We start from the raw sequence: 72,089 nt of genomic DNA on the forward strand, positions 1-72,089 counted from the left end.
TTTCAAATATTCAGTACTAGATGCTCAGATAGCAGGGTACTACTACACTCAGCAACCCAATGTTTGGTACTAAGCACTCTAGCGAGTATATTTCGAAATATGAGAAGCAATGGAAACAATTATGAGGTATTCCATGTTTTGAGGTATTGCCTAGCATTCATAATGCGCTTTTTGGGAAGACAATAGCCAAAACAGTGGTTGTCTGGTCATTTGTGAATTCTGGTTCTCCAGAATGTCTGGGCAGTATATTACGTTGACTCATCTGTTTCGGTGTTGCATGAAAGAATTCCGACAGAAGTAGAATTATTTTTGCAGACATATGTGTCCCGCTTGGAAGTCATGTTGGTATTGGATTTTTTTCTACCGTGACAGGAAGAGTAATTAGAAAACCAGTGTATATTCCTGTCAGATCTCATAGTTCATAAAGTGAGAATGCGTAAGGTTCATTTTATTTCCAACCACTGACCAGGAAACTTAAAATTACTATACTGAAGCCGTCCTCATGGCCTCATCACAGAAGACAAAATTGTTTGTCGAAAGGCGAACACGTACTTTTCATGATGCCACACTAGACAACAGTACGTAATAGACGGAAACCCAGGATATAAAATTCAATTATGAATCAAATCGGAAATTTATGTGAAAAGAAAGGCCAATCGAAACAGACTACTCCAGATGTCATTTTGAGACTTCAGAAGAGTCTGGATGGCTGGATAATTAGTTAGTTAGTCGCATGCTTCGCGGGAGATTTGCACGATTTTTCTCTAAGTGATGCGGAGCGAGGTAATTTACGCAATACCCGTGCATTTAGTTTGTTTTGAAGTAGGGCTTTATGTTAGCAATTTATTGTTTAGTAAACAGTAGATCGGTTAAAGTTTAATAAGAATGTGCATGTTAATGTTTCGTACTACTCATGTAGCAAGTGACACACATAAATTTAATTTGTTTACGTAATATTAACAGATTTTCATTAAAAAAACTGTGTGTGTTATAGAAAGAATCAGCCAGAAGAAATTATTTTTGCTCGGGTTTAAATTTTGCTTCTCTGCTTTTTGGACAGCTTGTATTGTTGAGAACACTATGAAAAAATTTTGGATTGTATTCTGAACTCGTCTTCGGGGACACTGCCACCCTTATTAATCAGTTCCATCGGAAATCACAAAACAGGTACATAAGCGCCCAGTACCTCTAGAGGAGGGGGAAAGCCAGCTTCCTTAAGGAAGACAACCTCGACAGACTATCAGCCATATCGTGGTAGCTAGAGGTAGCAACCCCATCAAGTTACTTAACCTGCGCAGCGCTCGTAACGCAGCCAGGGGATTATAAAATTACTGGAAAACTCACAAACAGCCTCATAATGTAATAGATATGTGTATAACATTTAATTATTCATCACACAGTGATAACAAGAGGGCAACGATTCATTTGTAGTTCCCTGCCTCTCAGTCTTCACATTCCCCCCCCCCTCCACCCTCCCCCCCCCCCCCACATATATCAGCCCCTGCCACCTCTTTCGCCTTTGTGTTTATCACTCTTTGCTTAATGTTGTGTTCTGGAACCTTAGATATTTTGAGTCTTAACATTATAAGATAGAAATATATGCCAGATTATTTATGAATATCTAGGAATAAACCCAATGAGTATTCTTAACTTTTCACGTATAATTTTAGGATTAACCGGCAATGTTTGCCATTATTGTTGTTGTTGTGCTTTTGCCGGGATCGTCCGCCGCAATTCTCATTGTGACTGTCTTTCCTGAATCAGTGTTCACCGAGGCTACTTGTCCTAATATAGACAAAGCCCGATACACGTTGACTCCAAATGAAATAACTTAAATTGCAGGGACCTGTTCACCATTTCTAGGATAAAATATGAACTTCATAATTCTAGACACATCTGACGATGCAAGAACTAGCAAGAATACGTATGTCCTACTGCTGCTTGGCGTGTCGCAGTACACAGTTTCCTACAAGACCACAGGAACCGAAGCCAGGACTCCCATCACGAAACATAGTTGGTAAACTTTGATCCTTCTAGTAAACAACTGGCGTCCCTCGAAGTCAGTGTTACTCGTTTCTTCGTTCGAAGCCCTTTCCTGACAAAAAATTTGATGAATACAGAAAACTGAAGTAGTAAAGAGATACGACGCACGCCACAGACGACATCGCGATACGAGAAAGGAATACGGAAGATCGATGATGTTGTAAAAATAAGCCTCAGAATTTATGGAAATGTAGATGAAAAAAAAGCAACTAAAATGTAATGAAAATAACGATACACTATCGGAAACATGTGTTTTGCTCCAATGAATAGGAGTCGGTAACTATAGGTACACATTTAAAGTATGCTGCATGCAGTTTGTTGCATAAAATTAATTCAATTACAGACAGAAAAAATAACACACACAATGAGAAAAATTGGGCTTGAAAAGTACCTTGGTCTGGGGAAATTACATTGCACTTTACGTATGTTACAAAAGCTGTATCTGGAAGTGAACTGGTTTCCGTTTACATATACACTGTTTCCAAACCTACTTCTTAATAAGATGCAGGCACGTTGCGTAATACGTAAATTATTGATACGTTCGTGACAACATGTAGCCAGATTTGGTAGTTTCCTTAGATTTTCAATAAAATTGTGTTTTTTTTTCGCATCCATCAATACATTATTTGTTCCGTGATAATAATGTTCAAACTGTATCTAACAAAAGCTGTACACTAGAAATCTCTGCAGTAAATCATTCCTACATCATACTCACACACACACACACACACACACACACACACACACACTCACACAAAGCACATATCCATACACAAGAGGGCGCAAGCTCACGAATGTGTACCTAGAAGTACATCTATCACCAGTTGTCAGCACCTCGTGGTCGTTCGGTAGCGTTCTCACTTCCCAAGCCCGGATTCGCGGGTTCAATTCCCGGCGGAGTCAGGGATTTTCTCTGCCTCGTGATGACTGGGTGTTGTGTGCTGTCCTTCGGTTAGTTAGGTTTAAGTAGTTCTAAGTTATAGGGGACTGATGACCACGGATGGTAAGTCCAATAGTGCTCAGAGCCATTTGAACCATTTTATCATCAGTTATTGTAAGCTGTTGCTAGGGCGAAGAGTCACTCGCTTACGCTCCTGTGGTCACCGATTTTGCCGCTGCTTAAGTCAACGGGGTTTCGGCGGAGAGGTCAGCTGACGCGACTCTTGTGAGAGGAGCAGTGACCGCACGACACGTGGCACGTTGACGCAATTGCTGACACGGCCTGACGGTCATACGGTTTGATATAATTTCCATTTCATTGGCTAATCGACTTAAGTTTGCCTCTCTCAGCAAGCGTGCACAGTACCGTTTCAGTTATCGGAATTCGTGCTCTTTATGTGTCATGACTTTCTGATAAGAAGATCTAAAAGTAGGTCTTAACATGTAGACATTTTTCTTCAGTGTAAACAATTTTCGTGATTTTCTGCGAATTTAGACTTTCCCGGCGAATGTCGATGGTGAAGTCTTCTCGGCTTATCAGCCGAGTCAAGGCGCCGCTCTGCGGTAACGATTTATCAAGTTTCTTACTTGTCATCTTCAGGCGAAGGGTCGGTTCGTGTCCTGTCCGGTTCTCTATAGCCTCCTGCACCGCAGGTACCTCTGCCTCGTCAGTACCAATGTGTGTTCCGGAAGGGGTGTGATTTCCTAATAGTTTTGTGCTTTAAGGATGCATGATATGTACCGCAAATAGTGAGGGTTTTACATTTTAAGCAAAGGATGTGAATTGCTTACCACTGTAGTCAATAGGGGACAGATATCTTATTCAAAGAAATAGCTGGTAGAAAAGCCAACTACTTTTAGATCTGAAAGATGATGTCTTCGATCTCCAACAAATTGTTGAAATATGTAGCGAACATAAGGCGAAAACATATTTACCCTCTACAAACTTTGTGTAATTATTTGAGAATGTTTATAGGTGGGAAATGCAGTAGAAATTCAAAGAAAACGAGGTTCAAAGCATTTAAGACATTCAGTAACTGGACTAATATTATTATCAAGATAAACTCTTTTGGTGTTAATGGGACCGCTACTTATCTGTCCACCATTGATGCAACCTTTCCTGATCTGCAAAAGAGGGACTGGCTTGGGAGGTTACTATTTACTTTTATTTGCAGCCTACGAATCAAGTTAATAACAAAGCAGAAACGACCCCATTATTCTGTCTTTGTAGTGTATAATATTTGTAGAGGTATTTGTTGAGCTATTTCAAGTGAAATGTCCATTGATATCAAAAGCTCTTCTTAGTGGCTTCCTTGAATAAGTATTTAAATATTCCATTGATATCAAAAGCTCTTCTTAGTGGCTTCCTTGAATAAGTATTTAAATATTGTTATTTATGTTGCTAAACATGATGTTTTATGTGACTAACAAACATATATGGGACCTAAGAGGCAACAACGAAGAAAAGGAAGTAAGAACAGGAAATATAAGATCCACGAAATCAATGCTTTGCCGACAAGTACATCAGGAGGTGTACTGATTTGTAAGGATTACAATAGTGTGAACTGTGTAAGTCTGTACCTAATGCTCAGTACTACACTTAGTCACGTTTAATCTTACAACCGATAACTATACAGTGCGTCATTATGTTACAGTAGGGGTTCAATGCCACGTAGACTGTATTCGCTTTAAAATTTAGAACATTCATTACCTCTCTTCCCAACTGATTCAGCGAAACTTTTTTCAACTGTTGCGTCACTACATTACTATTTTTAGTTTTCTTCACTTTCACTGCAGCTAACAGACGCCGTTTGGTACAAAGTCTTTCACTCTGTGAACTCTCACAAGTTACAAAATTATTTTAGACTTATTGAACAGTTTGGGCATGTAATACCGATATCCACGGTGCGAATAATGCCCTGCATCAGGAGAATGTATGTAGACGTATTTAGAAGGAAGTTAAACCAATTTGAAAGTCATAAATACTTACTTAATATCTCATTGTAGTTTTGAAACGAAGCTACGTCGTCGTCGTGTTCTTCAGTCCAGATCCAGATGCTGCTTTGATGCAGCTCTCCATGCTACTCTATCCTGTACGAGCTTCTTCATCTCCCAGTACCTACTGCAACCTACATCCTTCTGAATCTACTTAGTGTATTCATCTCTTGGTCTCCCTCTACGATTTTTACTCTCCACACTGCCCTTCAATACTAAGTTGGTGATCCCTTGATGCCTCAAGACATGTACTACCAACCGATCCCTTCTTGTAGTCAAGTTGTGCCACAAATTTCTCTTCTTCCCAATTCTATTGAGTACCTCCTCATTAGTTATGTGATCTTTCCATCTAATCTTCAGCATTCTTCTGTAGCACTAAATTTCGAAAGCTTCTATTCTCTTCTTGTCCAAACAATTTATCGTCCATGTTTCACTTCCATACATGGCTACACTCCATACAAATATTTTCAGAAACGATTTCTTACATTTAAATCTAGACTCGATGTTAACAAATTTCTCTTCTTCAGAAATGCTTTCCTTGCCATTGCCAGTCTACATTTTATATCCTCTCTACTTCGACCATCATCAGTTATTTTGCTCCCCACATAGCAAAACTCATTTACTACTTTAAGTTTCTCATTTCGTAATCTAATTACCTCAGCATCACTCGACTTAATACATTCCATTGTCCTCGTTTTGCTTTTGTTGATGTTCATCTTATATCATCCTTTAAAGACGCTCAACTGCTCTTCCAAGTCCTTTGCTGTCTCTAACAGAATTACAATGTCAACGGCGAACCTTACAGTTTTTATTTCTTCTCCATGGATTTTAATACCTACTCCGAATCTTTCTTTTGTATCCTTTACTGCTTGCTCAATATGCAGATTGAATAACATCGGGGATAGGCTAGAACCTTGTCTCACTCCCTTCCCTACCACTTCTTCCCTTTCATGCCCCTCGACTCTTATAACTGCCATCTGGTTTCTGTACAAATTATAAATATACTTTACTCCCTGTATTTTATCCCTGCCACCTTCAGATTTTGAAAGAGAGTATTCCACTCAACATTGTCAAAAGATTTATCTAAGTCTATAAATGATAGAAACGTAGGTTGCCTTTCCTTAATCTGAGATAAGTCGTAGGATCAGTATTGCTTCACGCGTTCCAATGTTTCTACGGATTCCAAACTGGTGTTCCCCGTGGTCGGCTTCTACTAGTTTTTTTTCCATTCGTCTGTAAAGAATTCGCGTTACTATTTTGCAGCCGTGACTTATTAGTCCGGTAATTTACACATCTGTCAACACCTTCTTTCTTTGGGATTGGAATTATTATATTCTTCTTGATGTCTGAGGGTGTTTCGCCTGTTCTACCATGCTGTCCCTTCTTCTTCTTAGTGATTTGCATTCGTTCCTTTCTTCACCGATTCTGTGGACAAACTTCTCATTTATTACCGTAGCAATTCACTTGATTTCTTTTGCAGCACCACATCTCCGTTCTTTTCTTTCCCTGTATCCCCAGAGTCACTAATTTACTGCCACACAATGCTGTGCTCCAAACGTAAGTTCTCAGAAATTTCTTCCTCAGATTAAGAAACATGTTTGATACCAGTTTTCTTCCTTTGACCAAGAACACCCACTTTGCCTGCGGTAGTCTACGTTTTATGTTCTCTGCTTCCAAGGCAGTAGAATACCTTCGTCTGCTCCATGATCAACATTTAAGAAAAAATTTCGGAGTTTCTTTCACGCTACATCTCATTGCTTTGGTCTTGTTCCGGTTTACTCTGAATTACTTTGCTGTACTCAATAGACTGTTGATTCTGATCGACAGATCCTGTAATTCTTCTTTACTTTTTGCAAGGATAGAAAAATATCAGTGAATGTTTTGACATCCTTGTACCCTGAATTCTAAACCCATCCTTGAACTGTCTTTTTGCTTTCCTTATTGCTTCTTCGACATATGGAGTGAACGACTTCATCCCTGTCTTAGAACCTTTGTAATCCGAGCTATTCGCTCTTGGTCATCTAACCTTATTTTCCTTCTTGGGTGTGAAAGGCTTCGCCCCTGTCTTACATCTTTATAATGCGAGCTCTTCGCTCTTGATCATCCAACCTTATTTTCTTTCATGGTTCTCATAAATATTGTAAATTATCCCTCTTTACCTAAAGCTTTCTCATACTTTTCTATGAATTCCCACCTTGTTGCACAATTTTACGTTCCCGAACGCTTTTATTGGCCGGGAAATTCAAGGAACGAGCCATGACATTTCTTCAGCATAGCTTCAAATTAGAAACGCTACGTCTCAACAGCCTCTCTAGTGCCTTTGACTTCTAACGTACCCAACAGAATCGATAGAAAGCCAACACCGGAACAATCGTTCAAGTTTACATGCCGACACTGCAGATGATGAAGAGATACAGAAAGTAAATGTGACTACTGAACGGGTAGTTAAATACGCAAGGGGAGACGGAAACATAATCGTCCTAGGAGACTGGACTGCGACTGTACGGTATGAGAAAGGGTTACGGGAGAATATGGTTTTAGCAGCTGGAACGAGAGAGTAGTAACGATTAATGGAGCTCTGCATTAAATTTAAGATAGTAATAGCAAATACGCTGCTCAAGAATCACGAAAGGAGGAGGTAAACATGTAATTTCAATACTTCAATTACACTAATGGCCATTAAAAATGGTACACCAAGAAGACATGCAGATGACAAACGGGTATTCATTAGACAAATATATTATACTAGAACTGACATATGATTACATTTTCACGCAATTTGGGTGCATAGATCCTGCGAAATCAGTACCCATAACTACCACCTCTGTGCCGTAATAACGGTCTTGATACGCCTGGGCAGAGCTTGGATGGCATGTACAGGTACAGCTGCCCATGCAGCTTCAGCATGATACCACAGTTCATCAAGAGCAGTGACTGGCGTATTGCGACGAGCCAGTTGCTCGGCCACCCTTCACCAGATGCTTTCAGTTGGTGAGAGATGTGGAGAATGTGCTGGCCAGAGCAGCAGTCGAACATTATCTGTATCCAGAAAGGCCCGCGCAGGACCTGCAACATGCGGTCGTGTATTATCCTGCTGAAATGTAGGTTTTCGCAGGGATCGAATGAAGGGTAGACCCATGGGTCGTAACACATGTGAAATGTGACGTCCACTATTCAAAGTGCTGTCAATGCGAACAAGTGGTGACCGAGACATGGAACCAATCACACGCCATACCATCACGCCGGGTGATACACCAGTATGGCGATGACGAATACACGCTTCCAATGTGCGTCCACCGCGATGTCCCCAACACGGATGCCACTATCTGTAAACAGAACCTGGATTCATCTGAAAAAATGACGTTTTGCCATTCGTGCACCCAGGTTCGTCGTTGAGTACACCGTCACACCCGCTCCTGTCCGTGACGAAGCGTCTAGGGCATCCGCTGCCATGGTCTCCTAGATGACAATCCATACTGCTGCAAACGTCGTCGAACTGTTCGTGAAGATGGTTGTTGTCTTCCAAACGTCCCCATCTGTTGACTCAGGGATCGAGATGTGGCTGCACGTTCCGACACAGCCATGCGGATAAGATGCCTGTCATCTCGACTGCTAGTGATACGAGGCTGTTGGGATCCAGCACTGCGTTCCGTACTACCCTCCTGAACTCACCAACTCCATATTCTGCTAACATTCATTGGATCTCGACCAACGCGAGCAGCAATGTCGCGATACGATAAATCGCAATCGCGATAGGTTACAATCCGACCTTTATCAAAGTCGGAAACTTGATGGTTCGCATTTATCCTCCTTACACGAGGAATCACAACAGCGTTGCACAAGGCAACACCGGTCAATTGCTGTTTGTGTATGAGATATCGGTTGGAAACTTTCCTCATGTCAGCACGTTGCAGGTGTCGGCACCGGTGCCAACTTTGTGTATATGCTCTGAAAAGCTAATCATTTTCATATCACAGTATCTTCTTCCTGTCGGTTAAATTTCGCGTCTGTAGCACGTTATCATCGTGGTGTAGCAATTTTAATGGCCAGTAGTGTAGAACACATTATCGTCGTGGTTGCAGCCCACAATGTCCTTTGGGGCTGAAGTGAATCCTGCAGGGATGTAAGTAGAGTCAAGCACATCGTACTGTTGCTCATCGCACTTCGAACTGTCGTTTTTGACTGTGAAATACGTGGGAATCAATGGCACAGGTGAAGGGGTGCTTTCTTTTACTCCCTTTACACCATGTCACAAGGGGGGTTCGTGTCGATTCCGAGAGAAATATTTTCTTGGGCCACCCGGTAGAAAAATGCGAGTTTCCAAACGTAGGTAACGTGGTTAGGACCTCCATCTCAGGAAAAAAGAAGGGATGAAAGTGGATAACAGTGAGTGTGACGACCTTCCAATCATGTGATACGTCCAGATGGCGTTCTGCAAAAGTTTGGTGATATGTGGCTCCATTGTGACAGCGTTAGCCTATCTTACACCTCATATGAATTTCAGAGCTGCGGTCTTTCTTTCGCACATGTCGACACCTTATTGTTTGAAGCGTCACCAACCACGAGGATGGCGTCGCAGGGCGCCACGCTTTTGCACCATTAAAAAAGAAGTTTTTAGGCACTTTCTAACTGAATTCCAAACATATGCTTCGCAGTGCGAGACAATAAGAGGGTTTCGAAAAAGTGACACCCATTTTTGCGCCTTGTAATATTTCCACCATTTGGTTTAGATTTTCACAAGTATGCTTATTTCACGTTTTCGCGTCGTATTTCTTTCTTATCTAAATACGTAATGAAATACAATGAGTACCTCCTGTAACTCTTCACGCCATCACGTCGAATTTTCGTAACCAGATCTAATGCTCAGTTTATTCTTTACCTAAACAGCATTATAGAGATACTATTTCATTCCAGCCGTAGAATTTGGTCTTGAAGGATCCTACTATTTCGTTTTGTTTATTTGCATGACTAAGGGAGCTCCTACGATTCGTCTCACAGAATTAAGAACTTCTTATTCTTCCTCTTTCTCCCTCGATATTCCTTCAAAAACATAGCTCTCGTACCTTAATGCATTGCTACGTTATTACGTATACCTCAAAGTTACTTTTCCTATGACTGGCCACTGTAAGAAGCATCTCTTAAGCATTAAGTTTAATGAAGTGGAAAACATAAGTGTTAAAAACTATACTGTAGAAAATGTTCTCAGAAAAGACGTCATGTATCGCCGTCAAATCCCCACATCGTCACAAATGACCAACATCTTCAGATGCATCAAAAAACTGCTGAACTATGACGAAAGCCTCTTTTTTATGCCAGTATAAGCAGGATACACACAGGCGCGAAAGCAAGAGATTCGGTGGCTGACTGCTACGCCACTTGTCGGAAGATGTACTAAGACTTGGACGCATGCGCAATGGATGTTGTTGCTACCTTGCGTCGCTCCAGCGCCCTCTATTGGAAACGGCCTGCCAAAATACCCATCTATGTGACCATCCTCGCCGTTGTAGTCCCAAAATTTAAGACTCCACCGAAGAGTTATTCATTATATAATCAGCCGCTTGACTTTAGTATTGTCAGCACCAGATCCCAGACAGTGGTAAGTTGGACCCCTATGCCTCTGTTCACAAGTTTTACGAGCTACAAATATACACCGTCTCTAATAACGTTATGTACTATGAAATCAACGAGAGAATTATGGTATTTTTGAGACTCACATTGTGATCTATTCTGAGAGAAACCTCGGCCAATGCTAAATTCTCAGGTTGGTCCAGACGCGTCTGTCATCGATTCTCGACTCATCTGTCCAACGTCTTGATTAGTAGGCCTACTTTTTAGCTGATCTGGGTACTGCAGGATTCATTATGGCCACATCGAGATTCTAAGAGAACCAAACGCACATCATCATCAAGCAGTATATCACTTATTTCAGCCTTGGTTCTACCTGACAATTCCTTTAAACTCCAGTCTACTCTTCGTCATTTCTCTATTGTAGACTGAGTCTATATCTGCTAGTGGGCACGATTGCTAGAGCACTGGGGCTCAATGGACCATCCGCCACACACTATAAGGTGACTTGCGGAGAACATATATAGATCTTAAATATTATGAGAACTAATTCCTATCTATCACTCTATAATATATGTAAAATCCTTTACTGAACTGACGATCCCAGTTCTTGTTACTGTTCTATAGAAGACCTTAAATTTCGCAAATGTTGAGCAGCGGCGTCTGCTGAATCAACCAGTTTCGTATTCTCCTGACAATCCCAGTAACTAATATCGATTGCCCTGCTACATGTGGCAGAGATTTTCTGGAAATCGCTTTTGTGCTTTGACGATAACAAAGGCTTCTTCTTCGCGGTATTATTCTAAGTGAATTGATCAACAAGACATGGCATGTAGCCTATGAGGGAAACAGAAGCCGATAGTCTAAGGGGCCTGAAACATGTTTACGGGTGATGGAGGTAACGAGAGTGGATGCTTCTGACGATGAAGTACAGCTGGTGTCCACAGAGAAATTCGTCACAAAGCAGATACATGCGGTTTGGGTAGATGTCCAGAATTTTTTTTATAGGAGAAACTTCTTCGAAACGAAAAAGACAAATAAAAGACATTTATGTGACTACAGAGACTCCACCACCTACCGTACATCTTTAATTACATACAGTTCTTTTATTTGATGTTAACATTTCATCTTCATGAAAAAACACGATTACATAATCGAAAAGTTTGATTTTACGTTTAAAGGCGTTGGGTAGAAATCTTGCTCTGAAATCCTCTCCACTGTTAATTAATAAAGGGAACATTAATACGGCCATCAGGCATAGGTTATCATAGTAGGCCACTCCTCTGATTACAAATGTTAACCGTTTCGATGGTAAGTTCATTAGATTACAATCGTCTCCTAAACAACTACTTACATTGTCAACGCGCTAAGTGATTTAGATGGCGAATATTTGTGAGTAGTCGAACATCCGTCATGTGAATGCTACCTTTTATTAATATTTTTGTATGTTGCTTAATTTTTAGTATTGCATCTTCTTATTTCTTCACATGTATTTTGCGTTTTCATACAGCATTTGCGATTACAGTTCTGCTAACAATTCACACTTTTATTTAAAATGCACGGTGAATTACTGCCGTTAAATGTCAGTTTCGTAGGACACGGCTGATTTTGCTCCCCGTACCTGTAGAATCGGAGAATAGGCTGCATCTCCAATGACAATGTTGACAGAGGGACTAAACGTCATGATCAGAAACGGTTTGGAAAGCTTGTAAGGATGTTGATGGTTATGTAGTGATGAGAAATAATTGTTGAGAAAAAACTTCGATACATTTCGGCGTTTCCGAATTAATTATCATTCGAGTAAGCCAATCAGCACTTGGTGAGCGCAAATTCAAATGACCCGACAAAGGTGTTGTCGCTATAGCTGTTACTTTAACTAACGAAGTTTATCAAGATGTAATGTCTCAAGTTTGATTTCTCCTTTATTATTATCTCATGCTCTATTCCGAGAGGAGGTTGCGAATAATGTCCTGATATTCATCCAGGGAGCGTGACTGTAATTTACAGAATGAATTTTCACTCTGTAGCGGAATGTATACTGATCTGAATCTTCGTGACAGATTAAAACGGGAAACCTTGCTCTACAGGCTGAGCTATCCATCGCGAATCATGACCCCGCCCCCCTCCCCCTCACTGCTGTGCTTCCGCCAGTACGTAATCACCTACCTTACAAACTTCACAAAATTTCTAGTGCGAAATCTGGAAGACTAGCATTTCTAGAAGAAAGCGCATAGGGGAGACATGCCTCAGCCAAAGGCGCCTGTTTTCCAGAAAGAATTTTCATTCTGCAGTCGAATGTGCGCTAATATGGAACTTCCTGGCAGATGAAAACTATCTGCCTGCCCGAGACATTTGCCTTTGACAGGTAAGCGCTCTACGGCCTTTTTGTTTATTTATTTGGTCTTTCGGTCTATTTCTCCCTCATGACGTTGGTACCTTCAACCCCCACAGATTAACCAACCAAACCATCGCATGACGTCTTTCACATTTTATCGATGAGAACGTCACTTATTATTTTTTACTGTTATTATTACAGATAGAGCCTAGTTCCCGGACCGAGCAGTGTGAGCTACCATGCCTGCTAAATTTTAAACTGTAACTAGATTAGACTCCAGAGCCGACTGTCGGCTAAACTATTCAACTACGACTCAAGAGCCGGCCTCGCAGCTTTCCTTGCCTCAGTACATTCTTCTGTAAACTTCACGGAAGTAGCACTCCTTGTAGAAAGTATTTAGTGACGACATGGCTTGGCCGAGGAGTACTAGTCTCGAACGGTTTTCAGAAGAACTTCTGCGAAATATCGTACTGGACAGTTCAGTCTGTACAGCACTTTTCCGCGAAATGAAAAGTTCCCAAGTTCGAGTGTCGGTCAGTCACACAAATTTAATCTGCCAAGAAGTTCGATTATCGTAATTTGTTTGAAAAATATTTAACATTGAGACTGATGATTGCGGAAGACGTATTAAATTGAAATGAAGAACCGACAGTAGGATATTGTAATTTAATTGCATAAACGACGAACGAAGGTGGAAGGAGTGAGAAAGCGATGGACTATGTAGATTGGAGTCTGAGATTTTAATTAGGGTTTTCATGGTTTGCAAAACTACGATGGTGAAATTTTTTAGTTGATGGACCGACAGCATAGTGGAAATGTGAAGAAAACAAAAAGAAAGCGAGAGCCTTGACGTGAAATTATATAAAAAAATAAACCTATGTATCGTGACCAGGGAGAGAAAGGCGGATAAACGGTCTAGACAAAGAGATAGGGAAAGAAACAATTATCGGAAAACAGAAAGTCTGTGTGTATTTTTGGATAAAAAGGGAGAGGAAGGAAATTGATTAACTTCAGAATATGTTATACCTACATGTACTGTAAATAATCTACTCTGCAGAGCGCTTTGCTCAGTACAACGCCTATTTTTATTTGTCGACGAGCTAAGTTCACTAATGTGATTGTATCACTGCTACGACACGAACTGTAAAAAATACTTAGAAGTCACTGGTTATGTCGTGACTACTTTCTTTAATACCGTATTCCGATTTATACATCATGAGATTAATCTGCAAAATTGCTTAAAAAGCCACGAATAATACGAAGTAGATAATAATAACTCTTCAGGCTTGCCCGGCGAGATCTTGACATGTGGAATAATCGGGTCTACTGCCGGATGTTTGTGTCGCTCTGGCACAATATTTCGGCCATGTAACTCGTTGCCTTCTACCTGAGACTGCCGTGTTGGAGGATCTTGTCTCAGGTAGCATCTGACGAAGGCAACGAGTTACGTGGCCGAAATATTGTGCCAGAGCGACACAAATATCCGGCTGTAGACCCAATTATTCCACACGTACATAATAGTACTTATATAACCACTAAGAAGAAACAGGATATAAATCAAAGTATAATGTGAAACATACAAAGGTTGAGGGGGAAACGTTTTACATAGGTATGGTATCAAATATATTATACATAAGGCAGTCCGAAACTGAATCATTAGGGTGGTTGCGCCGTTCAGGTTGCAGTACTGGTGAACATTAATACATAAGACTTAAATATGATTATTATAGTCCAATGAAGAATGTCTAAGATACAGTTACAAAACAAATCCATACAAAGTAAAAACGATGAAATAACGACTGTCTGAAACACAAGATCAAATCTCATGTTGCAAGGGAGGGGAGCCAACAGGAGATCGCCATGGGAGCAGCAAAATGCCGATCGGTTCGTGGAATAAGCCTTTTACTACGGAACACTGAAGATTAAGTTAGATATATATACATTTACCGCTTACACATAGTATCAGGCACGGGAAATACATTTATAATTTTTTATACTTTCACAACGTCGATTCTCAAGTAACACTGGTCATTCGTGTAAAATGGCATCAATGAAAGGCAGGAATAGCAACATTCAATAACAATGAATCGTGCATTACTCAAGACATCCATGTGTGGGTAGCTAGGTTGGAGAATGGGCGGAGAGCTTTGTAGTGGGAGCTGTCGGGAAGGAAAATGACAATTGACATACAAAATTAAACCTAAAGGAACTAACATACACAGAGAGAAACACACAAACATGACCATAGGATATATATATATATATATATATATATATATATATATATATATATATATATCAACAAAATTGCGTAATGGAATTGTGTTTGAGATGACTTGATAATAATTGCCAAAACACGACAATTTACTTTCGAAAGCAGTCATTCTGAGGTTAGGGAGTATGTCTAAAATAGCATATCAAAACAAAATGAAATCCATAATCATCCACAGCTGAAATTACAGTTAACATATAAGATGTTTCAGAATTAACAGAATTTCAAGTCTTTCAATCTGATCACTACAGCATTAGCTACATTGAAAGCATCGGCCAAAGACGTTATGTCGACGAGTCGCACCTGAACGGGTGGTATTAAATCTTCAAATGCTTCGCATGGTATAAAAAGAAAATTGTGAGTAGGCATTTCAGTGTTCCACGACCTGGAGACACCAGACGCATATTGATGATGGTCTCTCCAGAGGGGTCGAAGTGTCAAGCATTCTAGAAGTTTAAAGAGGAATTAGACGTAATGTTACAAGTCAGGAAGTCTTACTACGAGTATCTATTTTTGGTTTGGTTTCTAACTCAAATGGTTCAAATGGCCCTGAGAAGTATGGGACTTAACATCTGAGGTCATCAGTCCCCTAGAAATACTTCAAACTAACTAACCTAAGAACATCACAAACATCCTTGCCCGAGGCAGTAGCGGTTGCACGGTTCCAGACTGTAGCGCCTAGAACCGGTTGGCCACAACGGCCAGCTAAAAGCTGCAGAAAGCATTATATTTGACAGTAAGTGTTATGATAATAATCAGGTGTATGAATGGTATGTGTAATGAAAATGAAAGTAATTGTCAAATACCGATTTGCTTACGCTTTCTTGTGTTGTCCGTGTGTTGATGAAGAGTGTTGTTTGAATTGTGCCGAATTGTAACAACACAGAATGTGGTCCCAGCAATTTGGAATTGTTCCTTGCGATGATTAACTGAATGCGAAATTCTCATCATAATTAGCTACTTGGATTAGATACGTTCTGCAGCTCGGGTATCCGCAATTGTTAACCTGGGTCCAGTTAATTAAATCGTTTGTCCTCTATAAATAGAGACTAGCTACCAAGTCATTACCTCGGCACTACCAGAATTTTGAGCACATTGTAACTAAAAGCCTGCAAACCAGCGACGGAGTCAACAAACCATTTTATTACTCGCTATTATTAATAGGTACTTAGTTCAAAAATGTTTGTGACTATCTAAGGGACCAAACTGCTGAGACCAACGGTCCCTAGACTTTCACACTACTTAAACTGACTTATGCTAAGAACTACACACACACACACACACACACACACACACACACACACACACACACACACACGACCGAGGGAGACTCGAACCTCCGACGGGAGGGGCAGCGCAGTCCGTGACATGGCTCCTCTAACAGCGCGGCGGGACTCCGTTTATCGCTCCGTCACAGGTCGTTTGATTTCAAAGGCAGTTCTACTGAAACATTGTGTAGTACTTGGATTAATTTCTACGTCTGCACTTGTGTTTGACGGCACGAGACAGTCAGCTTGTACTGAAATGAATCAGTGATACTGGAAGGTTATCTACAACCCACGTGCTGAAACGACATCGCATATCAGCGACGCGGCAACGCTATAAAAGCCAATAGCGCCATCTAGCCGCCGTGCGGAAAGTTAATATTGACTTCCAGGCGCCATGAAGCTCGGCCTACTGCTCGTCGCAAGTAAGTTCCGGTGAGAAAGTGCCGCTCTCTCCTATAACCAGCCGTCTAGTAACCAGATAAGGCAGCAATTTTGTGGGTACTGTACGAAGTATCAGTACACATCGCAACATAATAATTGGTAACCGATAAACAGTAATTTTAGGATCAATTTTTTAAAATCGGAATCAGTTTATGATAACATTTGCTTAAATGAGAAATTATTTTGAAAAATATTTTGGGAGACCATATCTCACAAAGGAAAATAACTTTTGCGAGAAATGACTTGTACCAAAATTGAGGTGTTAAGTATAAAACAGTACGTCTTCGACAACCGAGTACTTCGTTTGAAGACTTATAATCTGGCGAGCAATACAGTATACCGATTAGAGGTGACAATTTATATTCTTCTCTGTCGAGTATTAAAAGGAAAGTAAGTGCATCTCGAGTTTCAGAAATAACATGGTAATCTAGAAACACTGACACTTTGCTCAGCACCTCTTTAAGGCCATATTCGTTTTGAAAAAGGAAAGATATTAAAGTATACCAGAGCTCTGTCGTGTCAACGTCCTACGCAAGAGTATACCCAGATAAAGATATCTTACAAAACAATACTTAAACCAAATGAAAAACCGGTTTTATTTTTCATCTGATTTCTTAATATGTACTTATTACCTAAAATTTATTTTACTTCGATTTTTACACACTTTTGCTGTCATGCAGGTAAGGGTCAGTTACATGTCAATACTTTCTGTTTTCGCATTTTGAGTAGTTTTTGACAGCGGATAATAACACGAGAAAAGGCTTTACGAATTAACGGTGTAATACTATTGGAGACTTTAAGAAACTCATGTTATAGGACATTTTCATCTATAAATACTTTTGAGATTCCTCGACAGATACACCAGATATAGGACAAAATCATTTACATGTTGTGCCTTTTTTCAAAGTGATACTACGTTCATTATGACCTCTATATGATGAAGTAGGATGCCTTTTCGCCTTACGAATATTGTAAATGAGGATTAATTGGTGACCAATGCCTGATAAGCGCCCTACAGTAATGGCTGGTTAAGTAGGATTTCGAAACCGGAGCACGTATTTTCCGACAACTCCTCAGTTACCCTCATAAGATTGAGAGGGTCCATTCTTGGAACTAACAGAAATCGCTAAGGGTCCTTAAGTGGTTGGCGGGAGTGGTATCGGGTTCGATGATCGCGCGCACATTCTCTTTTCGAAATAACATACGCATCAATTGAGTACGTTATTAATAACATCGTAAAATTAAAAGACGAAAACAATAACCAGATGTACACATTGTGCTTGAAGTTTTTCGGATAAACTGAGGAATCGAAATTCATCGCATGTTTTGTCAGTCTCACCAGAAGGCAGGAGGCAGTTCTTTTTCTTTCTTTCTTTCTTTACTGATTGTAAATGCAGCTCTTCTTAATGAACATTATTCACACCATAAAATAAATATTTTCCAAATACTTACTATGCCGTCGTCAGGTACTACATACTAATAATATCTCATTACCAAAGGTCCCTATTCTATTTTAAAGTTAATAATTACATAAGAGCGTATGGCGATGAGAAAAATCCATTAATAGGACAACATAAGTTCTCCACACAACAAACATAGTTCTAAATCCTTTCTATTCATATCAACCAACCATAGAGGCAATGACACCTCATGATATAAACTCATCTCTACCACAAAGCTGTTAGTGCTACCTTTTCAAAGCCCATTTATAAAAGTTTGAGAGAAACCTGAACGAATTGGATCCTGAAAGGGCAGCATGCAAAATCCACTACAGGGCAGTGACGCAATGGGATCGAATAGTCAATCAGTTGGAGACTACCCTTCTCTCTCTCTCTCTCTCTCTCTCTCTCTCTCTCTCTCTCTCTTTCTCTCTCCCTCTCTCCCTCTCACCCTCTCTTTTTCATCTCCCTCTGTCTCTCTCGCTCTCCCTCTCCATCTCTTCCTTCCATATAGATAGGCCCGTCTGATGCACACGAAACTGCTAAGTCATCACTACCTATAAATTTTCAACAACTCCCGGTGGGCACAGAAATGATCGTAATTTTTCTGATCAGAACTGGCAGAGGGTAACAGGTGCAGATGTGTTGAAATAAATATCCTGGTCACTACATTGGTGCCAAAATCATATCTTAAATTCCAAACGTCCTCTTGGCGTATCACGAAGAAGTATATTTTAGAGGAAGCACAAGTTAGCAACCACTCCTTTCAATCGCAACGCCATTGACAGCACAGACAAAACATTACGCTTTACATTCACTTCTTCCAAACAACAACTAAAAAGTCTTCCATACGACCGTCAAGACACAAAATAATAATATGAGTGAGAAAATTACGACTGGTCATTTAGCCAGGGATAAAATTCCTACAATACCGGAATGTGTTAGACTGAGGGTTGGAAAAGTGTTCCTTCTCAGAGAACGAACGCTATATAGACACTTCTTGTACATGCTCATCAAAACCAATACAGAGTGTTGCATTTCAAATAAGTGATTGAAGGTGTATATTTCCACCTCCGACGTATAATAACAGTCTGAATAAAAGAAGGACCCATTGCTTCCAAAGTAAGTGATATCGGTGAGAATGCACAGTGGGATTTCCACTGCTGTCTTTCCCTCTTCTATATTCACTAATGCTGGCACATGACAAAAATCGACAAGCCCTTATATTAGCTTTTTTGTATAACAGCGATGTCAGTTCAAAATTTTTGTCTTTGTTCTTATAACACATTCGTGGAGAAGCAACTTATACCCAACAGTGCTTCCGTTAGTATAAAATCAGCCTCCATCTCGTACTATAAACGTACTTATTGCACCTGACGCCCTTGATACTCCCTTTAGCGTACTGAATTATGAAACGAAGAAGGATGACGCCTTCCCACCGGAAGACTGAATGCCTTGAGGTGGTTTTGTGGGTATGTTGTGTGTAAGGAAAGTACGCAGGTTGGTCAGGAACACTCTGAAATCTCGTTAAGAAAAAACTCGATACGTTACGCCGTTTACGATTTATTTAACACTGAACGCGAAAAAATACAAGCACTTGCATGAGCTAAAATGGTGACTAACCACATTTTCAAACCATCACTACCATTTAAAAGTTGCCTTTTTAGGAAGAGATAAATTTAAGTCACGTGAGAAAGAGCTACGTTTGATATGTCTGAGAAAACCAAACGCAGCACATGTTTGGCGACAGTATCCCTGGCGGGTTGCTTGAATATGGGTGCGCGAAGACCTGATTAGCTAACGTCAATGTTAAATAATTTGAAATGGCGCACGTAGCAATTTTTTTTTCTTAGAAGTCATTTCTCAACATAACGTCCCCTGCACAGCCTTACAAGCTCATAAGACGTTTCTCACAAAGCTTTATAAGCGGAGCAGAGACAAGTAATTATTAGAGTGATGATAATAGCCGCAAATCGCATATCCACTAACGGAAGCGACTTTAGCAGAGGGCATAGTGTCGTGACTCGCAACGTGGGTACGAGAATCTCGGAGATAGCGAAACTGGTCGGCTGTCGTGAACATGGAAAGTGAGCGAGAGATGGCAAAACTACGATCAGGCGACAAGGAGCGGGACGCCCTCGCCTCAGTGCAGAATGCGCACTGACTTGTCCCACATCACGTCGGTAAAATAATCGTGAAAACAATCTGCCGAACATGACAAAACTAAACCAAACTTATAATTGACGTACTTCCGTACTGGATTTTAACTCTACTCCTGTACCTGTCCATTAATTTCATCCTTGCTTCTTCAATAAATAGATTGAATAGGTAGGGCGAAATCTACAACCCCGCCTTACAATTTTTTAATCCGATCACTTCGTTCGTGGTACTCCACACTTGGCTTTTGCACACGTTGTGTATTACCCGTCTCTCCCAAAAGCTCATCCCTTCTTTCTTTAGAATTTCGAACATCTTGCGTCATTTTACCTTGTCGAACGCTTTTCTCAGGTCAACAGATCCTATGAACGTATGTTGATTTTTCTTTAGTCTTGCTTCCGTAATCAACAGCACCATCAGAGTTGCCACTCTCGTACCTTTACCTTTTCTAAAGCCAAACTGATCGTCATCTACCTCATCCTCAATTTTCTTTTCCGTTCTTCTGTGTATTATGCTTGTCAGCAACTTGGATGCATGAGCTGTTAAGCTGATTGCGCGACAATTCTTGCACTCGTCAGCTCTCACAGTGTTTTGAATTGTGTGAAATATATTATTCCGAGAGTCAGATGGTGTGCCCCCAAACTCACACATTTTGCACAGCAACGTAAATATTTTGTTGCCAATTTCCCCAATGATTTTAGAAATTCTGATGGGATTTTATCTATCCCTCCTTCCTCATTTGGTCTTATGTCCTCCAAAGTTCGCTTATATTCTGATTCTAATACTGGATTTCCTATTTCTTAGAAATCAGTATCTGTTTCTTCTTCTATCATCTCAGGGAAATCTTTTCCCTCGTAGAGGCTTTCACTGCATTCTATCCACCTATCCGCGCTATCTTTTGCAGTATCTATAGCACCATAGATGCTCAGGCGTATCTCTTCAGTCCTTAGTACTTCCGTATCTTTGCTTATTAATTCTTCCTAACCCTTCACCACTAATACATTGCGATTCGTGACTATATCTCTTGCTAGGTATGCCCTATAATCCAGTACATGATTTCTGAATCCTTATCTAACCGTAACATAATGTAACTGTAATCTTCCAGCCTCTCTCGATCTCTTCCAAGTATACGTCCTCCTCTTATGATTCTTGAACAGAGTATCTGATATTACTAGCTGAAATGCATTATAGAACTCAGCTAGTCTTGCTCCTCTCTCTTTCCTAGCGTGAAGCTGACATTCTCCGGTAACCCTTTCTCCTACTACTTCCCCTACAACCACATGCCGGTCACTCATGACTGTTAGATTTTCATCTCGCTTCAAGTTTTGCGTTACCCGTTCAGTTTCCTCAGATACTTTCTCTGTCTCTTCATCTTCAGCTTTCGACGTTTTCCTGAACTATTGTCGTCCGTGCTCGTTTGATGTCGATTGTGATGAGAGCAACCCTATCAACGAATTTTTCACAGTAATTCACTCACTGACTTGCCATCCTATTCAAAACGAATCATCCTCCGGTTGTCCCATTTTACTGTTGATATTACCCTATAGTCGTCTGACAAGAACTCACTGTCTTCCTTTCATAACACTTCACTGACCCCTACTGTACCTAGATCGAGCTTTTGTATTTCCCTTTTCCGAATTTTTAGCTTCCTTATCACGTTGAAGCTTCTGATATTCCACGCCCCTACTCGTAGAACGTTAGTGTTTCGTTTGTTATTCATTTTCGCATAGTCTCCTCCCGTGGGTCCGAATGGAGGACTATTTCCGAATGTATTGTCACTGGAGAGATTAAAATGACCCATTTTTTTTAATTACGGGCCATATGTCTTGTGGATACACATTGCGTGCCTTTAATGCAGTGGTTTAGATTGCCTTCTGCATCCTCATACCGTTGATCATTACTGATTTTTCTTTCGAATACTGCGTGAACATTATTGCGGACCATCTGCAACCTTTCTTACTTGATGTCTTCCCCGACGATGACGGCAAGATAAGTGCCTGTGTCAAACTACCATGCCATAAGCAAACTATAAGGATCTGAGGAGCATGGTAGTGGATGTTGATACAACCACCAAATACGTCTCATATGAACCTGGTGAAACACATCTGGAATGCTACCGTACGCCAACTCGGTACCCACAGTCCATCGGCTCGTAATAAAATGAACTTGCGTGAGCTTTATGTGAACATATTGTGCCTCGTGACTCCGGAAAGCTATCAACTACTTCCGAAATCCATGTTAGGTGGAGCCTCTACTGTAATGCGTTCCAGAGAAAGACCAATGCACTACTAATCAGGCAGCCGTAATTATTTGGTTATGGGGAATGTGTTTACACCCAACTTTTAGCTTTTGTTTCCCCTTCCCACAAATTTCATTTGTTATTATTTCTAGCTTATGTTGAGTCCATTTGTTTTTATTTCCCTTTTTAAAAACTCTCCCATTTACCTTATTTTTACAGTCAACTGTGGCAGCCGGTAGGGGAAATTCTGAAACCTCTAACGTATTTCTATATTTGCATCTCCTCCTATGCTTAAGATTGATACTTTCCTGCGAAAACCTGATTTTCAGGCCACTGTTGCTTGGAAAAGAAGAAATGATGGTTTCGGTTTAACGTATCTTTACTGACAAGGCCGTTACAGATGGAGCAAAAGCTTGGACTGAGGAATAATGGGGAAGGAAACAAGCCCGAGAATATCGAGGGTATCATGGTTTCATTCGCCCTATGCATCTCAGGAAAATCACGGGAAACCTAAATCTGAATGGCCGCATGGTGATTTAAACCAATGTCCACCTACGTGCAAGTCCACCAGAGCTCTTCACATGGTCACTACTTGAATATAATCTCTCCTGCTGGGCGTAGACTTCTTTCACTTTATTTACTGTGTTTGTATGTTCTTCATCTTTACCCGTCTTCGAGCTTCCGCCTTATTCCTAATAGCTTCGTTGTCCATGGTATGTTAACTCTAATCCTCCTTTATTCTCCTACTTCATACATGAGTTATTCGACTTGCTGCTGCACCACTGACATGTGCTGGAATATCAAGTTTTATAAGTTACTATAATCCTTTCCAACTATTTCTGAACTCTGCTTGATGTCTCGACAGAATCTTATAATGATCATCTGTTGACTGTTATTTTCTGTTTCATTGAGACAGGAGGTAGAGATTCATGGAAAAACATAGAAAGTATTATAATTTTTACAAAAATTGCTTTCATATGTTACCATTTTTTAAAATATAATTGCAAATGAATATTAGATTTAGTACGTTCTTACAACAGCTTCGACGTACGCTGCAAAGACAATTTTCATGTCATTTCTACTTTTCTGTTACATATAGTGAATCTTCTACAACACACATGGCGTTCTATGTACAATAAATTGCTGTTCCTTACATTGCAACACTGTAAAAGTAACCATTCGGAAACAAGAAAAATTAACTCACATGACTTACACTAATAAAAAACACAATTGAGGGTAATCGGTTTCTATAAACAGATTATTAATGTGAGTCATAATCATATCATTAACTGACAAAGTGTCATATATAACGAGTGGGTAGTTTTCCATGTGAATGGACAAGCATTATTCCACAGACCTGCCTCGTCAGTTTCAGCTTCCTGTACTCTGATTTGTTATGTTCTCCATGTTCTTCAGAACGATCGTAAAGCACTAAATGCGTGTCAGTAGTGCCGCCGGAGCACATTTAGTGGGGACTGCTTCGATCCGACTTCCGCTGGAACTCCATTACTTGATGACTATTCCGTAATGAACCATTTACAAAAGTATGCCTCTAGCGGGACATCTAATTACCACCAAATGACAGATCAAACAAAACTGCCGATCTGTTACAGCGGAAAGTGGTGATTAATGCCTATCAAGTGAAAGCAAGATGAAATGACAAGTTTTTTTATCAGGATAATATTAAGGCATCAGTTGCAAAAGCCGGCCCTTGCGGCCGAGCGGTTCTAGGCGCTTCAGTCAGGAGCCGCGCGACTGCTGCTGTCGCAGGTTCGAATCCTGCCTCGGGCATGGATGTGCGTGATTTACTTAGGTTAGTTAGGTTTAGGTAGTTCTAAGTTATATGGGACTGATGACCACAGCAGTTAAGTCCCATAGTGCTCAGAGCCATTTGAACCATTTTCAGTTGCAAAGAAAATTATTATAGAATTCCAAATGAAATATATTTAAGCCGTATACTTTCAGGGCTCCTGACCAACTTGTAGGAAAATTCCAACCTCGATTCCAGTCAAAATAGGGGCCAGCATTCAAAGACTGGTATCTGAAGATTTCTGATTGGTACAGTGATCACTTAAAACATCCTCTGTTGGTGGATGCTGGACCTTATTTTGACCGGAACTGAGGTTGGATCTTCATACATGTCGGTCAGTGGCCCTGAATATGGCGTAATATATCGCCGAAACTGATAGCCCAATAAAATAATAGCCTGGAAATTAAACGGTTGAAAAATGATTGATTTGACAATCTGTGCCGAACAGCCGAGACCCTTACCATCTATTGAAAGATGGTATACAGAAACTTTGTTATGCTTTGTCGGTTTTGATAAATTAAATTTTCGTCTTCAGAAACCTACAAAATTAGCGATAATATAAATCCTTGGACCTTGGCTATACATTTACGTGAAGCATAAAAGGCGTATTGCGGAAACTCACATAGCATTGGTTCAGCAGTTGTCAATATCTCCTTCGTTGGAGTATAATGCCATGGTATCTCTAGAAATGTATAAATTTTATCTGATTATTTTAAACAATGATTGACAATTTACAGTAGCTGAATCACATACAATATGTACATTTCTGGACATACCATCGCAATATACGTCTGTGAATATGATACTAACCTCTGATAAACCAATACTATGTAAATTTCTGTTGTATACTTTTTATACTTTACACAAATGTAGAGCTAACGACTAAAAATTTGTAATATCCCTAATTTGTAGGCTTTCGAAGATGATAAATTATCGAAACCAGTAAAACATAATAAAATTTACTTGCAACTAATGACTGAGTTTTATAATGAAAAATAATACTATATTTACTGAAAAGTACACCCAAGACTAAAATAATGAAATAATTTAACTAAGAGTAGTGAGGAAGTGTCATCACAGTGGCAGATACAATGTAAAATTTCTTCTTTCTGGGCCCATGATCCACTCATCACAAAAGTCGCATTGACACACGTCTCATTTCAACAGAACGCGGAAGCACTTAGCATAACATAAACAACTGAAACAACGTACAAGACATAGTCTAATGTTGTTTTGGTGGTCTTCAGTCCAGAGACTGGTTTTATGCAACTCCATCCTGTGCAAGCTTCTTCATCTCCCAGTGCGTACTATAACCTACGTCCTTCCGAATCTGTTTAGTGTAATCATCTCTTGGTCTCCCTCTACGATTTTTACCCTTCACAGTGCCCTCCAATACTAAATTGGTGATCCCTTGATGCCACAGAACATGTCGTACCAACCGATCCCTTCTCCAAGTCAAGTTGTGCCACAAATTTCTCTTCTCCCCAATTCTGTTCAATACCTCCTCATTAGTTATGTTATCTACCCTTCTAATCTTCAGCATCCTTTTGTATCACCACATTTCGAAAGCATCTATTCTCCTTTTGTCTAAACTATTTATCGTCCATGATTCTTTTCCATACATGGCTACACTCCATATACTTTCAGATATGACTTCCTGACAACTTTAATCTATACTCGATGTTAGCAAATTGCGCATCTTCAGAAACGCTTTCCTTGCCATTTTATATCCCCTCTAATCCGACCATCCTCAGTTATTTTGCTCCCCAAATATCAAAACACACTTACTGCTTTAAGCGTTTCAATTCCTAATCATTACATTAGGGAGAGGCTACAACCCTGTCTCACTCCCTTCCCAACCACTGCTTCACTATCATGTCCCTCGACTCTTATAACTCATATCTGGTTTCTGTACAAATTGTAAATAGCCTCTCGCTCCCTGTATTTTACCGCTGCCACCTTCAGAATTTGAAAAAAGGTATTCCAGTCAATATTGTCAAAGACTTTCTCTAAGTGTGCAAATGATAGAAACGTAGGTTTGCCTTCCCTTATTCTTTCTTCTAAGATAAGTTGTAGGGTCAGTTTTGCTCACGTGTTGCAACATTTCTACGGAGTCCAAACTGATCTTCCCCGAGGTCGGCTTCTACCAGTTCTTCCATTCGTCTGTAAAGAATTTGTCTTAGTATTTTGCAGCCATCGCTTATTAAAGTGATAGTACAGCAATTTTCACATCTGTCAACACCTGCTTTCTTTGGGATTGGAATTATTATATTCTTCTTGAAGCCTGAGGGTATTTCGCCTGGCTCATACATCTTGCTTACCTTATGATAGAGTTTTGTCTGGACTGGCTCTCCAAAGGCTGTCAGTAGTTCTAATGGAATGCTGTCTACTCCTGGGGCCTTGTTTCGACATAGATCTTTCAGTGCTCTGTCAAACTCTTCAAGCAGTATCATATCTCCCATTTCATCTTCATCTACATTTCGATTTCCATAATATTGTCCTCAAGAACATCGCCCTAGTGTAGACTCTCTATATACTCCTTCCACCTTTCTGCTTTCTCTTCTTTGCTTGTAACTGGATTTCCATCTGAGCTCTTGATATTCATAGAAGTGGTTCTCTTTTCTCCAAAGGTCTTTTTAATTTTCCTGTAGGCAGTATTTATCTTACCCCTAGAGATATACGCCTCAACATCCTTACTTTTGACCTCTAGCCATCCCTGCTTAGCCATTTTGCATTTCCTGTAGATATCATTTTTGAGACGTTTGTATTCCTTTTTGCCTGCTTCATTTACTGCATTTATATAGTTCCTCCTTTCTTCAATTGAATTCAGTATTTTTTCTGTTACCTAAGGATTCCTATTAGCCCTCACCTTTTTACCTACTTGACCCTCAGCTGCCTACACTACTTCATCCCTCAGAGCTACCCATTCTTCTTCTACTGTATTTCTTTCCCTCATTCTTGTCAATTTTTCCCTAATGCTCTCCCTGAAACTCTGTACAACCTCTGGTTTAGTCAGTTTATACAGGTCCCATCTCCTTAAAGTACCACCTTCTTGACGTTTCTTTAGTTCTAATCTACAGTTCATAACCAATAGATTGAGGTCAGGGTCCACACCTGCCCCTGGAAATGTTTTACAATTTAAAACGTGGTTGCCAAATCTCTATCTTACCTGTCAGTTTCTCCAGGCTTTTTCCATGTATGTAATCTTCTTTTATGATTCTTGAGCCAAGTTTTAGCTATGATTAAGTGTGCTCTGTGCAAAATTCTACCAGGTGGCTTCCTCTTTCATTCCTTACTCCCATTCCACATTCACCTACTACGTTTCCTTCCCTTCCTTTCCCTACTATCGAATTCCAGTCACCCATAACTATTAAATTTTCGTCTCTTTTCACTTTCGGGATAATTTCTTTTATCTCATCATACATTTCATCAATCTCTTCGTCATCTGCGGAGCTAGTTTGCATGTAAACTTGTACTATTGTGGTAGTCGTGGGCTTCGTATCTATCTTGGCAACAATAATGCATTCACTATGCTGTTTGTAGTAGCTTGTCCGCATTCATATTTTTTTTATTCATTATTAAACCTTCTCCTGCAATACCCCTATTTGATTTTGTATTTATAACCCTCTATTCACCTGACCAGAAGGGTTGCTCGTTCTGCCACCGAACTTCACTAATTCGCACTATATCTAACTTTAACCTACCAATTTCCCTTTTTAAACTTTCTAACCTACCTGCCGAATTAAGGGATCTGACATTCCACGCTCCGACCCGCAGAGCGCCAGTTTTTTCTCCCGATAATAACGTCCTCCTGAGTAGTCCCTGCCCGGAGATCCGAATGGGGGCTATTTTACCTGCGGAATATTTGACCCAAGAGGACGCTATCATCATTTAACAATACAGTAAAGGTGCATGGCCTCGGGAAAAACTACGGCTGTAATTTCCCCTTGCTCTCAGCCGTTCGCAGTACCAGCACAGCAAGGAAGTTTAGGTTAGTCTCACAAGGGCAGATCAGTGAATCATCCAGACTGTAGCCCTTGCAAATACTGAAATGCTGCTGCCCCTCTTCGTCTGGCGTTTCAACACATACCCCTCCGTTGTGGTTGCACCTACGGCACGGGTATCTGTATCGTTGAGGCACGCAAGCTTCCCCACGAACGGCAAGGTCAATGGTTCATGGGGGGCTGCCTCCAACACAAATTTTTAAAAGTACAAAGAAGCATTAAATGGATCGTTCCACTGAAATAAGTCGTAAAGAAAAAGTGGTCGATAAATTGCCGCTTCTTCTAAAGAGCCTTAACTTCATCTTATTTTAGCGATGCTTGAAATTTTCCGCTGATTAGAGATTGATCACAAAAATCACAGAAGATATGACTGAACTCGCATGAAGACTCTTTGATTAGCTTGGTTGATATGTTATCATAACCATGACAATACGTTATTTCTAAGGGTTTTATGGTGGGTGCTCCTTCTTTGGGTTTTACTGAAATCATTTTTAGAGACTGGTCTCAGATATTCCGTACCACTCTTTTCTGAAACACGCAGCCTCAGGCAGCCAGTAACAGACACAAAGTTCTTTTTTAAGAGGTACTTACAGTTGTTACCAATGTCTCATTTATTTTTGGAGCTATGAGTCGGCTTCCTTTATGGCCCCATCTGGCTCTGTCGTCACGGAATCCCATATAGTTTATTTTGTTTCCTGATGTAATTATCTTTCTCTCACAATAATGCTGCTTAGATTTCTGGGTTACTTGCTCCAATGTTTTGCATTATTCTTTGAAACGCATTGTATACAATGCTAACATCAGAGCTGTTCCTAGATAGTAAATACAGTTTCCTCTTCGTTCCACATGATATCATTATTATTTGTGTAATCCATTGTTTATATTTAGACTTCTGGTTCATCTGAGTTACCTTTAGGGGTAATCAATTTTCAAATGAGGAAGTATCTTTATTAATGAATGCTTTGTATTTTTCATTTGAGTCAGAAGTATTGTAGACATCTATCCAGTTCACGTCATCGGGTAAAGGCCTAAAATTCTGAATTTTGAACTGATTTATCACTCTCCTATACTCATATATATTAGATTTTGTGTCCTGATGATTTCCCACATTTAACATAAGGTGCTGCATGAGATGATCAGGGAGTCCATTTACTATTGGTTTTGCTATTGGTTTCATCCCTAGAGTTGCCTACAAAAAATACCGTCAATGGGAGCCTCAGAGCATTTACCTACCATAGTTGGAAAGTTCGCTATAGGAATTAAATTAAGCTGCAGTGTTACTGACTGCAGTAACTGTCTACTGACAAAGCTTTCCAATACGGCGGAAGACTCAGTCAACAGTGATCAGTGGAAGGAGCATGCGGAAAGCAGTGTAAACCACGGAATTAATGACAAGCTACGTGTATCGACAAGATATGTAGTCAGTAAGCGGGTGTAAGACAAAGTCTCCAGACAGAATGAAATTCAAGGTGAAGGGATATCGATAACGTGGTTCGCTGGTGACATTGCTACCCTCAGTGAAAACCAAGAGCTGCAAGATCTATTAAATACGGTGAACCGCGTAGTGAGTATGACACACTTATTAAGAAAGAATCAATGAAGAAAATAATGAAGAGTAAAGGAAATGAGAGGAACCATGAATTGGTGACCACGAAATAGACGAAGTTAAGGAATTCTGCGAGCTTGCAAATAAAGTAACACGTGACAGACAAAGCAAGAAGGACATAACAAGTAGGCTAGCACACGCGAAAGAGGTATCCTGGACGAAAAGGAGTCCACTAGTATTCAACATAAGGCGTAATTTCAGATATGCGTTTCGTCACAGAATTGCATGGAACTGGATTTTTAACTGCGAAACCAGAAAGAGAATAGAATCGAAGTGTTTGAGAAGCGGTGGTACTGGAGGATGCTGAAGTTAGATTTACTGATTAGATAAGAAATGAAGAGGTTCTGCGCAGTGTTGGCAGTGAAAGTGTTATATGGAGAACACTGACAAGAATAAAGGACAGGATGCCAGAATATATCATAAAACGTCAGGGAGTAACATCGATGGTACCAGAGGGAACTGTAGGCTCTACAAACTGTAGGAAAGGACGGAGATTGATATACATACATGAAATAACAGCATAATTAGGCCTCAAGGAGGCGAAGGCCCTGACACAAGAGAAGATTTCGTGGTTCGTAGCAGGACGCATCAAATTAATCAGAATACCAAGAACACACACTCATACACAAACTTGATGTGTTCTGTTTGGCAGAAAATCGTTCCGTTAACATAATGATTAGAACGATATACGTGACTTGCAAATGAGATGCCGTGATAAAAAGAATAGATTTCATACATTAAATATCAAGGCCAAGGCATTTTTAAAAAGTTCCGACTTGTTTCTTAAGCGTCATTTTCAGACATTGGGAATGTGGAGACAAGTTTTCCACAGCTCACGAGAACTGTGCCCGACCTGTTGCAGCGCTGGCGGCAGTCGTGTGCTCGGCAGCGCGGGCAGGACACCTACCGACGACTACGGAGACGCCCTGTCCCAGGAGGTGCATCGCTGGCCAGCCGTCCGTCTGCGCTGAGGTCTCTCCCGGAAGGTACATCACGTACTCCGGCGCATGCATGAAGAGCATGTGCGAGTGTATGCTCAATAGAAGTGAGTATTACCACTTAATGGGACCCTGTCAAGTTTCAGATTTTCACAGTGAATTCTGCCACAATGTGACATGATATCTTAGTACTTATTGTTCACCTTATGACAGACAAAAAAAAAAGTCACAGGTCTTCCTCCTATTGAACCGATCGTTGAACAGCAGTCATTTTTGTAAAACAGTTGGCCCGACATCATCCTATCCGTAAACAGTAAAAGATCCCAGCATAATCCTTCATTGGAAATTACAGCGTGCTAAAAATCTCTGTCTTGCGAACATTAGATGCAAAAATTTTGACATTAACATTTACAATTACAAAGATGGTTGTGAGCCATCAGCCATAAAAGAATATGATTTGTCTTATACGGCCAGCCTTTTGCTACAACTTTCAACTTCGCCTGGTTTCGACAACGACTATGGGCGACTTAATCAGATTAAACTAAATGCAATTGCCTGTGAAAGATTACAAAACCGTTAGTGTAGCAGAGAAACGAAGATGATTATTGCACTGAACAAATTTATGAGGTACATGTAGTAGCAGTTCAGAAGAGGTTTACGAGGAATACACTTTCGCCACATATAATAAAATTTTACTGTCATGTTTAAAACCATATAAAATTACAGGAATTGGAACTGACATAACAAGTGTACCCCCTAGTAAAAATGAAAGCTACATCACGTAGAAATTTTGCTATCACCTAGTGTTAACGCTACACCCGAATAAGTTAAATGACGAAATTCGTTTTCGAGCTCAAGTGTGAAAGTGATTTCTTTCTAAAGTTCGTTAAATATTTTGATGATCAATGGCGTTACTATGCCCTCTATCAATAATCAAAATACCATCTACATATCAAGATTATGAAAGAATGGCTAGAGTGATATAATGAAAAAAGAAAAATTTGTAAGAAATTTGTGAATATGTCTGTAAGAATACCAGCTGGTTGATTACCCATTGTAAGACGATCGGATTGATGATACCAATTTTCACTGAACACTAAATTGCTGTATCTGACTACATTCGTGAAGTAAGTAGTCTAGTCATCAGAAATCACTTTCTTATGCACCCATTTTTTTTCTTTTGTGTGTAAAGTTATTTGCACAGTTACATTCGTGTAAAGATTTTGACAGTCGAACCCACATCAGCCTGATATTTTGATCTTAATATAAGTAATTTAGTTAACAAGCGAGATACTGACTGTTGGGAACTGAATAATTATTTTGAAAAACATAAGATATTTAAACTAGCCATGAAGAAACTTCGCAAGGTCGTGAAAAGTACTATTTTTACTATTCGCAGTCGCGCTAATCGGAGGATCTGTTTTCAAGTCAATAAACTAGTCTTCAAACTGAGAACATAACTCTCTTGGTAATTATTTCTTCTATCCTTTATAGATGGCGTGACATGGTTTGTGCTCATGGTGTGGCAACCTCGGCCTGTGAGCCGCCTAATCTGATGACATTTCCAGTGCCTTTTTCTCTGCACGGCCCTTACACCCGTACAACGTGCTGTGTGTTGAAGATTTCATTTGTACTGGGAAGTATAGGACCACCTTCATTGAACTACATAAAATAAAATCGTCATAACTTCTGAACAGTTTGCGTTAGACATCAAAACTGCATGTTTTTTGCCGCGGGGTATGTTTGGAATTAGTATGCTCATCCATGGTTTGGTTTAGCGGAATTTGGATGGGTTCGTCAATAAGCAAAATTAGCGCATTTGGGGGACTGAGAACCCGCATTCCGCTATCGAGAATTCTCTTCGCCCTCAGCGGGTGTCTGTGTGATGTGCAATGTCCAGACACGGAAAAAATCTGTCCGAGTCGGCCAGCGTGACCGAGCGGTTCTAGGCGCTTCAGTCTGGAACTACACGACCGCTACGGTCGCAGGTTCGAATCCTGCCTCGGGCATGGATGTTAGTGATATTCTTAGGTTAGTTAGGTTCAATTACTCCTAAATTCTAGGGGACTGATGACCTCAGATATGAAGTCGCATTATGCTCAGCACCATTTGAACCATTTAATCGGTCAGATATTCCTTCATACCACGGCGACTACCGAACGGTACATGAAGATTTTGGAAGATGATTTAATCCCCATTCTCCTAAATGACCCTGTTTTCGACCAGATGTGGTTCATGCAAGATGGAGTTCGACCACATGGATGCAGGAGAGTGTTTGATGTCCTGGAGGAGCACTTGGGGTCGGCATCGGTCTCCCAGATACGCAGAGGTCACCTGGCGTGGTCTTCTATTGGCCGCCATATTCTCCGAATCTGAAGACATGCGACACCCTATTGTGTGGCTACATTAAAGACATCGTGTACAGAAATAACCCCAAAACCATGCTGTGGTGAGAACAGCCATTCAGGAGACCATCGACACGATCGATGATCCGACTCTTCAGCGAATCATGCTGAATTCCGCTACTATTCTGCGCCACATTGTTGCCAAGGATGAAAGACATATCGAACATGTTATAACGTAAAGCCGAGTACTTGTAGTGACGTTAACACGTTGAATGATGTGTGTGCACTCCGTAGGTTGTGTCGGATTTACGCTTTTTTCATATGGTTCAATAATTGTCACCCTGTACCATTGTTACATCAGTTTCAACATCTGTAATTTTTATATGGATGTATATATTATTTTAAGAAGTTCTTTTACGTGTCGAGAGCATTTTACTCGTAAGTTTGTTTTCAACTGTTACTACATGTTACCTCATAAATTTGTCCATTGTACTATCGATCTATTTTTGTTTTTTCCTCTATGCTAATGGTTTTGTAATCTTTTATAGGTAATGGTTTTAGCTTTTTCTGATGAAGACACCTAATCGATGTCGAAACCAGGGCAAGTTAAACCTTGTTGCAACCGTCTGGCAGTGTAATACGTAGCACACTAACTTTTACCCGAAGTAAAATATTTTCCGTGAAGTAATTCAACCCGATACAACCGTGGGAACCCTGGATGATTGGAACAAGTCATTACATTTTGCGTGAGATGTATGTATAACATTCGGTTGTTGGGCCTAGTCAGTTCTACCGTCCTTCCTACCCCATCATGCCAAAACGTTTCGAGAGTGGACTATTAAAAATAGAGAAACGCTAAAAGTTGGTTTTAATGCTTCAAGCGTTCGACATCGTGTCCCTCCGTTCGCGTACAACGCATAGAACGTATAACCATGTGAAACTGACAGAAATGTACTTCTATGCAGGGCGCTGTTAGGTGTTTTGCCAATCTAGTCGAGAAATGAAAAATTACGCCTCCTCTTTTTTGGCTAATGTCGATCTACCCGATACACAGTACGTCCTGAATCAAGACGGAAGACCAAGAACGTAGTGTTCGAATTAAAAAAGGGGGGTAAGACGGGGATACAGTCTTTCGTCACTAATGTTCAATCGAAGAGGCAATGACGGAAATAAAAATGATGTTCAATATGGACTGAGAGTAAACGGGAAGACGACGGAAGTAGTGACAGGTAGCAGATATGAGAAATAGTGTCGAACTTTACACAAATTTGATACTAACAACGTAGACGAAGTTAAGGAGTTCTGATATCTTTGAAAGAAAATTGCCCGCGATGGAAGAAGCAAGGAGAACATAGCAAGCAGACTAGCAGAAGTAAAGAGGGCATTCCTGGCCAAGAGGAGTCTGTTGGCCTGTTGGCGTGAATCATAGAGCTTTCTGAGAATTTACGTTTGGAGCCCAGCTTTGATGGTAGCGAATCATGGACAGAGGTAAAACCAGAACAGAAGAGAATTGAAGCGTTTGAGATGTGGTGCTTCGGGGCTGTGGTGCTACGGAAGAAAATTCTTGGGCAGACTTCTCTTGGCCAGGAATGACATCGTTGCCTGTGCCAATTTGCTCTTTGTGTCCTCCTTACGTCGTCCATCATAGGTCATTTTCCTTCAAAGTTTACAGAACCCCTTAACTTCGTCCATTTCGTGACCGCCAATTTCTGTGTTATTTTTCTCGCTATTACTGATAAGGTGCAGGATGAGGATATTTTCACAAAACTGGCGGAGGAAGGATCGTATGGAGAACCCTGACATGTAGAAGTTACAGGATGAGAGGATATGTGTAAAGACGTCAATAGAGAGAACTGGAGAGAGTAAAACTGTTGGGGAAGACAGAGATTTAACACCTCCAGTTAATAATTGACGATGTCATTTGTAGGGGGTATTCTCAAGTGAAGAGTTGGGCCTAGGAAAAGAATACGTGATGGGCTGCATAAAACCTGTCAGCAGACTGACTACTCAGTCACTGCGCTGCCATCGCATGTCCGGCAGGAATAGTTTCAATCTCGGAGCTTCTGCTAGAGGAGGGTCTCAGTTATAATGGGTGAGTCTGGATACCCGATGTGAAAATTTGGAAAGGGAATTTCAAATCAGGGGAACAAAAACAGTGTATGAGATTTGACGATGACACTATTATTATGTCAGGAATGGCAAAAGACTTGGGAGGTCATCTGAACGCAATTGGTGCTGTACTGAAAGAGAGTTCAACATCAGCAAACATGAAACAAGATAATGGAATATTCTTGAATTAAATGTGGAGATCCTGATGGAATTAGACTAGGAAATGACACAACTGAAGATGGTAGATGAGTTTGGGTACAACTGTTGATTGCCGAAGGAGGGATGATACACAGTGGCAATAGCAAGAATATTTCATGAAACGAAAAGTTTGATAACATCGAATATAAACTTCTATGAACGGAAGCGTTTTCTGAAGATATTTATTTTGAATCTACCCTCGTACTGAAGTGAAACGTGAACGAATAACAGTTAAGACATGAAAAGAAAACTCGGAAAGAAGAACCAGCGGAAGAATGCTTATTGCGTACATCGTATGAGGAGATACAGGTAAACATACATATCAGCCCTTAGCCATCTTCCAGTTTCCCACCTGCTGCCTACAAGGTGGTATGACGTGCAATGTATGATGGTTGGGTCTGTGATCAGCTCGTCATCACTCCTTCCAGCAGCTTTTACCAGTAGGTGGGTGCTGTCGATCCTCCTAAGCAGCCCACATTTGGGTTCACGGTGCCGAGAGGAGCCAACTGCAGACCTCCCTGCCTGAAAAAAAAAATTGAGGTAACAGCAATCGAACTCCATTGTGTCCACACCTGAGGCAGCGCCGGTAACCATTCGGTTATGGAAGCGGTCGCCAATAAGGACGTATTGAATGTCCATAGGGAAGAACGTATTGATCAGCATCGATTCGATGATGGGACACTTCGTTAGACGTCAAGAAATTGTCATTTCTTATGGCGGAAGTTTCTGTATGGTGTAGAGGATTAAAAGTCTACGAGTGCATGAGTGCTGCAGTAGTAACGCAGAGATGAAGAGAAATGCACAAGATAGGCTAATGCCAAGTACCCTATGAAACCAGACTGAAGAGCACAGCAGCAAAAACATCAGTAACTGTTTTTCCCGTCCTTTTCCTAGTCGCTATTGGCGTCAAACCTCCCATAAATGTTAAATATCCATCGTTGTTTCAAAACTAGAACACCAAGTGGGAAATATCCAGCATCTTGGCCGTACCTTTCCATAACACCAAACCTTCCTTCATCTCCTGAGCCTTTTCAGCCACAAAACTTGGAACCTACTAACCATAACGTTCGCCTTATCCAAAGTCATGATTGCACTCAGCGGTAGATTAAATCTTTATCTGTTTTCATCGGCGTAGCTGCCCACTCGGCTTATCTCAACAATTTTCCGTCTGTCTGTCAGTCAATCAGTACCTCTACCATACTGTCAACACTGTACTTGCTTTTCTTATTCCTGTCCCTTTCTAAATTCCTCCTTCCATCTCGTCTGCTATTTTTCTCTCGCTATTCACCTTTCATCATCCGGCCAGTCACCTTATACACTTTTTATTTCTTTTTTATTGCTGCTCACATTAATCAAGATCATATGAAAAATTGTTTATCACAATTTTAGTAAGACGTAAATTTGTTAGACTCCATTATTATTATTATTATTATTATTATTATTATTATTATTAATGCTATAGTTTAAAATCAGTGCGTTCTCGTGCAATGTACACATTGTAATGTCCTCCTCTTGCCAAATCAGTTAATAGCATACATAAATAATACAAAGTACAGTAAGAAATACGGCACGCTGTTGTGTAATTTGCTTGTAGGAGATGTCACTTTCGGTACCGCGGTGTTGCAGGCCTGACGCAGGTGGACATGAGCTTGTGCCGGGACGCTCTCAGAGACAAGTGCCCCCTTCGCGTGGTTGCTGTGCAGACTCCAGTAGACGCCGAGGACGAAGAGGACTCGCTCAGCACGTAGACGACGGGGCTACTTACAAGCTGCAAATGGGCTACTGGGCATTTCTCAACTAACCACTGGGTTGCTACGTCTTCGATCGTCTTACTTAATGTACACTGCTTCACTCTATTTTATTCATTTTCGTATATCTACTGTGAACTACTAAATATTTCTCTTACTCTTTTCCTTGTCCTTTTAACGTTGTTCCCGATAAATCAAACAACAAAATTGTAGGTTTTTCACCATTTTTAAAATATGTGGCTTGCTACATCTGCCCACTGGGTTTGGCTATCATCTGTGGCCTTTGAGTGGAAAAGTACTTCATCTCTCTTCAGTTGCTACAGGAATTACATTGCAAAAAGCAAATAAACAGATTTGAATGAAACGAACAGAAAAATATAAAGTCGTTTACAGTTATACCTTCCACAAATCGTCGATTCATTAAATTTCAGGTGTATTCGCAACAATTCTCTTCGGAAACCCATAACGCTTTCTTTATCGGAATAGTTGCACGGTATTGTGTAGAGGCTTAAGAACCTTTAATGTTATTGTTTTCAGTGAAGTGATGCTCATTACCATGTTTCATTAATCGTTACTCCAATCTGTTCGTTAAGGATGACGTTTTTCATTGCGTGTGGCAGAGGATAATTTTATTGTTCCTTACCACTCCAGTCGCAGCTGAAGCATGGGAACAACGAGTGGTGCTCTACGAGTTAGGCCCGTGTTATCTTATTTCTCCCTAAGGAGGAGAGGCAATGTATACAGTTTCTGACACGGCACTCATGTGAAAGCAAAATTTTGTTCTTCGAAGATGGTCGAAAAAACAGTGAAGGACAGAGGGTAGATGGAAAGCTTTCTTGTGAGTACCACCTTAAAAATCTTGTGAAGATGATCAGTGCCGCTACCTGTACCATGAGAATGATCACGACAGTCTCTGACACTGAAACACGGAGGCCTGTTTATTTGCTTCCTTCCTGTCTATCATCGTCTGTAGCATCACCTTTTGGGGCACTTCTGCATAGCCATCAAGAATTTTGTCAGCGCAGAAACGGATGATACATCGAACCTGTTGTGTCAGTCCGTGTAGCCCGTTGTTCAGATGGCTCAGAGTTGTGGCTCTATCATCCCTGAACAAATATTCCGACATGTGATTTGTTGTTCACAATATCAACTCTTTGAAAAGAAAGGACTACATCCATTCAGTATACACCAGACGCAAAAATGATATACACTAAGGTAACATTTCCTTACGCATTTTGTGAAAAGATGCGCACTCCCGAACTAAAACACGATTCGTAAGCCGTAAGTGATCAATTCTGAGTCGAAAGTTTTTCTCGTAACATCATCTCTTTCCATACAAGAGCTTCGCTCAGTTGTCCAAAAGTTATTTATTTGTATTCTGGCATTTTTTTGTGGTTTGATAGCTCATTAATACTTTTGTTTAGAAAATTTTTCACCAGCTTCCTATTAACTATGTACGAACTATTTCAGTAAGCTTTGACCATCATTGTCCCACGGAATCTAATAAATAAGTAGACATAGAACTAATAAAAAATAAAGCTCCGATAACATAGTGGTTTGCCTATGCAAGCGTTCGCTTATACACAACAGAAATAGTTCGTACTTGATGATGTGGGAGTTATATCAACATGCATAGCGCATTCTCGCCCCTCGTGTGATCAGCGCTACAATTGTAGATGAAACCCTAAACTTTTAAAGTAGAGTAATATTCCAATTCAATTTCGACATGTTGCAGATCTGCAAAGCAAATTGTAGACCTGAACTCTCACAGCAAGCTCATAGCACTTCACCGACAAGTGAATATCTGGTACTATTTAAACCATTGCAATACCTTTTAACAGACTTCTTCAATTTTGCATGTACGAGGGTTGGAACTTAAGCAGTGGCAGTTACTTATTCACAACCGATACAAATGAGTTACATGTTTTCACCTGTTACTGTCCTTAAAAGTAGTCACCAATGTTGTGTAGTACCCGTTGCCAGCGATGTGGAAGGCCTAGTATACCGTTAGCAGAGTCTGTTCTGTTGATGGTGCGAATGGAGCGGTCTATTGCCTCTGGAACAGTTCTGAAGCGAATGCCACGAAATGCTTCCTCCATCTTCGAAATAAAATCAAAGTCACAAGGACTCAAGTGCGGGGAGTAAATGTCCCAGTCTCATCGACCGAATAGAGCAGCCACGGCTTGCGGTGTATGAGCTCGCGCATTGTCGTGCAAAATGATGGCTGGGTTGAGCAGAAAGTGTTGCCTCTTCTTTCGCAAAGCTGGTCGCAGGTGATGCTCCAGAGCCCCAGTATGGTGAAAGTTACGGTCATTTTCGTGTACGACGGTGATGGTGTTATCCTAACGCATTACGTTCATCCACGGAGGACCGTCAATGAAGAGTATTATCGTTCGTTTTTGGAGTTACAATTTGAATGTATGTGGTGAAATGGGAACTGTAAGAACATCTACATCTACATCTACATGACTGCTTTGCAATTCACATTTAAGTGCTTGGCAGAGGGTTCATCGAACCACAATCATACTATCTCTCTACTATTCCAATCCCGAACAGCGCGCGGGAAAAACGAACACCTAAACCTTTCTGTTCGAGCTCTGATTTCTCTTATTTTATTTTGATGATCATTCCTACCTATGTAGGTTGGGCTCAACAAAATATTTTCGCATTCGGAAGAGAAAGTTGGTGACTGAAATTTCGTAAAAAGGTCTCGCCGCGACGAAAAACGTCTTTGCTGTAATGACTTCCATCCCAACTCGTGTGTCATATCTGCCACACTCTCTCCCCTATTACGTGATAATACAAAACGAGCTGCCCTTTTTTGCACCCTTTCGATGTCCTCCGTCAATCCCACCTGGTAAGGATCCCACACCGCGCAGCAGTATTCTAACAGAGGACGAACGAGTGTAGTGTAAACTGTCTCGGGACTTGTTGCATCTTCTAAGTGTCCTGCCAATGAAACGCAACCTTTGGCTCGCCTTCCCCACAATATTATCTATGTGGTCCTGCCGACTGAAGTTGTTCGTAATTTTAACACCCAGGTACTTAGTTGAATTGACAGCCTTGAGAATTGTATTATTTATCGAGTAATCGAATTCCAACGGATTTCTTTTGGCACTCATGTGGATCATCTCACACTTTTCGTTATTTAGTGTAAACTGCCACCTGCCACACCATGCAGCAATCTTTTCTAAATCGCTTTGCAACTGATACTGGTCTTCGGATGACCTTACTAGACGGTAAATTACAGCATCATCTGCGAACAATCTAAGAGAACTGCTCAGATTGTCACCCAGGTCATTTATATAGATCAGGAACAGCAGAGGTCCCAGGACGCTTCCCTGGGGAACACCTGATATCACTTCAGTTTTACTCGATGATTTGCCGTCTATTACTACGAACTGCGACCTTCCTCACAGGAAATCACGAATCCAGTCGCACAACTGAGACGATACCCCATAGGTCCGCAGCTTGATTAGAAGTCGCTTGTGAGCAACGGTGTCAAAAGCTTTCCGGAAATCTAGAAGTACGGAATCAACTTGAGATCCCCTGTCGATAGCGGCCATTACTTCGTGCGGATAAAGAGCTAGCTGCGTTGCACAAGAGCGATGTTTTCTGAAGCCATGCTGATTACGTGTCAATAGATCGTTCCCTTCGAGGTGATTCAAAATGTTTGAATACAGTATATGCTCCAAAACCCTACTGCAAACCGACGTCAATGATATAGGTCTGTAGTTAAATGGATTACTCCTACTACCCTTCTTAAACACTGGTGCGACCTGCGCAATTTTCCAATCTGTAGGTACAGATCTATCGGTGATCGAGCGGTTGTATATGAGTGCTAAGTAGGGAGCTATAGTACCAGCGTAATCTGAAAGGAACTATCTTTCAAGGCAGCGCTACTGTTTATGAACACATTAAACATAAGGGAACATAAAGAAGAGTGACACAAGAAATCTCACTGTACTATGCTAGTTTCAATAGAGCATCCCTATCAGCTGATAAAAATGTAAGTGAAACAGTATCTTCTACTAAATTTTGAAACATGATGGAGTTCTTTAATGCTATGGGAAGTACTATTAGCATTCTCTGTGTGGCCTTTGGTTACATAGAAGACAAAGTCCACTTGTAAGTTCTGTGAAATCACATTCATTCAGTTTGTAGATATTCTTCCTAATTAGTGAAAGCATCTTTCAAACTGAAACTTATTTATTAATGTAGACAGCTTGCAGTTTTCATAATTTACAGATCTAAATATTACACAATCATAATGATCAATAGGGGTAGAAGCTATTAAGAGGAGATTCCCTCAACAGCACCTTTTTTTCAGAGGAATGTATCCACAAAGATTTATTATTCCCACTTGGTACATCTGTGGTACCGAGGCCAGTAAGAACTCATGACTATTTTATTGTGGTGGCTAAATGTATAGAAATATTCTTATTGTGTATCTTTAAAAAGCACAAGCTACACTAAAATTTTTTGACCTTTTTCAAATTAACATTGCAGAGATCAGTGTGTAAAGTACTGAAACGTACTTAATGCCTCTCCACTGATTGTAGAAAATGGATCACTGCGTCTTAGCTAGCACAGCAGTATCAGACCGAGCACAAACAACCTCACAACAACAGAAGCTGTTAGGTACCAAAACCTCTTTTCTGTGAAGAACACGTCCACAATGACGTATGTTTACTATATATTTTGGATCCGTCTTGGCGCAGACCAATAAGAACATCTGATTGGTTTCTGTGTCAAACAAGTTTACAAATAATTCTTTATTTTAGACCCTCATGTAGTATAAGTTGCATGACATATATTCAGAGAGAACATGTGTGAAATTATTTGTCCAAAGTTTTGGTTGTAGTATAGTGAAACGTGTCACATGCACCTTCTGTGTTTGTAGAGAATGAATCACAACGTTTTTGGTAAGCTTTGCAGTACTAGACTGATCACTGACATCATCTCAACTACACACGCTGTTAATTACAAAGCTTTTGAAATTTTCACATACTCTTAAATATTTATTGATGTAATTGGAAAGATGTGGATAACCTGCAGGTTGGTTTCCATTTCATATGACAAGAGTTTCACTTTTTTGGTAAATGTGTCGTGGAGAGCCACTTGAAAGTAGTGTATGAAGTGATTTGAATAAGTGGTGCACTGGAAGCTCACTGCGGGTATAGGAGACGAGGTTCTGCGCTTTCACTACCGTTCTTAGAATTTCCCTGGAGCAGCACCTCTCCAGATGGACAGTAGTCTACCGTAAGATCGTTGCAGTGACGAAGATCCACCGAGTTGAAATCTGCAACAACGAGATTGAGGAACAAGTGTTCATTCATTCATAGATGCTATCTAGTTTCAAATTCTCCACCATTTATGTTTCCTTTTTCTTCTCAGAAGATATATAGCTGTTTGAGAAGTACATAAACAGCTAAAATTGTACTACGCTGTTACCTTAACACATTTATTTGCGGTGGTATATCAGTATATTTCGTCTGTTGCAAACGCCACACACTCCTACGATTAATTTAAAGTCGCATTCCACTCAATTCTGCTTCAAAATATCGTCATATACTAACTAGATTAGACACAAATTTAATCATTGTTATTTTTATCGTTATTACACATTTCTGCCTCAGCTGACGTCGAACGTAAACATTATTAGTTTCAGTCTATTACCAAATAATTTTGAAATAATCTATTAAGAAAAGTGAAAAGGGAGGGGTAGTGAAATCAAACTTCTGTACACAAATATATGAACTTGAACACTTTACACAGTAAACTGTAAGCTTAATAGCCACAGAGGAACCTTCAAGTACCTATTAGTTAATATATGTGCAGCTTCAGCTTCATTTGCCACGCGGGATAGCCGAGCAGTCAGGGGCACCTTGTCACGGTCCGCGCGGCTACCCTCGTCGTAGGTACGAGTAACCCCTCGGGCATGGATGTGTGTTGTCCTTAGCGTAAGTTAGTTTATGTTAGATTAGGTAGTGTGTAAGGTTAGAAGTTTGGTCCCATAAGACCTTACCACAAATTTCCACTTATGTACAAATTTTCATAATCTTATAGCTACAACTACTTCATATTTAATTTTTTTCGTAAATTACTATTCTAGTATCCCCTTTAATATTGTAATGCATTGTATTTCACTTCATTATAACATGCTGCTACCTGGTGGCATCGTTGCTTACTTATTAGCCCAATTACGCAGTGCCACTCATTTTATTTGCTACCTCGATGTGGGTAACGTTGACTGACACTGTGATCAAACATTACTCTCTTATCGTATGTCATATCCAGGTCACTATATCGATGTTTTTACAATTTCGTTTGCATACATGTATTGTAAATACGACTGCAAGTTGTGTTTTCAATGGAATTTTTGTTGTATGTAGCTACTTGCAATTGGCTTTGGATTATACCAATGTAGTGCTATTCTATTTCTTTAACACCTGACAGCTTCTTATGGATGTTAACACTTCTCTTACTAAGTACCTTCTTTTGATTTAAACATTGCTTGTTTGTATACTGATAAGTATTCCTAACAGATTTTGCATAATGATTTTTGTTACAGCTACTGTACTCCAAAATATTACTGTCTTATAACATTTTATAATAATTTGCAGATTTGAAGATGACCGTTTTAGTTGTTTAAACTAGTAATAAGTGTTTTATGCATTCCGATCGTGGCCAAATAAACGTTTTAAATATGTTACAGCAATGACGTATTTAATCACTCTAGGTGTTATACTGGTTGACGCAGCTAACATGTTCACCTAACATTTTTCTTGAACCATTACCATGTGTAATTCTCTTTTCACTTAAAGAGTGAAAAAGTATATTTTCATAGCTATATTAATTACAGAGCTATCGGTATCAAATCCACCTTTTGCAAGGGGAGACAGAGTAATTTCTGCTTCTCGTATTCATTACGAAACAGACGAAATCAACAATGTTTGACTCTTCAAAATCCTGCTTACGGGGAGATTACGAAATTTAAAATATGACTCTTATCGGTTTCTAAGATGAAACTACTTGCTGTCTTACATAGAAGTCCGTGTCGGTACATGATACTGACGCGTCAGACTGGTGGGGCAGTCCAGTTCTTTCCCAATACGAGAGAAAAGCATTATAGTGCAGGAAAACATTAGTTTAAAACTGATATCAGTCACAGCTGGCTTCGAGTGGTTAGACCGACACACCAAGTCTATTGCAATTCACGTTTCCAAGGACTTTTGGAATGAAGAGGGGCCATTCGACATCGTTCCATACGCTGCAACAATGTAATACTTTAAACCTTCGTTGGTCCTTCCAGAGCACCAAACCAGGCGAACATGTAGGCCACCTGATAGCGCCTTCACGCCTCATCAAACGGTGCAAATGGCTCTCAGCAGTAAGGGACTTAACATCTGAGGTCATCAGTCCCCTAGAACTTAGAACTACATAAACGTAACTAATCTAAGGATATCAGACACATCCATAGCCGAGGCAGGATTCGAACCTGCGATCGTAGCAGTCTCGCTGTTCCGGACTGAAGCGCCCAGAACTGCATGGCCAACGTGACCAGCTCACACCTCATCGGCTTACCAGGAAAGAGCTGACTGGGAACTTTTCTAGCCACAAGTGTTTACTAAGTCGAGCATCCATTGTTTTGGTACCACACGCATCTAGATATTGTAAGTAGTATTTCTTCTAAAGAAACCGCTAGAACTTGGGTAAAATATTATGCGTACAATTTGCCCGTAAACAATCTTTTCAAAAATGGTTCAAATGGCCATGAGCACTGTGGGACTTAACTTCTGAGGTCATGAGTCCCGTATAACTTACAACTACTTAAACCTAACTAAACTAAGACAACACACACATCCATGTCAGAGCAAGGATTCGAACCTGCGACCGGAGAGGTGGCGCGGATCCAGACTTTAGCTCCTAGAACTGCTCAGCCTCCCCAGCCGGCAACAATTTTTTTTCAGTGCAGTATTTAGCAATTACATAGTTCATAACAGCCCCGCACCAAAAGTTCTTGCATCATTTCCTTTGATGATGAAGCTGTCTCAATCAGTCCGTATTTTCTGCGGCGGCCCAGTAACGTATATTTAAAACTTCCAGCTTTCTTTAATATATATAGGTAGCTTCACCGGTGAAGACAGTTCTTTGAAGTAAGGCCCGTTTGTCTTGATGATGCATCAACAGCGAACGATGTTTAATTCGCCGCTGAAGTGGCAACAACACTGATGGAAGGTGCTTGCTCTGAAAACGCGAAAAAATCGGGACTGTCTTGCTCCAGAAGCACTCGCAATTTCTCTGCAGTTAACATGTGGGTTATGAGCAACAATTGCCTCTCTCGCTACACTCGTTGCAGAATTACTCCTCACCCTAACGTAGAATTCATGTGTCCTTTCAATAACTCTTTTTGCACAATCAATGAATCGTAATTCTTGTTGGACGCTATTACTCGACACGGCGATATGAGTGAAACTGAACCGTTATCTTTGCGTTCTTTTTGCGTTATCCGTAGCGAAGTAGCACGTCAAGTCTCTGGTTTGTGACAGAATAAAAGCAGCATTTCCTCAGTACCTGTTTTATATCGGTATCGTGGCGGTATAACACACTGTTTCCTCCCTATCCGACGTCACATATTTCGTTACTCTTATTTTGTATGACGAACTTAAGTTTTATATATTGCAATTATTCCGAAAACTCTTTAAAGACTTTTGATGGCTGAAATGCTGCTTAATTTGTCTCGAAGGGGCCTACTATAGTAGCAGCAGAGAGAACTATAGTTCCATTTCAAAATGTGTTGCTACTGACAGCTCTGCATTTACTCTGTCTATGATAAGGGACCATACTACGTTCGTTGAGAATCTCACAATTCATCTGGAAGAAAGAATCCATCTTAATCATTTTTACAAATACTTGAGGAGCACAATTTAACTGTCTCGTAAACACACTCGCACTGCTGCCTCTATTTCCCTTCCCATCGCCCGCCAAATGCTGACCGTGAAAACCCATGCCACAAAGAGATTTGGAGCGCTACCGTTTAGTTGCATCATAAAAATCAGATTTACACTATGTTTAAAGCATAAATGAACACTGTTACTCATTCCAAAGTCGGTAAACCGAGAAAGCAACTCATATGCACTAGACAAAAATAAACTACCTGCAAAACACTTACGTGTCCCAGTTTTGCACTCGCACTGCCATGAACGACATGGATGGCTGAATTTGTAGTACCTCCTGGTGGCCATATTCTGTCTGCAGTCATAAAGAGTTTCCTCGGGACAACTCCCTGAGCAGCTCTCTTCGACAGTGTCCAGTGACACGGATGTGGCAAGCACAGCAAACGCTATACAAAGAACACGTTTGGCATTCACAAAACTTAGTTCACGTTTTTCTGGTTTCTTGTTTTGTTCTCCGGCTTACACAAAACACAATGTAATTCTCTTTAGTTATCGAGATACGTTTTGACACCTAAGCGTCATCTCCTGTTGATCTCGATTTATTTCTGTGAAGTATCATACAAATCTGGACGTTGTGTTTCTATACAATTTATTTATCTATTGATTTTTATTCGGACCATATTAGGACCTCAATGCCCTTTCTTATGCATGACCAGGAAGAACACATGCACAAAATTAAGTATCAGTCATCATAGTAATAACTTTAGGTCTAAAATCTACAACACGTGCGTTTTGTTTAACTTGTTTTGATTGCTCACCTGGAATTACATTGCTCGTGAAAATGGATGTTTACGGGTCGGCTTTATTTGTGAATTTTTATCGTTTTGGCCGCACGTTCTTTAGAAAGTAGTTATGGAAAAAAACTGCTTATTTTTGAATTAGTTTTTTGTGCGTAATGGCTCAGTACGTATGAAAAAATTATTTCAAAAATAAGCAAATTCTTTCATGACTACTTAGCAGATGACATGCTGCTAAAACTATAAAAAAGACGCGAAGAAAGCTAAGATGTAATTCCAGATGAGCAATCGAAAACAGAAGAACCACCATGAACGTAGCATGGTTTATGCTCAGAAGTAAATAGAGACCCATAGAAGGTGAAACGTAGGTGTCGAAACATGTGAGGATACATAAAAAATTAATATATTATGTTTTTCACAATGCCGAACTTAAAAACTCGAATTTAATTCCCAAACACAAAAGAAGTCAGCAGGAGCTTCCAAAACGAGCAAGATCAGAGTCCACATTTCAAGTAGCAACCGATACGTCGTATTCTCGAACTCATATGTCCATTATTCCGGTAGTAGTGCTGCCTATACCACAACCTGTAGTAGATTCAGATGCAGCCCACAGTTCCGAATGCTATAGACGCAGGGTACAGAGAAAGTAAAGTCTAGTCCCGACGAAAGAAGTATATGACAGAATTCTCTTTCATTGGCACCTAAACCAGATGAATGTCAGAAAGGATTGTGCAGTGCAAGGAGTACAATACCTGGAATGGCGATCATTAGATAAAAACGTCTGGGGCAACTAGTCATCGCTTACATCGTTTCCCGTCGCTGAGCGAGATTAGATGTACATCAGTGGATGCGGTCTACAATACTAGCAGTGAAACCTCCATATGTTGTGATGGTTTTGGCTTCCATCATGCAGTGATCAGTGGGTACCACAGTAGTGTTCAAATTAAAAATTCGTGTTAAATACCATGAGATGTTCATTCAGCGAAGTGGGCATTGTTTCGAGCAGTGGAGTGCATTTTTTCTTACGATCGTACCGTCATATAAAATGCTGTAAATATCGGAGACTGATATGAGAAACATTAAGAGTCGTCAGATAGCAATATTATATAGCAAGATTGATGTGTATTGGAAAACGAAGTGCTCTCCTTATTACTTCTGAATGCCTCTCCTCATAATTGAGCATCGTTTTATTACGAATAATAACATGAAATCTCAGCCACTACCTTGAAATATTTGTACACTTCGATTCAGGCGAAAATTTGGAACACCAACTTAAGTGGGTGTTCTTAATTAAAGAATCATTCATAGCGGTAGTTCCTTGGTGATACAGACTGGTAATGCTACAGCAAGATAAAATCTATGGGATGTACCTAGTGACATGAAAATGAAAGTCTACCCTTAGTTAAATTTTAATATTCTAATGTTCTTTACATTTAATGTTGGATACATTATAAAAATTTATTTCAGCACCGGGAGGCTAGACCCAGAGTTGAATTTCCTTTTACTCTAAAAAAAGAGAGAAACAAGTTTTTATTCCAGTGGAACTGTACCTACCAAGCCATCATGTGCCTCACATTGAAACTTTAAGTAACCAGCAACACTTCAGAATCCCCTTCCATTCTCATGTTGCCAAGTCTTCGCTAAAGCACAGCTCGCCAATCAAACAAGAGAGTTTGTATCTTAATCAATAGAAACAGAAGACAACCTCTAAAACTTTTCATTCGTTTTCTAGATACAATTTATCCTGTCAAATGGCTCCATACCTTGGCATAAATTGCCCACCAACTTCAGCTGCTACGTAGAACTCAGCAGACGGTAATCTTTGTCTCAGAATGTAATACGCTAAACCGACTATACAGATTTACCTTCACTGTAGTGAAAGAATTTACCTGAAACCATCACCAGAAGATGCCTCATGACTTTGGCTCGGAGCTGAGCAGTACCAATGGAGGACAGGCAGCACTAATATTTAAGTAGCGATAGTGCTGAACTGGCTGCTCTTCATATACTGATAACTCAAGAATCGTTGAGGGTTATCAAGAAGGCCTACACAGAGAATGTATTTGTACCTAACTTTCGTACGCTGGGCAACTACACTGAAATTGCACTTATTTTCAATCAATGTTTGCTTCAGGCAGAGACTGAGGGACCAAATTTTGTGACCATTTGCTCAGTAGCGTTTTGGAATGCCATGCTTCTGCAATTCTGCATGTCCTGGATTCGGAAAATCCTTGGCAGATTTCCAGAGGTATGTGGCACCAAATACGGCAGACGTGTACGCGCACGTCATGCAATATCCGTAAACTACGGACCTGCGGTTTGCGAGTGCGAATAGGCGCCCTATAGCGTTCCACACACGTTCACATCAGAAGAATTCTGTGGTCAAGACATCTACGCGAGTTCGCAATTATCCTACTCAAACTAGTGTAGCACGATTCTGACCGCGTGTCATGGGCAGTTATCCTGCTAGAGAATGCCGTCAGCGTAGTGTACGACGAAACATGAAGGGATTTGCGTATCCAGAAATGAGTACTGCTTTTGTGTTCATCTAAGGTGCGGTCCTGATGATCCTGTGCCCATTACAATCACGTTCAGTAGATGTTCACGACAGTAGCGTGCGAACTGCCGACCTGCTTCGCCTTATCCGAAAGGCTCCCCGTAAGGCGCCTGGTCGTAAGAATATGATGTTTATGACCTTAATTTCCCATAGGGTGCAATACAGTCGTTAGAACGATTCTCCGTTCGCCTCAGCTCCGCTAATACGGGGTGTCTCCCCTAAGTGTCGTCAGGCGGGTTTACTGTGGTGCTTCGGCAAACATGGGCATTTACGTTTTTGCAATGTGTAGCTGGAGCCAAACCAAAGAAATACGGCTCTTCGCGTCTTTCAGCGTCGACAGAAAGCCTCGGTATATTCCCCGTTACAAAAATAACTGATCTTTAAAACGGAATTTTACGCGCCTATGTTATAGAGCGGTATCAAATTAGTCTAGAGTGATTTTCGTTATATACCTACGTATTAATATGAACAGTAAAGCACAATGAATTACGAGTTCTTCAGCAGCGACTGAACAGCGCTGTTCCATGATGGTAGCAGTCAGTATGGGCCAATGTAGGGCACGAGTCGTTGCTGGAGTCCTGATTATTATTTCTGTTTTACTGTTGCTATTGACACATATCGATAAAACGAATGTCGCACTATATTACTGTGAGAACATTCTATCGAGTGGACAAGTAATATGTACCTTTACAAATCGTTATGTCTGTATTGCGAAAAAAACCGACGCTTTCCTCTGAAGCTGGGCATCGCTTGAATCACGTGGGAGTATAGTTTGCGCTGACTCCAGCTACACAGTGCGAAAACGAAACTAGGAATATCTCCAGAAAAGCCAGATAAAACATGCATTATGACTCTCAGAAGGGACATCTGATACACGTTCCTTACAGTGTTCAACGCCAGCGCGCTCTCAGGTAGAATTCAGTTTCGTGGTGGTCAGTGGTCATAATGTTCTGCTTTACAGGTGTCTGTCTACTGGAATTTAGCCCAGCATTACGATAACATTCTGGACAACCAGTAAAGTTTCTCAAAGATTTACAACAGCTCGACTCTACGCAAGGACGTTTATTAAGAAACTTACAGGGCTACGTAGAGCAAAACGAAGATTTTGTCTAACATATGTCTGAAAATGCTAAAAGCTTCTCTGTTTCGAGAAGTGATCATTACTGAGACGTCCGCCAAAGTAGCTGAGTGGACAGCACGCCGTGTTGTCATTCGGGGTAGCCCGGGTTAGATTCCCTACTGAGTTGAAGATTTTCTCCGCTAGGGGACGGGCTGTGTGTGTCGTCTTCCTCATCATCCATTATCATCGACGCGCAAGTCGCCGAAGTGGCGCAACCTCAAAACACTTGCACCAGGCGATCGGGTCTACCCGCCGGGAGGCCCTCACCACACGACATTTCATTTCATTATTGAGACCTCAAGCTTTAAGCTTTAAGAAAAAAAAAAATTCAAATTCCAAAGAAAGCTGGTGCTGACAGGTGTGAATATTGCCATGCTTGCAAAATACTAACACAAATTCTTTTCACAAGACTGGAAAACCTTTTACAAGCCGACCTCGAGATTCCGGACAGGAAGGGGAATCAATGCTTGAGAAGAAAGTTACACTTGATGGTGGCCTATCTTAGATGTTACTCAAACTACGCAGTGAGGAAGCAGCAAAGGAAACCAAAGAAAGTATTGGAGTAGGACAGTTCTACATCTACATTTACATTTATACTCCGCAAGCCACCCAGCGCTGTGTGGCGGAGGACACTTTACGTGCCACTGTTTTTACCTCCCTTTCCTGTTCCATTCGCGTATGGTTCGCTGGAAGAACGACTGCCGGAAAGCCTACGTGCACGCTCGAGTCTCTCTAATTTTACATTCGTGATCTCCTCGGTAGGTATAGGTAGGGGGATGCAATATATGCGATACCTCATCCAGAAACGCACCCTCTCGAAACCTGGACAGCAAGCTACACCGCGATGCAGAACGCCTTTATTGCACAGTCTGCCATTTGAGTTTGCTAAGCATCTCCGTAACGCTATCACGGTTACCAAATAACCTTGTGACGAAACGCGCCGCTCTTCTTTGGATCTTCTCTATCTCCTCCGTCAACTCGACCTGGTACGGAAGCAAAATTAAGAGCAATACTCATGTATAGGTCGAACAAGCATTTTGTAGGCCACCTCCTTTTTTGATGGACTACATTTTCTAAGGACTCTCCCTGCATTTGGCTGCAATTTTCTAATGCTACAACTTCTCTGTATACTACGGCATCATCAGCAAAAAGCCGCATGGAACTTCTGACACTATCTACTAGGTCATTTATACATATTGTGAAAAGCAAAGGTCCCATAACACTCCCCTGTGGCACGTCAAAGGTTACCTTAACGTATGTAGACGTCTCTCCATTGAGAACAACAGGCTGTGTTCTGTTTGCTAAAAAGTCTTCAATCCAGACACACAGATGGTCTGATATTCCGTAGGCTCTTACTTTGTTTATCAGGCGACAAAGTGGAACTGTATCGAACGCCTTCCGGAATTCAAGGAAAATATCATCTACCTGGGAGCCTGTATATAATATTTTCTGGGTCTCCTGAACAAATAAAGCGAGTTGGGTCTCACACGATCGCTGTTTCGGGAATCCGTGTTGATTCTTACAGAGTAGATTCTGGCTTTCCAGAAACGACATGATACGCGAGAAAAAACATGTTCTAAAATTCTACAACAGATCGACGTCAGAGATATAGGTCTATAGTTTTGCGCATCTGCTCGAGGACCCTTCTTGAAGACTGTGACTACCTGTTCTCCTTTCCAATCATTTGGAACCTTCCGTTCCCCTAGAGACTTGCGGTACATGGCTGTTAGAAGGGGACAAGCTCTTTTGCATACTCTGTGTCGAATCGAATTGGTATCCCGTCAGGTCCAGTGGACATTCCTCTGTTGAGTGATTCCAGTTGCTTTTCTGTTCCTTGGACACTTATTTCGATGTCAGCCATTTTTTCGTTTGTGCGAGGATTTAGAGAAGGAACTGCAGTGCAGTCTTCCTCTGTGAAACAGCTTTGGAAAATGGTGTTTAGTATTTCAGCTTTACGCGTGTCATCCTCTGTTTCAGTGCCATCGTCATCCCGGAGTGTCTGGATATGCTGTTTCGAGCCACTTACTGATTTAACGTAAGACCAGTACTTCATAGGATAATCTGTCAAGTCGGTACATAAAATGTTACTTTGGAATTCACTGAACGCTTCACGCATAGCCCTCCTTACATTAACTTTGACACCGTTTAGCTTCTGTTTGTCTGAGAGGTTTTGCCTGCGTTTAAACTTGGAGTGAAGCTCTCTTTGCTTTCGCAGTAGTTTCCTAACTTCGTTGTTGAACCACGGTGGATTTTTCCCGAACCGTCCACTCGGCACGTATCTGTCTAAAACGCATTTTACGATTGTCATGATCTTTATCCATAAACACTCAACATTGTCAGTGTCGGAACAGAAATTTTCGTTTTGATCTGTTAGGTAGTCTGAAATCTGCCTTCTGTTACTCTTGCTAAACAGATAAATCTTCCTCTCTTTTTTTATATTCCTGTTTACTTCCATATTCAGGGGTGCTGCAATGACCTTATGATCACTGATTCCCTTTTTTGCGCTTACAGAGTCGAAAAGTTCAGGTCTGTTTATTATCAGTTGGTCCAAGATGATATCTCCATGAGTCGGTTCTCTGTTTAATTGCTCGAGGTAATTTTCGGATAGTGCACTCAGTATAATGTCACTCGATGCTCTGCCCATACCACCTGTCCTAAACATCTGAGTGTCCCAGTCTATATCTAGTGAACTGAAATCTCCACGTAAGACTATAACATGCTGAGAAAATTTATGTGAAATGTATTCCAGATTTTCTCTCAGTTGTTCTGCCACTAATGCTGCTGAGTCGGGAGGTCGGTAAAAGGACCCAATTATTAACCTAGCTCGGTTGTTGAGTGTAACCTCCACCAATAATAATTCACAGGATCTATCCACTTCTGTTTCATTACAGGATAAACTACTAAAACAGCGACAAACACGCCGCCACCGGTTGCATACAATCTATCCTTATAAACACCGTCTATGCCTTTGTAAAAATTTGGGCAGAATTTATCTCTGGCTTCAGCCAGCTTTCCGTACCTATAACGATTTCAGCTTCGGTGCTATCAACGCTTGAAGTTCCGGTACTTTACCAATGCAGCTTCGACAGTTTACAATTACAATACAGTTTACTGCTTGATTCCCGCATGTCTTGACTTTGCCCCGCACCCTTAGAAGTTGTTGCCCTTTCTGTACTTGCCCGAGGCCACCTAACCTAAAAAATCGCCCAGTCCGCGCCACACAACCCCTGCTACCCGTGTAGCCACCTGCCTAGTGTAGTGGACTCCTGACATATCCAGCGGAACCCGAAAGCCCACCACCTTATGGCGCAAGCCGAGAAATCTGCAGGCCACATTTTCGCAGAACCGTCTCAGCCTCTGATTGAGACCCTCCACTCGGCTCTGTACCAAAGGTCCACAGGCAGTCCTGTCGACGATGCTGCAGATGGTGAGCTCTGCTTTAATCCCGCTAGCGAGAAGTTTAGGGAGAAGAAATAAAAATTTGAGTTTTGTCAATGACATAGGAAATTCGGTCAGAGTAAGCAAAGGACGTAGAAGAGGAGTGGAATGGACAGCGTCATTGCCCTCGGGCAAAATTAAGGCTGTAGTTTCCCCTTGCTTTCAGCCGTTCGCAGTACCAGCACAGCAAGGCCGTTTTGTTTGGTGTTACAAGGCCAGATTAGTCAATCATCCAGTCTGTTGCCCCTGCAACTACTGAAAAGGCTGCTGCCCCTTTTCAGGAACCACACGTTTGTCTGGCCTCTCAACAGGTACCCCTCCATTGTGTTTGCACTTACGGTACGGCTACCTGTATCGCTGAGGCACTCAAGTCTCCCCACCAACGGCAAGGTCCATGCTTCATGGGGGGGGGGGGGAGGGGGGGCGGCTTATAGCCTAGTTCACAAAAATTCAGCATCGCTTGAATACCTCAGTTTGGGGGTCTTCTTTATCTGATTTCCATGTGTAAGTAGAAAAAAAGAACCTTATTGTGAAGCAAAACAAGTCCCTGGCACGGCTAAACAAGTGCCTGGTATTCCATATACTGAAAGACTTGATCTGCTTGATGTTCAAGTACAACAAATGTGAAAAGTCTCTTCTCTCCTACAGATTACATACAGTCAAATGAATCTTCTTGCTTCACACAGTGAAGAAGTATTGGATTTATGTACTCATTCTCAGAACCCTTTAATTGAAACCTTCCCGTCTAATATTGGATGTACGTTTGCTTGCTGACTGAACGCTGCGTCTCTTAAAATCTTTTAACTGCTGCTCTGTCAAGACTACCTGCTGATTATTACGACGAAACGTAAAATGTGTTGTCGCCGTGGCCCTCAGTCGTTACCTGAAATTATTAAGACTGATTCTTACCTTTAATTATTTATACTGGATCGCCATCTGACTGCTACAGCAAACTGTGGAATGAATATACTTACTTCTCTTTAACATAATTATAAGCTGCTTGTGGAGTTTCATAATACTTTGTGACTGGAATTCTTTAAGTTGAAGTTAATTTAGATTTGATAAAAGCTGAAGCTCAGTTTAGACTTTTCTTTTAAGATAACAATAAATTCCGTAAAGCATTTACGTGAATGATTTTGGGATAGAAAATTCTTAATGCATTTAATCTGGTAGAAGTTAACTATATCCTGAGAACGATCTTGACAAACAATTACAAGGGGTATAGTTCTTTACAAAAGTTCTTAAAAAGTAGCGTTGCGCTACATACCTAATTTTCTATCAAAATTACATAACTATATTCTGAGAACGATCTTGACAAACAATTACAAGGGGTATAGTTCTTTACAAAAATTCTTAAAAACTAGCATTGCGCTACATATAGCGAGTGGCTGGCGAGCACACCGCTTCTTTCAAAGTGTTAATTCATACCTCGCTTACAGCGACCTCCTCTCATGTCTCGCTAGCTACGACTGCCTCGTCTCACATCTTACTCGCAACTGCTCGCTTCCAACGCTCAATGCTACAAAAGTGCGGTCTCGCCGCCAACAATGGTTTTTGGTGCAGACAATCCCTGCTACCATTACAGATGTATTACTGCGCGCTGTTTCCCGCTCTTTCTCAAAATGTATCTATGCGCGGTTTCCCGCTCTTTCTCAATAATACACAATGCAATTTAATTAACAAAACAATTTAAATAAGAAACAGTTCAGATAATTACATGGTAAAACAGTTTAAATACGCCTATTACATAATTACATATGCCGCTACTCGGCTTTCTTAAAATTTTACTACGTTGTTGAGTCATATGGACTCAACATAAGTATAAAATTTGATTATAGAAAATAGTTTGAACAAAGTGTACACACAAATGCTGTCATACGAAATGATTTGTCTACCTCTAATAAAGAGAACATGTAAATAGGAAGGGTTTTAGTAGGAATTGTACATCAAGTAAAATTTGGTTCCCTTAAATTTAACAACAAGAATAAGAGTAAATGTGAAAATCAATATACAGAACATATGAAGCAATTGAAAGTTTACATTATGAAACATTTAATTCAAATTGGCATCTCTTAGTACCACAATTAAGGAAGGTACAAAAGGAATTGGATAGCATGGTCAAAGCACTGGCAACTGTCTGTGAATGCACTCAAAAGTCTGTTCCTTTCCCTCACATAGCACAACACCAGGTTTCGCCATGTGGTTCCATCATCGCCTTGCTCCATAGTTTTAGTGTACCTAAACACTAAGTACGTCGTCGAATAGCCTGAGTTGCCGCAGCCACATCAGGATTAAGTTCCATCTCCAATGGTCCATTAAGGTTGGTGGTGTGCATCTTGGTATGCAAACACCTATTGTCGTACATCATACTGTGGTGTGTATCTAGGTATGCAGGCACCAATTGACATACATCAGGCTGTGGTGTGCATCTAGGTATGCCAACACCTCGTCGAGAACATCATTGGTTGAAGTCACGTGTTTCACAATTCACTGATTCTGTGCTCAATAACCATGGGGATGCACAGGAATTAAGGTACGGGTAAAATTGTTTTGGCAATGGGTTCACGGACATTGTTGGTACCATAATTTGACTACCAAATAATTTTCCCTATGACAAAATATGTTGTGTCGTAATTTGTAACAATATGTAGTTTTAATTTAAGAATTCTTCCAGAAAATTATTCCCATATATAAAAGACATAAAAGTTCCTACTTATTCAGTATTTGATAGTATACAGATTTGTTATAGACAAGTACATTATTACTTATTCTGTATTTACATATCTTAGTTTCTTACATCATTAATTATAAATTTTGTTGACAATGCATTTCTTGACTTACTGTCCTAAAATTTTATCTTCCATTCAGGGGTGTAGTCGTCAGTTATGAGTCGTCAAATGTCAGGTCATAATATACAATAAAATTACTGTCATTAAATTATTTAAAGTATTCTTTTGCAGCTGAAAATTAAGGTAAACATTATTCTGGTTAGACATTGTAATGTGTGGTCCCCATCCATAGTGTTGCAATGTGTCACATGCTAGCAAAATTATTTCTTAACATTATACATTTCTTATATACTAACATAACATACACATTCTTCTTCTGCATCTGTGTCAACTCTCTGCATAACCTGTTATAAACATTCAGCATTAATTAACGTCAGCGCACGGCATGACTTATTATAAAACATTCAGTATTAATTATCGTCAGTGCACGGCATGACTTCAATAAACATCTTCTGGTACTTCTCGTCCGCTCCTGGCATGACCTATAAAACACTTTATCATAATATTAACTGCTGCAAAATCACGTCAGCTCCCGGCATGACCTATAAAATTTCTGTAATGACATTTAGCGTCAGCTATCTGCGTGACCTAAAGATTCACATCCTTATTCTAACTAAAACTACGTTTCATTTTGATGACGTGTGACAACAATGCTGCATTCTGGAATAAAGAGTACATGTTAATGTTACCACTAAAATAATTGATTAATGAACGATCTATATTGTCAGTTTAGCTATTGCAAAAATCGACATTTTCTTAAGTAATTATGTCACGTTATAAAAAAAATTTCTTTCATTTATGAGCTCTCAGTGCACAAATTCATACGTCGTGTCGTTGTCTGCATGTTCTCTTTAAGTTAGGAAATGTTTCTCGTGTTTTTATTTGTCTTGGCTGGCGTAGCATCATTAAGTACTGCTGTGTTCTTTAAGGTACGGTGAAACATTAGCGGCCCGCTGCGTGTCGCGGCTTTGTTTGTTACTGAAGCGCGCTGAAACTACCATTGTTGCATACTTACGTGTCACGCCGTCCTTTCGTCAGCTGAAATGCAAAAATTTAAGTCAAGAAATGTTTCACGTTGGATACATGATGATTCCCTAATGATTTCTTCTTACGTAGCGTTTCCACATGCACTACATTAGCGTGTGGAATATTACGAACTCTGTAAGGGCCTGCATACAGAAGTTCGAAATTACGGCATCTGTGCTTACCTTTGTTGGAAAGAAAATGAGTGCGAATCAGTACTTTGTCGCCAATCTCGTACTTCTGTAGTCGACTTACCTGCTTCTGTTGTTTCTTCCGCCGATCTGCAGCTATTTTAGTGTTTGCTAATGCTGTGTCTATTATTTCACAATGTCGAAGCCTACGCGTCTTAGGAAAAGTAATTAGTTCGGTAATTTTGTTTGGTGGGTCTTTATTTGTCAGTATTACGGTTGGTGATAGCATCGTAGATTCATTGGGTATTGCATTTATCACTTCTTGAAACTGTAAAATATATTTATCCCATGTTGTATGTCTTTTATGACAATAAATTCTGCATAACTTCCCGATCTCTTTCATTATTCTTTCTGATGGGTTGGAAGAACTGTGATATCTTGATATGTAAATAGGTGTTATGTTCTTACTTTCTAACATTTTCTTCCATACGTCTGACCTAAACTGCGGGCCGTTATCCGAAATAACCTTCTGTACACGTCCTACTACTGATAGAAAATCTCTTACAAACGCTCTTGATACTGTTCTTGCTGTTGCTTTCCTTAGTGGAGAAAATGTTACAAATTTGGATGTTAGTTCTACAGCTACAAAAATATAACTATAACCATTATTTGTTCTGGGGATTGGACCGAAAAGATCCACTGCTGCCATGTGTCTTAACTTAACCGGTATGATGGGATACAATGGTGGAATGTGTGACACTGTTGATGATTTAGCTTTTTGACATATCTTGCATGATGCTATTACTTTTCTTATGTGTTTTTCCATGTTATTAAAGTGGCAATTTTGTCGCAGAATCAGAAAGCATTTCCTCGCTCTGTAGTGTCCATAACTTAGATGTGTATACCATATCAGTTTATTTACGATCCCTTCCGGAATGCATAAAAGCCAATTATTACCGTCTCGGTATGATCGAATAAAGAGTATATTTTGATGTACAGTGTAGTGAAGTCTGACTTTAGCGTTACTTCTGTCTTTCCAAAGCGTTACAATCTCTTTCAGTGTTTCATCTTTCTGCTGTTCTCTCTCTATATCCTGTAATGCTGCTGATATAAAGTTTTCGAAAGCTACTTGTTTAATATACATAATACTATGGTTGTTGTAGCAAAAGGTATTTTCTTTCTCCATGCGTTTATTGTGAATGGACCTCGACAATGCGTCGGCAACAGTATTCTGCGTGCCTGGAATGTGTATAATGGTAAAATCAAACTCTTGTAAGTATAATTTCCAGCGGCTTAATCTATCGTGCGTAAGTTTTGCTGACAATAAAAACTGGATTGCTCGGTGATCGGTATATATTGTTGTATGTCGGCCATCATCCTTCTTTTCAACAATGTGTAGTGGATTTATATATTGGCTGGCTGCTGGTTCTATTATTCCTTGATCGATCATTGCTCGTAATTCTTTCTTAACTGCTTCTGTGTGTATGTGTGGGATTGGATAATGCTTTGCTTTGAAAGTCTCGTGTGGTTTCACCTGAAATTCGTACATAAATCCTGTCATTGTTCCTGGAACATTGGCAAAAACTGCTTTGTGTTGTACCAGAATATTTTCAAGTTCTGTGCGTTCTGCGTCGCATTTTGCTACACTATTGTCTACCTTGCGTGTAATTGTCTCGAACATATTGTACTCCTGTTCCTCTACCAAGTCATTATTAAGTGTGTTCGTGTATAGTGCGATATAACAATCGTTATCTTGAGAATCAGTAATAATCTCGATCCTGTGCATATTTTGTTCTTCGGAGGATACTGTGTTTTGAAATCTTACGATCACTTCCCTGTTTTCCTTTTGTAGTGTGAGGTATGACGATTTGAAGTCAATCTTCGCATCGTACTGAACAAGAAAATTTATTCCTAATATCATGTCTGTTGTTAAATTCGGAACTATCCAACAATCACTGTGGAACGTTTCCCCTGCAAAAACAAATGTTAATTGTGTCTGTCTTTTAACTTCAATGCCTTTTCCTGCAAAAGCTCCCTTGACCTTCGTTCTGTTTAAAGGAAATACTGGGTAATCATTATTGCTATTGCATCTGTTAAATGTGTCTTCGTTAATTACGCACATAGGTGAACCTGAATCAATTATCACTAAAATATTGTGCGACTGTAAATTTATCTCTATTATTGGGTGATATATTGTTTTCTGTAGGATTGGTTTTTCCTGTAACAATGTGTCTCTCACGTCGTCAAATGTAATGGCATTTTCGGTCGTTATGTTTTCTCTGTGTGATTTCATAGTATCGACATTAAGAGATTCATTGCAGGTTTTCTCTAGTCATAATTCTTCCGATATGTGATTTTCAGCTTGGGAGTTTGGTATGTGTTCTATCAACTGTACAGTTCTGCCGTTTTGATTATTAGCAGTGTCTGGTGGATGAAATCTGGTGTCTGGTACATTCATACGGTAACGCAGCTGTTGGGCCCTGTTGTAGTTTCCGTTAAAATTGTCATTGTGGAACGTCCTCGGCGGTCTGTGTTCGTTTTCTTTTCTCCTGTCGTTATAACTGTGACTGTACGGCAGCCCACCTGCACCCCGTAGAAACGTTTGTTTTTGTTCATTTTGCGGTCGACCCGCGTAATGGCCTTCCCCGGTCGCATTATCTGAGCGATGATTCATATGGAAATTTGACCTATTCGGTTGCGTGTTAAGTCTCGGATTCTGTTGCTGTCCTGAATATAAATTTACCGTGTCAGTATAATGTTTTTCATTACTCCTGTTTTCGTTGTCATTTTCGCTGTGAAAGCGTTTACTCGGATTGTTATTACCAAATCGTGTTTGTTCAAAAGTAGCTGAGTTTGTTTGTTTTCCGTTCTGTCGTGAAAAATTTTTGTTAACAAATGTGTAGTCTGCCTGGTGTGCTTCTAATAGTTGTAAGATGTCTCTAAAAGCGGATACATTGTCCTTTTGTTGCCCTGTCAGTAATGACACTTTCAAAGCTCTGGGCAGTTTTGAAATGCAAAGCTGTATTAATGCCGATTGACTGTATGGCTCGTTGAGGTACTGGTTCTGTTCCACCATGTACTCGAAAAATTGTGTGATTGTTGGAAAGGTAGAATTTTCAAAGTTTGGCAAACTAAGTAGCCGATCTTTGATGCTGTTTTGTGTAGTGTCAGACCAATATGCTGATAAAAATGCTTCCTCAAATGCTTCTACGGAAAAACATTGGCTAGCAATTGGTCGCATTCGTCGTGCTGGTTCTCCTTCAAGAAAACTGACAATAAATTCTAACTTATGTTGTACTGGCCATGTTGGTGGAAGTGCTCCCCTGAACTGTTGGATGAAATCCAACGGATGTATTTGCGCCCTGTCGTTTTTAAATGTTTTAAACTTTCTAACTGAAAGAAAATGTTTGTGATCAAAACTGTCATGTCTGTGTGTGTAAGTGTTGTCGTATTGTCTTGAATATGGATTCGGGTGTCTTTCTTCCTGGGTAAAATCTCTTACTCTCTGAAGTCTACCAACATTATATGTATTATGGATCTGAGGCATTTCGTAACGGTGTGTGTTCTGTTGAAAATGATTATGTGCGGCGGTTTCTTGTGCGTCCGCTATCTCTTGCTGTAGAGAATTTATTTGCTGATGCAATGAATCATTACGCGATTTTAGATCTGTGATAGTTTGTTGTATATTTGTCAATGGCGTGTTATTACTATTAGAGTTCTGTTGCACTGGGACTGGTGCAGTGTCGTCTGATCTCTCGTCATTGTTAGTATCTAAAAGATCTATTCTTGTAGTGAGTTCATTGATCTTTTCTGTCAGTTCGTTTCGTAATTTACGGTTGCTTTTGGTGACTTTCTTAAAATCTGCCTTTAAATTTTCTGTGTCATGGTTAATTTCTATGTGTTCTATTTTGTCAGTTAGTGTCTGAACGTCCTCTGTTAATTTATCTTTAACATTCTGGATTTCAGTGTCTGTAGAAGTTTTCACATCGATTGTCTGTGTTTGGATTTCTGTAAGCCTGTCTTGTATTTGATTATTTGTTTCTTTGACCGTTTCGATTTCTTCCGAGATCGACTGTATGTGATTGTCTACATATGTTTTGCCCTGGGCAAACACTTTCTTTTTGTCGTCCTGACGCTGTTTAGTGATTGTTTGTAGTAATTCTTTTCGTTCTTTATCCTGCGATCGCACCAGTTTACGGTGACGTATCAAACAGTTTTCTGTGTGATTGTTAAAACGTTCATCAATCTGAGCGTTTTGTTTAGCAAAGTTTTCTGTCATTGTTTCCCGTATACTAACTGCAAATGTTGCTTGGTTATCGGATATTTCTTGAATTTTGTCGCGTAATTCTTGTGTTGATTGTGAACATTTTTCAGCGACTGTTTGAATTTCTACTTTGATTTCGTGTTTTAGATTTTGGTACATGTTGTCTAATTTCTGATCTGTGTGTGCGTGTTCTGCCTTAATTTCGTTTTTTAGATCTTGTGACCTTTTTTCTAATTCTTGTGACCCTCTGTTAAAGTTTTGATTCATGTCTTGTCTCATTTGTAGCAAAAATGCCATTATTGGATCCGTTTCGGATTGACTTCTGTGTGTATTTGTATTCGTTGTTAAAGGCTGTAGATCTGTGTTCATTTGAACATCCTCAGATGATTGTGACTGCGTCACGTTTTCTGTAATTTCGGAATTTTGGTCATGAGAACTGTTGGATCTGCTACGCAGGTTGTGTAGCTGTGTACCGTTTGAATCTAAATCAGTGCTTAATGGAGTCTCTCTGTCTGACTGCATTGTAGTGGTTTCGTTACTGAAACTGTTATGTCTACTATGCGGAATTTGTGACTGTGTACCGTCTGTTGCATTTAATGCCAAATTATTTTGCACTACCGTTTCATTGTCTGTGGGCATTTCTGAAGTTACTTGTTCGTTAAACGCTTCCATATTGTTACAGTTATTAAATGTCTGTTCACCTAACGTTTCAGAATCAGGGTTTTCACACGTATTATTACTGCCTATTCCAGAAAAGAATCTCTCGTCAGTATTTTGTACAGTTTTATCAGTTTGAGAACGAGTAATTATTCTGCAGGACATTGTCTATAATCATCACACGCAACAAAATATATCACTGTTCAAAGCGGATTCAACAGTGAACAAACACTTTTCAACGCCGAATCAATAAAGCAAACAGAATTGCCGATGACCTGTGAATAAAAGTTATACACTTTAGTATATGCGTTGCGCCACTTAACAGTAACTTATTCACACTATTATCAAAGTCAGTATATTCATATCCACAGTAGATTCACTAAAATGTCGTACTGAATGGATATCGCCAAGTGAAACCTTCCCGTCTAATATTGGATGTACGTTTGCTTGCTGACTGAACGCTGCGTCTCTTAAAATCTTTTAACTGCTGCTCTGTCAAGACTACCTGCTGATTATTACGACGAAACGTAAAATGTGTTGTCGCCGTGGCCCTCAGTCGTTACCTGAAATTATTAAGACTGATTCTTACCTTTAATTATTTATACTGGATCGCCATCTGACTGCTACAGCAAACTGTGGAATGAATATACTTACTTCTCTTTAACATAATTATAAGCTGCTGGTGGAGTTTCATAATACTTTGTGACTGGAATTCTTTAAGTTGAAGTTAATTTAGATTTGATAAAAGCTGAAGCTCAGTTTAGACTTTTCTTTTAAGATAACAACAAATTCCGTAAAGCATTTACGTGAATGATTTTGGGATAGAAAATTCTTAATGCATTTAATCTGGTAGAAGTTAACTATATTCTGAGAACGATCTTGACAAACAATTACAAGGGGTATAGTTCTTTACAAAAATTCTTAAAAAGTAGCGTTGCGCTACATACCTAATTTTCCATCAAAAGTACATAACTATATTCTGAGAACGATCTTGACAAACAATTACAAGGGGTATAGTTCTTTACAAAAATTCTTAAAAACTAGCATTGCGCTACATATAGCGAGTGGCTGGCGAGCACACCGCTTCTTTCAAAGTGTTAATTCATACCTCGCTTACAGCGACCTCCTCTCATGTCTCGCTAGCTGCGACTGCCTCGTCTCACATCTTACTCGCAACTGCTCGCTTCCAACGCTCAATGCTACAAAAGTGCGGTCTCGCCGCCAACAATGGTTTTTGGTGCAGACAATCCCTGCTACCATTACAGATGTATTACTGCGCGCTGTTTCCCGCTCTTTCTCAAAATGTATCTATGCGCGGTTTCCCGCTCTTTCTCAATAATACACAATGCAATTTAATTAACAAAACAATTTAAATAAGAAACAGTTCAGATAATTACATGGTAAAACAGTTTAAATACGCCTATTACATAATTACATAATAAGCTGTGCAGCTAAATCTAAAGGTGAAGGCTATTAGGTCATCATACGTAAGAACTCTGCAGTGTCACGTGATCATTTACCTTATGCGTATTTCCCTTCGCAGGTCTTGAGTCCTATTCGAAATTACATTTCAGCTATTCTCTGTGATTTTCTGACCATTTGTATAACAACAATTCAAAACAAGGTCCAACATGCTCTTATACACCAACAAGGCAATTAGGCTGGTATTGGAACAGCACATTACGTCCCCATGCTAACACCTTTTTATTGGTCTTTTTCACTTACGCACATGTACATTACCATGAGGGGTGCCGTACACGTTCGACGGGCGTTTCATAGGACATGGAGGACGCATAAATTGACCAGCCCGTTCTCCTGATCTTACACCTCTGGACTTCTTTCTGTGGGGTACGTTAAAGGAGAATGTGTACCGTGATGTGCCTACAACCCCAGAGGATATGATACAACGTATCGTGGCAGCCTTCGGCGACATTACACCAGATGTACTGCGGCGCGGACGACATTCATTACGCCAGAGATTGATATTGTGTGCAGCAAATGATGACCACCACATTGAAAATCTGTTGGCCTGACATGTCGGGACACACTCTATTCCACTCCGTAATTGATATCGGAAACCACGTGTGTACGTGTGCTGCACCGCTCATGGTAATGTACATGTGCGTCAGTGAAAAATACCAATAGAAAGGTGTTAGCATGTGGACGTAATGTGCTGTTCCAATCTCTTACATACAATCTGTTACATCTCCGGATGTAATTAACATTTTACAATGCAACAAACAGCATTGATTACCTAGTTGTTTATATATTCAGATGTGCTAACAAAATTAACGGGGTTCCATTTAAAAAACGTAGGTTTGTGTTAAAAAACATACTTCCGCGCATTTTTTATGGTTTGTATTAACCAATTACGCTAGCCCCTCTCCTCACGTTCGGTCTGTGGAATCGATTTGTCAGTATTTGATGTGGTTCACGAAATATATCCAGCAGTAACGTTAGGTGATTCACCCTGTATACAAATGCTGTGGATTTGAGTATATTGAGTGTATGGAGAAGACAGTACATAAATTTATATTATAAATTGTTACCACACGCTGGAGCCTGGAAAGGCACTTTTCCCTCGTACGACAAAGGTTAAAGACTTATTGATGAATATCAAGATAAATGTTACAGAGAAAATTTTTATTTACTCGCTTTTGAAAGCGAGCTATAAGTTTCGTGTCGCTCAGCGATTTCCAGATTGTTATGGATGACGAACGGAATCGAGTTCTGTCAGTCGTGGTCCCTTCTAACAATGTAGAAAGCCACATCTGTTAAACGAATTAAAATTAAGGTTATCTGACATTAGCTATGAAGCAAAGACATGGAAAAAGATACTTGAAGAACATTTGACACCTCGTAGCAACGAAGCTCCTAGTGCTTTATGATACCGAGGACATTGATGAATATATTCATCACGTAACTAGACAGCCTCCAAGAGACTTTTGAATTTTAAGAGATAATTATAGTTTGTTTATCAAGTATTATTAAATGCTATTCTACAGAGGCTTTTGATTATGGAAGATAATGTTGAGAGATATGGCTCGTCTCCAAAATAAGTTATTCCTCTCTCAGATTGGTCACTACCTTTTATGAGCAAAACTTTTTTTTTTTGGGGGGGGGGGGGAATATATAATCAACATTATATTTCACTTTGCAGTAATTGCCATTTACGTCAAACCTAATTTCACTGACTTCAAGAGTTTCTGTTGAATTAGTTATATATTACTAAATCTCATGAAGATATAAAATTGTCAGTCCGATCACACGATAGCAATTTTAGCATTTGTTGCGAAAAATAAATCATGTACATAAGACATGATGTCATGTCAAGCGTTAGAGTCGAACACATTCTTATCCGCATGGCACGGTCACTCAACATGTGTGCTAATTCTGAATGTAGTAACTCAGAGAGTGAAATATGCCACACTCTTGTACATATTTGTTCTATAAAGAATAAAAACTGAGAACACTGAGATGTCAGTCAAGTGTTCTTAACAATTTACTAACATTTCTTAGAAATGAACTACACAAGTCCGCTTAGTTAGTCGAGACATGTCTGTGAAACGAAAAGGCAGAAGAAAGGCAGCTGCTGAGTTACTGTTCTCCTCTTGTGTCACTCGGAGCTCTCGGAGCTCACGGAGGCCCAGGCGTCGCATGGTGGACAGTAGTCTAGCGGAAGGCCATTGCAGTGGTGAAGGTCCGCCGAATAGAAAGCTAAAACAAGAAGAATAAGAGTGTCATTTTCAGTGACTGATGCTGAGTAACAATGCCAGTAAGTACAATATGTAGCCAACTTCCATACAGTTGGCTCAAAGAAATAATTATACTAGAGATTGTACAACTACAACATCAACAACGTTCTGTGGCATAACCAGACTGTGTAAATGGAAACACATGAAGGATTAACGTTACCCAAGTATACAGGTTATTTAAAAGTATTTGCATCAACCGTCAGCTAACATTTTATCTCTGGCAAAAGTTGTTCCACGTGTGGCGATTTACCGTCCCTACATGTTTGATGCAAATATCTTGAAATGCCCTGCACATGACCCCTCACATTCAGAGCACACGCTGCAGTCAGACTCTGTAACTGTTGTGGCATGTAATCAGAGAAATCTTGGGTATGTTCCTGTGTATTCTGCCTCTGTATCGTATTTTTTGCGAATCCCGAAAGACCAACATTAGCTGTTGCAACACAGTGACGAACACATTTAAAACTATGTACCAACGTGCAAAATGCTGCAGATGTTGGTACACTGGACCCACATTCGAGGGGACTGTATTTCAATATTCTGCCTGGTCATCCAGGTTTTTAGGTTTCCTGTGCTTCCCTCTGTTAAGGTGACAGCCGAGATAAATGCTTTAAAAGGGATATAGTCGATTTTCTGCGCTATTCTACCTCAATCAAAGCATGAGCTTCGTCAATAATGTACATCTCTTATCGGTTCAATCAAAGATGCAAGCTAATAACGACTGTCACTTTACTAAGAACTGCTATTGGTGAAAATTCCTCACCGTGTCTGCTACTTTACACCATATAGCTCTTGCTTAATGCCCCCAGTACGTTGAGCTTAAAATCTCCGTTGTGCCACTTACGTTTTGTCATTGACCTCATTATATAGGAACTGACAGAATGTTGCACCTGGTGTTTCTGCGATTTAATAACCATTCAGCATGTTATCGACGGTGTCTTTGTGGTCATCGAAGTTGTATGTTGTTTCTGGAAGTTCCTAAGAAACGACACTGCTGGTCATATTTGCACGCCCTGTCTCTAAAATTTTAATTACACTACTGGCCATTGAAATTGCTACACCATGAAGATGACGTGCTACAGACGTGAAATTTAACCGACAGGAAGAAGATGTTGTTATATCAAATGATTAGCTTTTCAGAGCATTCACACAAGGCTGACGCCGGTGGCAGCATCTACAACGTGCTAACATGAGGAAAATTTCCTACCGATTTCTCATACACAAACAGCAGTTGACGGCGTTGCCTGGTGAAACGTTGTTGTGATGCCTGGTGCATGGAGGGGAAATGCGTAGCATCACGTTTCCGACTTTGATAAAGGTCAGATTGTAGCCTACCGCGAATGCGGTTTTTTCGGATCGCGACATTGCTGCTCGCGTTGGTCGAGATCCAATGACTGTTAGCATAATATGGAATTGGTAGGTTCAGGAGGGTAATACGGACCGCCGTGCTGGATCCCAACGGCCTCGTACCACTAGCAGTGGAGATGACAGGCCTCTTATCCGCATGGCTGTAACGGATCGTGCAGCCACGTCTCGATCCCTGACTCATCAGATGGGAACGTTTGCAAGACACCAACCATCTGCACGAACAGTTCGATGACGTTTGCAGCAGCATGCACTATCAGCTCCGCGACCATGTCTGCTGTTACCCTTGACGCTGCAACACAGACAGGAGCGCCTGCGATGTGTACTCAACGACGAACCTGGGTGCACGAATGGGAAACGTCATTGTTTCGTATGAATACAGGTTCTGTTTGCAGCATCATGATGGTCAATCCGTGTTTGGCGACATCGCGGTGAACGCACATTGGAAGCGTGTATTCGTCATCGCCAAACTGGCGTATTACCCGGCATGATGGTATGCGGTACCAATGGTTACACGTCTCGGTCACCTCTTGTTTGCATTAACGGCACTCTGAACACTGGACGTTTCATTTCAGATGTGTTACGAACCGTGGCTCTATCCTTCATTCTATCCCTGCGAAACCCTACATTTCAGCAGGATAATGCACGACCGCATGTTGCAGGTCCTGTACGGGTCTTTCTGGATACAGAAAATGTTCGACTGATGGCCTGGCCAGCACACTTTCCAGATCTCTCACCAATTGAAAACGTCTGGTCAGTGGTGGCCGAGCAACTGGCTGGTCACAATTCGCCAGTCACTACTCTTGATGAACTGTGGTATCGTGTTGAAGCTGCATGGGCAGCTGTACCTGTACACGCCATCCAAGCTCTGTTCGACTCAATGCCGAGGCGTTTCAAGGCTGTTTTTACGGCCAGAGGTGGTTGTTCAGGGTACTGATATCTAAGGATCTATGCACCCAAATTGCGTGAAAATGTAATCGCATGTCAGTTCTAGTATAATATATTTGTCCAACGAATACCCGTTTATCATCTGCATTTCTTCTTCGTGTAGCAATTTTAATGGCCTGTAGTGTAGTTGTGGCTGACACAATTTGCTACACTCCATCAGATTTTGAATTGATTCACTTAAATTTTTCAGAGTTGTTTTCTTCAGTTATTAGTGCCTTACATCTGTTGAACATATCAAGTGCGTATGGCAGTTTCTATTAACAAACTACATATGTAACTGTATTAAGTTAAATAATAATTGACACCATAAATGGCCATGAAATTACTATTCCTACCCACATCCATCTTGACACGGATACTGTTAGTGACTCCATCATTGGCTCCTCCCAACATAGGTGAACTACAGCATAAATTCAACGTCAACGTGTGAATAATCACCTACCCTTCCTTCTACAGATCTGCTACTGCAGACTCAACGACGCCTATTATACATCCATCTACTCAGCAAGACCTACCCACATCAGTCCTACGCGGAATGGCATCCCCCAGAGCCCTAATCAATACTGATTTCGAAAGCCAGAACTATAGCGACAATCATTATGCCGACAGCCAGAGTAAGACCGATTTAGAACAAAGCACCATTACACATACAATGACCAAACCTATCCCCACTCGACCCATCTACTATGCCCGTGTTACACATGCTCTAGCCCTCACACTTTCTCTCTCTCTCTCCCTCTTTCTCCTTCAGTGCAGAGAGCATTCCACCCTCCCACTCCACGGACTGCCCTAACAACGAACTCATAATTACTTAGAAGCAAAAGTATGTCGGGAGTGGAATATATGCGCACGAAAGAGAAAGAAACACTGATAAACTCAAATAAGTAGTGGAAAGCAGTCCATCCGCTTTCACAAAGTAAACCCACCCCTTCTATTCCATATCCTACCCTACACTCCAGTACGCTTTGCATTATACCTGAAAGGCAAATGCGCTGTCTCACGTGACCTCGAATTTGATGACCACGTGGATTTAGACGTTCTCTCTCTGATAAAAAGTAATGGGACACCATTACGTAAAGCGAAATTGATAGCTAGATGCCACAAGAGACGGATTGGCCAGTTTAAATGAAGGTGTGAAGTATTGCACATGCACTAGTCACTGGCGTAACCTGAGTAATAACTCCAGGGATCTTTCAATCCTTCTACAGCTGCCCAGATCGACTGTTGGTGACGTGACTGTGAACTCGAAACACGAAAGAACAACCGCAGCTAAACCAGTACCAGGCAGATATAATGTACTACCGGAAAAGGACCATCAAGCATTGTGTGAGGCAGCAAAAAAAATCGCATGAAATGAATCCCAAGGGCCACCAAGAGTCGTGATACCACAGTGTCTTTGCGCAGGGTGATAACAAAACAGGGTTCACGCCTCCAGCAACGGCATCAGATATGGAGAATGAAGCTTTCACAATGGCAGCGAATCTTGCTGGCGAAAAGTCGGGGAAATCATCGAAAAGCCACCAGCTGAAGATCCCGGGATGGAATCCAATAGGCAATTTATCAACAAGTGGCTACGAAAGCTTAAACAGTTTTGAGACCCTCTTAAGCCACACGTTCTGTAGCTGGTGCTAAGCAACGCTGTAAGTGGTTTAAAGAGGGCAGTCACTGAGCAGTGAATGACTGAGAACGAATGACCTGGAGTGGTGAATCACGCTATACGCTGTGCCAATCCGATGGATTTGGATTTGTGAATGTCTGGAGAACGTTACCTGCCATGATGTGTAGTGCCAAAACGAAATATGGAATTGGTGGTGTTACGATAGATGAGTTTACAGTGTAATCCCTCTATTGCACTTCAGAAAACGTAACATGCATAATGATATTAAAAGTTTTTACACTGCTGTACAGAGTAGACTAAAACATCGGGGACGATGATTGTGTCAGAATGACAATTTAATGTTTATAGTGAGGTCCTCTTATTGAACTTAAGCATTTTTACAATGTTGTTTACAGCGAACAGTAGACCAACAATTCGGAGACGATGACTGTTTCAGAATGACAATGCACCGTATCACTAAACAGTATGCATAACGCAATTGTTTGTGGACGATACCATTTTTGAAATGAGTTGGTCTGCCCAGAGATCCCACCTGAGGTAAATGGAACTCATTTTAGAAGTGATAAGACGTCATCTTCGTTTCAGACCTCAGAGTCCAACATCCTACCTTATTTGGTTCGGCTCTTGAGGAAGGAAGGGACACAAATAGAGGTGCCAGCATTCAGGCAGAGTTTAAAGGTGAAGGGTGGACACAGCTCATATTCCCTAGTACGAGTCCAGTTGCCTTTAATGAAATAGCGTGTATCTACGTAGAAAGATAGATATTACATCTCTCACATGGAACTCTCAGTACTTACACAGCACTGAACAAATAGAACTGTATGGACCTATAATAGGAGAAGACATAACATAAGAACTCGCCAGTAAATCAAACATTACACCAGGTCACAACACAGTTTCATAGTAAGGGAGCTTTTTTTAATTTTTTTATCTCTCATCGGTCTCCGAATTGAAACCACAACGAATTTCAAAAATGTATTATATGCAACCTATGGATCACGTTCCAGCTAGTTCTCTACTAGTTGCCGCTTGTACTTCGAATTTTTCGCAGTGGTACCAACTTTCCAGCACCCTCGTAACAGAACCGTGATTTCCACAATTTCCAACGCTGCTCTGCAGCATGGTGTCTGTGCCAAACCGCTGTTATCATAGGCAGCGGTTTATGTGAATGAAGAGAGGAAAATCAATGGGAACAACGTCGGAGCTGTATGATGGGTTATTAATCACTTCCCATCGAAAACGCTACAAGAGTTTTTTCGATTCCAACGCAGTTTTA

At 40.5% G+C, this 72,089-nt stretch overlaps 2 protein-coding genes across 2 annotated transcripts; one reads left to right on the forward strand and one right to left on the reverse strand.

The window, feature by feature from the left end:
- The first annotated feature begins 16,782 nt into the window (after nucleotides 1-16,782).
- On the forward strand, nucleotides 16,783-37,613 carry LOC126336208 (uncharacterized). Its single transcript, XM_049999715.1, has 3 exons — nucleotides 16,783-16,839; nucleotides 30,976-31,158; nucleotides 37,330-37,613. The coding sequence occupies exons 1-3, from the start codon at nucleotides 16,812-16,814 to the stop codon at nucleotides 37,449-37,451; spliced, it is 333 nt and encodes a 110-aa protein (XP_049855672.1). The 5' UTR covers nucleotides 16,783-16,811; the 3' UTR covers nucleotides 37,452-37,613.
- Nucleotides 37,614-40,955: 3,342 nt separating this feature from the next.
- LOC126332046 (uncharacterized) lies at nucleotides 40,956-49,089 on the reverse strand. The gene is made up of 3 exons (XM_049996543.1): nucleotides 49,038-49,089; nucleotides 46,627-46,797; nucleotides 40,956-42,753 (listed from the first exon to the last, which is right to left on the reverse strand). The coding sequence occupies exons 1-3, from the start codon at nucleotides 49,063-49,065 to the stop codon at nucleotides 42,620-42,622; spliced, it is 333 nt and encodes a 110-aa protein (XP_049852500.1). The 5' UTR covers nucleotides 49,066-49,089; the 3' UTR covers nucleotides 40,956-42,619.
- Nucleotides 49,090-72,089: the final 23,000 nt, after the last annotated feature.

This window comes from Schistocerca gregaria, chromosome 2 (assembly GCF_023897955.1).
Source record: "Schistocerca gregaria isolate iqSchGreg1 chromosome 2, iqSchGreg1.2, whole genome shotgun sequence".
Classification (NCBI taxonomy): Eukaryota; Metazoa; Arthropoda; class Insecta; order Orthoptera; family Acrididae; genus Schistocerca; species Schistocerca gregaria.

Bases quoted from the DNA above. Each gene is read 5' to 3' on its own strand.
- LOC126332046 (XM_049996543.1), bottom strand. From the start codon at position 49,065: ATGAGGCATCTTCTGGTGATGGTTTCAG. The intron at 46,798-49,037 runs GTAAATTCTTTC...TTCTTTGTATAG, and splicing joins TCTTCTGGTGATGGTTTCAG to CGTTTGCTGTGCTTGCCACA. The intron at 42,754-46,626 runs GTAAGTGTTTTG...TCGTTGTTGCAG, and splicing joins CGAGTGCAAAACTGGGACAC to ATTTCAACTCGGTGGATCTT.
- LOC126336208 (XM_049999715.1), top strand. From the start codon at position 16,812: ATGAAGCTCGGCCTACTGCTCGTCGCAA. The intron at 16,840-30,975 runs GTAAGTTCCGGT...GACCTGTTGCAG, and splicing joins CGGCCTACTGCTCGTCGCAA to CGCTGGCGGCAGTCGTGTGC. The intron at 31,159-37,329 runs GTGAGTATTACC...GCGGTGTTGCAG, and splicing joins CGAGTGTATGCTCAATAGAA to GCCTGACGCAGGTGGACATG.